The following is a 52,449-nucleotide window of genomic DNA, read 5'->3' on the forward strand; positions in this document are numbered from 1 at the left end:
TTGGGCTCCCTGCATGGAGCCTGCTTCTCCCTCTGCCTGTGTCTCTGCCTCTTTCTCTCTCTTATGAATAAATAATAAAATAAAATCTTTAAAAAATAAAAATAATAAATAATAATAATAATGAAGGTTTAAACAAAAGCAGCTTCCAGATTCTACTTTAAGAGATTCTGATCCAGTGGTGTTGGTAATGGGGCCCAGGAAATGAATTTTCAACAAGCACGCATTGGTTCCAAGGTAGACAGCCCATGTGGCAAAGCAGGCTTGGGGGTACTACAGAGGAAGTCAGGGACTGGGCAGGGAGTTCCAGTACCCAAAGATGCTTTCTAGTTATGTCTACCCACCACTTACCTCAACAATGGCTGCCCCACCAAGCCTCAGGTAGAGGGCCAGGATATTGGCATCTCCAACAGAATGCCAAGTTCCACTCATCCACTATCTCACGATGGACTGGCCGGGTTTTTTTGCTTTTTTTTACTTCTGTGTTTATTTTTTCTTCCACATTTTTTATTTAAATTCCAGTTAAGGGATCCCTGGAAGGCTCAGCGGTTGAGTGCCTGCCTTTGGCCCAGGGTGTGATCCTAGAGGCCCGGGATCGAGTCCCACATCAGGTTTCCTGCATGGAGCCTGCTTTTCCCTGTGTCTCTGCCTCTCCCTCACTCTCTCTGTGTGTCTCTCATGAATGAATAAATAAAATCTAAAAATAAATTAATAAATAAAAAATTCCAGTTAGTCAACAGAGTGTAATATTAGTTTCAGGTGTAGGATTTAGTGATTCATCATTTACATACAACACCCAGTGCTCATTGTAAGTACTCTCTTGAATGCCCATCACCCACCTTGCTCACCCCTGCCCCCCAGCCACCCTCAGTGTTCCCTATAGCTGAGTCTGTTTTATGGTTTGCCTCTTTTCTTCCCTCCTGTGTACATATGTTACGTTTCTTAAATTCCACATAGGAGTGAAATCACATGGTATTTGTCTTTCTCCAGACTCGCTGTCCTTGCCTGACGTTCCTGTGCTGGGACAGTTAACCTGGGAGCTTCTTTTTTATTTTTATTTTTTAAAGATTTTTATTTATTTATTCATGAGAGACACAGAGAGAGACAGAGACATAGGCAGAGGGAGACGCAGGCTCCATGCAGGGAGCCCAACGTGGGACTCAATCCTGGGACTCCAGGATCACACCCTGGGCCGAAGGCAGGCGCTAAACCGCTGAGCCACCCAGGGATCCCAACCTGGGAGTTTCTTAAAGATCCAGCGGTTCGCCTCCCCAACCCTGATTCCTCAATGGTAATTTTCAGGGAGACCAGAGAATGTCTTTTCACCAACTTTCCCAGGTGTCCTCAATTCTCTCCTCTTTCACCCAATCCTTGGTGCAGCCGTGTGAGAGGACAGGGCTGGGGACAACCTCTCGCCATGCACCACCCCGTGGCAGGCATCGGTTTCCCTTATCTCCTGAACTCTGCAGGCAATGGGTTTAAGAGGAGAGGAAGCAGAGGCGCAGGGAGGTTTGAAGACTATAGTCTGGCGCCAAATGCAGGCTTGTTGCCTCCATTTACAAGCTTTGTTCTTTTTACAATAAACCGAAACTCATTAGAATTTGTTTAGAACAGGAATGAAGAAAGTATATTTACTCTCATTTTCCCAGAGAGGAGGAAGCTAAACCCAGAGAGGGGAAATGATGTGCCAGGATGTACAAAGCTACTGAGTGAAAGAGCAGATACTTGGTAATGTGACTCCAGGCCTTATCCCTGCTCACGCCTCACTACACCATGTTCCCTGAGTCCATGGGGAGAAGCATGGACAAACCCCAGCTAGGGGGCAGCTGGTCCAGATGTGCCAGGATGGCTGGGGGAGGGGACAGGGGAAGATGAGGAAAGGGAAAGGCAAATCCTGCTTGGCTTCTGCACTTTGCACCCTCTGGGAAGGCCCAGACTCATCCTCAGCCTCCCACACTTGGGGCCCTCAAGAAGCAAGGTCAGCTAGAAGGTGGGGCCTGACCACAGAGAGCCACAGCCACTGGGGAGGGGTGGGGTGGGAGGGTTTAGGGGGCTGGACTGCCAAAGACGATGACTGATGCTTTAGGTAGTCACATCTCTTTTTAAAGGTACCATTTCCACTTTACCCACGAGGAAGCGGAGGCTGGGCTGAACCCCACATTCTAACGCCATCTGGCTCCTTCCCATTCACCTCTGGCCCTGGTGGTCCCACAGGCGGCAGTGCACTGCACGGCGGGAGATGTGAGGGCCGAGGGCCAGGGCTAGCTGCACCATTACTCACAGCCAACCACAGGAAGGAGTGAAGGGGCTCACCCAGCCTTTCATTCTCTCTGGGGCGTGGCACTCCTCCAGCGAGCCCCTTAACCTGCAGGTTACGATGAAAGGTCTGGAGAAGTTGCCATAGCCACAGCCCTGCCCTGGAGGCATCTTGGCTCACCCCAAAGCACTCCCCTCTCCTGGGCGGGTCAACACTGAAACAATTGCTCTGAACAGGTTTATGGGAATGGGCAGGGACCACAGCAGGTCTGTGGCTACAATGTGCCAAAAAGGAAATAGGAGGGCTTTAGTCCATCTGGGAACATAGGATGTCATGGGAAACCCAAATTCCTTAACAGGATTTTCGGCTATCCCTGGTATCACTTCAGCCCACTTCTATGCTTGTAAGCATCGCAATGGTTACCATTGGATCTCTGCACCCTGTTCTGACTGAAAGGTCACTTCTCAAGTCCCACCCCACCTGTGCCAGACACTCAGTGATCCCTGGCAGTCAATCTCCCTTTCTTCCTTCCTTGCCAACAAAACTTCACTGGAAATAGTAGGTGCCCAGCCCCCAGGGGCAAGTCCGGGTCTATGGCCTGCCCATTTTCCCTTGCTGTTTTCCCAAATTTACCACTGGCCATGTGAAACATCTTCTAGAGAATGACATCTTTTGGGGAAAATATGGCTTCCTGATGGCTTCTTCCTGCTTCGCAACTGGTATGAGGTGTGGAGCTGCCACAACCTTCTATGAGATTATGCAACAATAAAATGGCAAGCCCTGCTGAGGATGGAGGGGAATCACAGTAAGAGCCCGGTTCCTTGTTAAATACTGTAGACACTGTGACCAATACCTGAAACTGCCTGCCATCAGACTTCTGTGAGCAAAATATTCCCCTATTTGTTTATGCTAGTTATTCCACGCAGCTGGAAACATTCCTAACTGAGGCATCAGAAATGTCACTTCCAGGGCACCTGGGTAGTTCAGCAGTTAAGCATCTGCCTTTGGCTCATGTTGTGACCCCAGGGTCCTGGGATAGAGTCCCACATTGAGATCCCTGCAGGGAGCCTGCTTCTCCCTCTGCCTATGTCTCTGCCTCTCTCTCTGTCTCTCTCATGAATAAACAATATCTTAAAAAAAAAAAAGCGTCTGCCTTCAGCTCAGGTCATGGTCCCAGGGATCCCTGTTCAGTGGGTAATCTGCTTCTTCCTCTCCCTCCCCCTTCTTATTTTCTCTCTCTCTCACTCTCCCCACTCTCTCAAATAAATAAAATCTTAAAAAAAAAAAAAAAAAAAAACATGCCTTGGCTGGTAAAAACAGGATCAAGGGCCCCCTCCTCAGAACAGTGGACACATTATGCCTCTCATGATCTCTGCACTCGCCGACTCATCCACAGGCCCCAGGAAACTGAGGTAGGCAGCAGGACCCCATGGTGTTCACCATTTTATTCAAAAGCCCATGGGCAGCCTGGGTGGCTCAACAGTTTAGCGCTGCCTTCAGCCCAGGGTGTGATCCTGGAGACCCGGGATCGAGTCCCATGTCAGGCTCCCTGCGTGGAGCCTACTTCTCCCTCTGCCTGTGTCTCTGCCTCTCATGAACAAATAAATAAAATCTTTAAAAAAAAAAAAAAAGCCCTCACATTTGTCAAATGCATAAGTATGCCCACAGCTGATTGCTGGCACAACCTCCTTCGGGGCAAAGACCGGGCCTGGTCCTCAGGAGCTTGCAAAAACAGCTAACCACATAACCTCTGAGGAAAGGATGTGTGTATACACACACATTCTGGAGTGAGGTGGGTAGCACCTTGCCTGGCTAGAAGAGATGCCACTGCTCCCTGCACAGGACGGTCTATATCACTTCATGACCTACATCACTCTGCAGGCTAACAGAATATTTCCCTCTGTCTGCCTCTGTCCACTTCCAGCTAGAGCCACCCTCACCCACCCTCTGGGCTCAGATTCATCTGTAGCTTGGACTGCTTAGCTGCACTTGGAAGGACAGTAAGGCACCCAGGCTTCTGTCCCCTCCAAATAGAGAAGCAAATCAAACGTGCTGTCTCTTGATCCTACCACACAGTATGCCTTTGTGATTACTGTCCCTCTTTCCTTACCTATTAAACACTGCACCAAGTCTACTTAAAAATCATCCAGTTTCTCCTATCTTCACATTTTGGGAGCCATCCTTCTATTTTCCACCTTATATCCATCCCTCCCAAGAGCTGATCCTGTTTCTCACAGCCAGCAGGACATTTGAGTATATTCTATAAGCTGAGCACTTTCACTGGTTATTTCATGTAATTCTTGAAATAATCGGTATCTTCATTTTATACCTAACAGTGTACTAGCAACTGCCTCTGAGCACTATGACAGCCACTTTATATATGCCACGTCTAATCCTCTCTAAAAGCTGCCACACTAATCTATATTCTATATTTTGTAGATGAAGAAACTAAGTTACAGCAATAAAGTGCTAGGGAGCCGGTGAGGAGCCGCTCTGTCCAACTCTAAGGCGTTTCAGAGTTGGGCCAAGGGACCCACCCTTGGAGTAATACCTAAGGAAGAGTACATCAATGGTTAGGGTATAAAAATTTATTACAGGTACAGAATATGACCACTAACGAATGCAGACAGGCTAGGACACAATGATACTGGATGGAAGATGGCTAGCTCTTTGGAAAGTGAACAGGTTTGGGTGGCTCGGAGCCTCATGCCACACAGAATGGTCAGTCAGAAGGGAGAGCGCATGCCAAACACTGCAGGAGGTCAGGGCATCGAGTGACTGCTCTGTGTGTCCAATGCCTTCCCCATCTGATCTGGGGCTTCAAAGGATGCCACACCCAGAAGCAAGCAACTGAAGCAGAGAGGATTCCTAAGGTGGCCCAGGCTTGTCTCTGAAGTCACGGCAACACCATTTTAAGCAATATGTTTAATTGGATGATTTCCACAAACTATACACGAAGTTTCTAACCATCACAATTCAGTGAAGTACAAAACATTAAGTTACAGGCTGTGGGAAGAGAAGGCAACACCAGTGGTGGCACCTTCCAATCCTGGTTGGTCTAAGAGTAGGGGGTGGGGAAGGTTTCGTTTTAAACTGAGCCCCTCATTTCAATGTACAAAAGAATTACTCTGATCGATATTAAATTGTATTGAAAACAAAATGGACTAAAAAGCAACTACTACTCTATGTTGGGGTGGAAATGGGAGGAAAGAATGAGTCCTTCAAAGCAGGAGGGGAGACAGTTGGGAAAAGGTTCTGTGGCTGTGACCCCAGGTGGTCACTCACGCTGCTCCATTTTTACTTTGGGTGGTCTCAGGAAGGTCCGATTTTTCTTCTCTTTCTTCCCCTTTGTATTTGCTTGGAAGTTTCGCCAGCTGTCCACACGGCCATCTCGACTTTCCTAAGCACAAAAGAGGTTTGGGTGAGGAAACTAGTTAAGGAGAAGGAGGGCCTGAACCTGCTCTGCCATCCCTGCAGCCCAGCCCAGCGCAGCCCTCTGGAATAATCCAAGAGTAGAACAGAGCAGAGCTTCCTCCCACTTCTGTGGGCCCACAAAAAAGTGGCATCCCACCTCCAGAAGGCAGGATCAGCTACAGGTTGGGAAGAGGACAAAATCATTGCAACCTTTGCTGGGGACCTCAGGGCTAGATACTTAGCATATGCTAATACTAATCCTCACAAAAAAAGCTGCCTGCAGGGCACCTGGGTGGCTCAGTTGAGTGTCTGCCTTTGGCTCAGGTGTGATCCCAGAGTTCTGGGACCACCCTGCATAGGCTCCCCACCGGGAGCCTCTCTCTCCTTCTGCCTATGTCTCTGGATCCCTGTGTCCCTTATGAATAAATAAATAAATAAAATCTTTACAAAAAAAATAGCTGCCTGCAGCGTGTAGTGCCACCACCATTTCACAAATGACAACACCAAGGCTCAGAGGTCAGATCACTTTCTCAAAGTCATTTGGCTAGCCAGCAGTACAGCAGCTCTTCCCACCGCACCCTCCTCCTGCCTCGCAAAACTTGGATGAGGCTCAAAGCCAGCATGATGCTGAGCAAGTTACCCTGAGAGGGTTGCTAGGGTCTCTCCCTGCTTATCAAGAGGCCTACTCATTTTCTCTCTCTGCACACACGTAGGAGAACAGAAACAAAGTCATCAACTCTGGTTTACCAATCCCTAGCCAGAGACCTAGACATTACAGAAGACAAGACACCAAATGTGGTTCAATTAAGGAAACTAGCTGAGCACCTCAAGAATGTAACCAGGGTGTTAAAGAGGAATCAAGTTCAAAAGTCTGACTATCAGGGTCACAAGAACCTCGGTTTCTGCTAATAGACCTCTTAAGTAGAGTACTACTCCACAACTACCCTCCAATCTAAATGTGCAAAGCATTTTTCTTGAGCCCACTTGGCAGGTGTGCCTTCTATAAATTTCTAAAAAACCGTCCAGGGACCCTTCCTGCCCTTGCCAAGGCTAGAGTTCCTATAGGCAGCTGAGCCAGGACTCATTCTCCAAAGCTCCTGCTCTTCCCCATACAGCCCCTTTCCCCGATCATCTGCCCCAGTTAGTCCTGGCAATGCCCCAGGAGCCAAGTTTCCATGCTGGGAAGTTTTCTTACTCTGGAATGAGAATCCCTGGCCACTGTGGAAACTTACCTCGAAGTTTTTCTGCCACTCCCTTTCTCGTTTGGCTTTTTCTTGAGCTTCAATTTCTTCTTCCCTTTGTCGCTTCCTAGGAAGAAAACCAGGCCAGAGTATTTATATGATACCTAGTGACTGTCTTAACCATACAAGGTAAGCTATCTCCTCACAGAAGCAAGTATATAAAGTAAATCCATTCCCTAGGGTTCTATAAAAATGGCTGTCTGCAGAAGGCTCAAAGCCCTTTCATGAATGTCTCACTCTAAACCATGCAGATGAGACCATGGGCAGGGCTACGGGGCAGGGTATAAATACCCCTATTACATAGACAGACATATAAGGTGGTCAAAGCCGAGCCAACAATAACCATAGGTTATGGGCTCAGTCTCTAGGTTCTGGGTTCAGTCTGAGACAACGCCATCTCGAGAACCCAGACCACCCTACTTCGGTAGAATGCCCATTACAATAGTAGAGGTTCTTACTCAAGAGGATCTCTAAGAAAAAAAAAAAAAAAAAAAAGCATCTCTAGACAAAATCCAATCCCAAAACAAGGACATTTCACACAACCTCAACTAGCAAAACATGGTTACTGCTAAACATTAATCAATAATACAAAATATATATATATTAACCTCAAGATTTCTGAAAAGCAAGGGAAATCATACTTTCGGACAATATTTTATAAGTGATTACACTATACAATAAATACATATTCAACAAAGCTGTAGCCACTAGTCCCACAAAAGGTTCTGGCCTCAAAACTCTGCCTATTTAACTCCAGGAAATCAAGAAGAAAACACACAGCACTCTTCATTAAAAATTCCCTAAGGACAGGCCCATTCAACTTCCCAAAAGTCAGAGAATTTCTTATCCTAGAGATTTGAAAGTTGGGCTGTTTCAGGAACTATTTTAGATAGTCTCTTAAATGATGTACTACATAATTCCTTGATCAGAAAAATCCTTCATTAGGAAAATCCCCAAAGACTAATTTTAGTTAATCTAGGTAGTTGGATGAATTAAACAAATATTCTGATGCATACCTTTCGTGCATCTCTTTGGCTTCTCTCTCTTTCCTTTTAATTTCCAGCTCAGCAAAGAGTTTCATGGTCTGTTTATATACTGCTTGTTTGAACTACAAGAAAATAAAGAACAGAAGAATATAAAAGTCAGTATTTTACCAGCAACTTGAATCAAGCACTCTTAGATAGAGCCCAAGACAAAGCAGATTAGAACCAGCAAGGAAGAAAGATTTCAGAGAGAACTATTTAATGATGCTCTCTCCTGGGAGATAAATAACATAACCACCTAACAGACCTTTCCACTTTCACCATGCAGAGGATACACAGGAAACTTGCTCTGATAAAAAAACACCAAAGAGAAAAAACTACTACCTACTTATCACAACCATGTTGGAGGACCCTTTCCTCCCAAGAGCTTCGAAAAAATAACTTTAATGCATTCTTTTCACAAACATTTTAAAATTACTCTGTGTGAGGCACCCAGCTAGGTACTAGAAGTTGCTACCAGGCAGACGAGTCTCAGGAGTCTACCAAATATGGCATAGCTATTAGAGTTATTAGTTGTGTGACCCCCACCACCCCATTATCTGTTCTCCTTCCATGTAAAATCCCTTATCTTTAGGTACCTGGTCACCCAATGTAGAAGCCCGTATTTCCTAGGCTTCTTTGTAGCTAGGTGTGGCCATGTAACTTAGGTTTTAGCCAATGGGATATAAGGAGAAGTGATGCAGCAATTTCTTGGAATGTTCTTAGAGGGAGTACGCTTATCCCTCCTTGTCCCCTTCCTCTATTCTGCTGTTTGGCACATGGGTGAGGTGATGACACATCCTGGACTGTGAGGATGGGGGCGACATCCTTGTTGGCAGAGCCACAGAGAGGAGAATGAGTCCTTGGATGACACATGGTCCAGCGCTGCCATACCAGCGGCCATCTTCCCAAAGACTATATTATACAGGACAGAAAACAAATCACTGTCTTGTTCAAACCACCATAATTTTGGGTCTCAGTTGTATGCAGTTCAACTTATATTCCAACTAATACTCAGACGGAAAAAAATAACACAACATAAGACAGAAAACAGAACTCTATCTTTAAAGCCTTTTTCCCCAAAATATAAAGTATTTTAAATATGCAAAGAAAAATAGAAAATAACCCATCATGCAGATTTCACAGAGCTTAAATCCCAAAGCAGAGACACGGGAGCCAAGAGTAATGTACAAAAAGAAAGGGAAGTAAAAGAGCCCCAAAATTTGTCACTTCTTTTTAATGCGGTTTAATGCCCAGCATTGCTCAATAAAAGCCATACTCACAAACGCCAGTCCCTAACAAGGACAAACATCAAAGGAGTGAAGGAGTCTATAATGAATTGTTTCAATATCTTTAAAGGCTCCAAACTCTCTTGGCTGGACAATTACTGATGATTTTGAATTTTTTATATTCTTCTGCTTTTTCCAAATTTTCTATCATTAGCATGTATCCCTTTATAATCGGGGGGGGGGGGTGAGGGGGGGGAGACAACTTAAAAAAGTTAGGGTTCTCAGAAACTCAGGAGGACTAAGGAGTATTTAATAGGAACTTCAGAAAAGACCTAAAAGGGTCATTAAAGAGATGGGAAGAAAACATAAGACTGTGGAGAAAAACTGAAATACCAGACAGAGTAAATCCAAAACAGGTGGCTAATGCAAAAGGTGACCTCACAATTCGCCAAGTAGTGTCACTACACAGAAGACGAGGCCAGTCACTCCCAGCAAAATCACTGAAGCAAGAAGTTGCAGGCAAGTTTCCCTAGCAAGATAGCCTGTCTTGTGTATATCTTTAAAAACAAGGTAAAGACATGATAAGTTACTTATTGATCTAAATTAAGGCAAGATTAATAGGATTTGATTTTTTCAGGCTAGTAAGGCAATCAGACACAAATACCTAAGTGGAATCTCTCTCTCAGCCAATTCACACTAAAAAATCCAATAGATGATGCAATGTCCTCCATTTGTTGGAAATTACGACCTAGAGCACAGTTAGCACTCGTAGCAGGTGGAGTGCCATCTACTAGCTGCTTAGAGTCACCTATGGTTGCTCTCAAAGTTGCCTATGCCAGTTGCAATTACTACCATACTGTGAGATGTAAGTACCACAGAAATTGATGAATGTGGTTACACCAATAAATGCTTGTGGTTTCTTTTTTTAAAGATTTTATTTATTCATGAGAGACACAGAGAGAGAGAGGCAGAGACACAGGCAGAGGGAGAAGCAGGGAGCCTGACATGGGACTGGATCCTGGGTCTCCAGGATCACACCCTGGGCTGAAGGCGGCACTAAACCACTGAGCCACCCGGGCTGCCTGTAGTTTCTTTTTAAAAACTAAGGCGAGTGCTTTAGAAAGATTCAATAAACGTTAAGTCCCTAAAAATACTGCTGTTGAATTAGGTACAGGTGACATATGAAAAGCGAATCATCCCGGTGGGCTTGCACTTTTAAGGCCTTTGCTTGCTGCAGCCTCCTTTGCCCAGGAGAGCAATAAAGCTGTTCCTCTTTATCCAAAAACAAAACAAAACAAAACAAAACAAAACAACCAATGAATCATATATAGCTAGGATTTTGATCTTGGTTTGTTTCATAAATACCTAAGTTTCAATGTACTTCAAAGAACATTACAAGGAGAAATTATGAATAATGCTTTGTGTGTGTGTTTTCTAAAATGAAATCAACTGCAAACTCCAATCAGCAGACACACAACATTCAAAGAAAAGGTTGTGGCCCTATGACAAAAAAAGAGTAAAGCTTAAAAAAAGGTGCATGGACATATATTCAAATATTTTAAGTTAAAACAAAATGTTTCTAGTGCTTGCTTCAGCAGCACATATACTAAAACAAAGTGTTTCTAACACGTATGTGTCCTTCTTTAGGCTTCCTTCTCTTTAACCCACCAATCAGTATGCTCAAGCACATGAAATAGTGTGGCTTTTCCCATATCTCACTCACCAGCTCAGGGTCATCCTCCTCCACATTTGTAGGTTTTCCTTCCTTCTTTAATTGCTTTTTTCTCTCTTTCACCTAAAAAGAATTTTTTTTCATCAAAAAATTGAGAACATCCATTAAGTTGCACACATATGACATGTGCACTTTTCTGCAGGTATAGGTATAACAAAAGGTTTACATGGAAAAAAAATGAGCTTCTTCCCCTCCCCTCCACAACAGCAATGCAATCAAAGGAGAACAAGCAACCAGGGGTCCTTCCTCTAATCTCATCTAAAATCCAATCTACCAGAAGAATGCATAGGGACCAGCAGGGAACTTGTCCCCAGCTCATCAGATCCTAGGCCAGAGCCAAAGAGCCTTGAATACAGTGAATAAATTACCCATCTCTCTTTTGAGGGCTGTAGTTACATGTTTATGGCAAAGAAAATATATTTGTCAAGTTTTAGAAGAAGCTACCAAATTTGTGGCATTAAGTATAATTGCTTTCTGATATTTCAACAACTGTATTGATCATTTTCACTGTGACACCCCCTAAACCAATAATTTTCACATCATATTAACTGACGTTTTTTATTCCTTTGGCCACCACTGAGATCTAACAAAAAATTAAATATATGCATTCACACAAGAATGTCATTATTCTATTAAATAACCATCCACTACTGCTCCAGCAGTCAGTGCCTTCCAAACTCAGAGCAGCCCTACTGCCACCTTGTGGCCAGAAAGCCTGAGGATGGCTCCTTTATAGGCAAAATACGTAAGAGAAGTACCACAAGAATTTAAGAATTTGTCAGGTCCTTTTATGATTTTTACCAAAATTTGGCCTACACATATCACTTCCAATACATGACCAGCAAGACATAGTTATGGCCATCCATCTCCTCTTTTTACTCCTTTTCTTCATCTCAATTGGACTCATTATTATTATTGGTTATACAGCTATGAGATATTCCAAAGCTCTTCAAAGAAAAGGTCACACCCATATTCACTCCCAATTGAAACAGCTCTTACAAATGGCCTCATGATTCTTACCCCAGCAAGTTAAAAATTAAAACAAAGACCTTTCTTACCTCAAGCAAGCCATCTGAACACTTCCCACCACTCAGGAAATTTAGGTAATGCAAAAAAATAAATCCAGCTATAACTGAATTTATTTGACTCGTTCCCAACCCTGTTAATACAGACACGCACCTCCTCCTATTTAAAAAAAATTTACTCACGTCCCCTTGCCAATCTTTCTCAAGCCCATATTCCAACCCCTTCACAGAGACAAGAATCAAAATAAAGGGTCAAGGATCATCCTGGCTGCTCCACTCTTCCACTCTCAGAACTGGGTAATGTGATAACACGTGATGAGAAGAAAAGACCTCTCTCCACAGCATGAGGCTGGTAAGGAAAGAGGGAGGAGCATCCTAAGCACTCCACATCCTGAGCTCTAGGGCACACACTATGCATGAGCACCACAGCAAACTTATGGAGACCAGATAAGAGGTCACAAGTTACACCAGTAGGTATTGCTATGTTAACATTTACCCTCCTGCAAGGTGCCCAAGGCTTGCTAATACTTCCTGTAAACACAGCAGCACTATAAATACTTACAGTGTGTTCCACGTATTCTTTTCCTGCCTGAATTACATCCAGGGCCCTCTTCTTTTGTTCCTGATCCAGTAGCAACTTGTAAGCTTTGTCCACAGCTAATGCAAAACATTGAAATTAACTGTTTCTGCAAACACCCTCTGAAAGTCTGAACTATACTCAGGCAGTGTAAATGGACTTGTGCCATCTAAAAGCATCCCCTACTTTGTTAAATTATTTATTGTTGTTAAACTATTTTAAAAACATACAACTATAAGCAATGACTTTCCTTGAGAGCCTTGGAAAAAATTAAATATACCCTCAAGACTAAATACACCACATCCAGATTTAATTCAGTGATAAAATACTTCCAATAATTTTTTTTTGTTTGTTTCAAAGAAGAAAAATGATCCTATGCAGTAACAGTCTTTCTTGGTACATAAGAGTTTTAACAAAGCAAAGTTAAGATCTATGTCTTAAACAGCAACAATCTGCTTTGGAATGACAACTGTTCTACTGAAAACCACAGCTTCTTCATCACCAGAAGACAAATCTGTAACATTCCTTTTTTGATCCAGAACAAGGAACAGTTAGTCCCTAGCATTGATAAAATATTACTCAGGAGCAGGTAAATTTACAAATACCTTCAAAAGCCTTTTGTGCTCTGTCAGCATCATCTTGATTTTTGTCAGGGTGTACCAATATGGATAACTAAAATAAGAAGAAAGTCAGGTTTGTCAATAATATTTAGTAACTCTTCGCCTACACTGTGCCTCTTTACAACCAAAAGCTCTAAGGCAAAAAAGACTGTAAGCTGGAAGCATTTTTAACAAGTTAATAAATATCATAAAATGCGCAGATATACTGGTCCTTAAAATTCACGCACCAAAAGATTTGTAAATGCACAGCTGGGAAACATGTAGGGTTTTAATCACAAAGTTGAGAACAAATATAAGTCTAGCATTTATGAGGATGCTGTAAGGATACAGAAGAGAGATTGAAAAGTACCCAGTTCCTATTATGTTCCTTATACTGAACACTAAAGAGGCTAAAAAAGCAGATATGAGACATCATCTTTCCTAAAAGAACTTTTAATTTAAAGTAGTGGTTCTGGGCAGCCCGGGTGGCTCAGCGGTTTAGCGCCACCTTCAGCCCAGGGCATGATCCTGGAGACCCTGGATCGAGTCCCACCTCGGGCTTCCTGCATGGAGCCTGCTTCTCCCTCTGCCTGTGTCTCTGCCTGTTTCTCGAATAAATAAATAAAATCTTAAATAAATAAATAAATAAATAAATAAATAAATAAATAAATAAATAAATAAATAAATAAACAAACAAACAAACAAACTAAGTAAGTAAGTAAGTAGTGGTTCTCAAGAGGGAGTCTGGAGGGATGGATTAAATAGGTGATGGGGACTAAGGAGTACACTAGTGAGCACCGAGTGATGTATGGAAGTGCTGAATCACTGTATTATACACCTGAAACTAATATACACTGTATATTAACTAGAGTTAAAATAAAAACTAAAATTAAAATAAAATTAAAATTTAAGAAAACAAAGTAGTGGTTCTTAGTTCTGGCTATGCTCCAACCCTTGTAAAGCTTTTTATTTTTTTTAAATATTTTATTTATTTATTTATTTGAGAGAGACAGAGAGAGAGAGAGAGCGCGCAGCACAAGCAGGGGGAGGAGCAGAGGGAGAGGGAGAAGCAGACTCCCTGCTAAGCATGGAGTCCAATACAGGGCCCAATCCCACGATCCTGAGATCATGACCCAAGCAGAAATCAAGAGTCAGATGCCCAACTGACTGAGCCACCTAGGCGCCCCCAACCCTGTGAAGCTTAAAAATACAGGTCTACTTTCTACTTTCAGACCCTCTGATCAGTCTCTGGCACCTATACTTTTTAGATTTCTACTGGATTGAATATCAGGTGACAGTAAGGAATTAGTGTTAATTCTGTTAAGTGTGACAAGTGGTTATGCAAGAAAATATCCTTTTTCTTCTTGGGGAGATACATGATGAAGCATTTGGGGTAAAGTATCATATGTCTATAATTTACAATTCAGTCAAAAACAGAGTTAATGAAGGAAACCGATGCATACAGATGGTGAGTATATTGGTGTTCACTGCTCTAGTCTTTCTTTTTAAAATGTAATTTAAATTTCTTATAATAAAAAAGTTAGAAAAAAAAGCAATAATCTCCATGGGTGAATTCTTTTAGACAGCCAGGATTAGAACCACTGACTTACTATCATTGACAGACCAAAATCAACTAGTTGGAACAGTGTGACTGGGTCAGGGGAATGACAGCAAGTAGGAATCCAATGCTAATCCAGCATTACTGGAGCCAAAATCTTGGGTTCTAATTCCAACTTTAATCACCTACTGGCTGAGACGTTAAGCAATTCACTTAACCTATCTCTGCACCAGTTTCCTCCTCTGTAAATGGGACAATACTAGGTACCTATAACTCACTAGGTTGTTAAAAATGAACCAATGCAAGTAAGAAATATAGAATACTGTCTAACACACATTCACAATAGTTAACATATAAAAAGGAGATACTATATACCAAGAAAAAGATACACTATTCTATTGTGTATTACCTCTAAATCCTCATAATCACCCCATTGAGTAGACACCATTATTATGTGCATTTTACAAATGCACAGAAAGGTTGAAAGTAACCTGTTCAAATTGCTTATAAGATGTATGGCCAAGACTGGAACTCAAGTCATATAGCTCTAGGGCCCACATTCCTTTTTTTTTTTTTTTAATATTTATTTGAGAGAGAGCGAAACATGCACAAGCAGGGGGAGGCATAGAGGGGAGGGAGAGAGAGACAGGGAGAGAATCAGAGAGAGAGAAAAGCAGACTCTCCACTGAGCACAGACACTGATGTGGGACTGGATCTCACAACCCTGACTGAGATCATGACCTGAGCTGAAATCAAGAGTCAGAGGCTTAACCAACTGAGCCACCCAGGAGCTGCCAGGGCTCAGACTCTTAACTATTAAATCATATTAATGACTAAAGAACTTACTGAGCTCTTTGTATAGCTACGGATTTGAATGCTTACTTATTAAATTGGGAAAGACTGCTAATGCCTTACATTAGGAAATTTGAAATTTTAGGAAAAAAATGCTGAATGTAAGTACAGAGTAACTCTATAAAAAGTTATAAGGTAAAAAAAAAAGATATAAAGTTATATAATGACAAATGCCTGAGTAGGCAAAGATAAACATCTTGGCTTAACAGTAGATCAGAAGATGGTTGTGAGTCAGCAGCATGGGGGCAACCAAGGAATCAAAGAAGCAGACATAATACTGGATATTACCAAGTATGTCATGCAGGAGCTGAGAATCATATCCAGCACTGTCAGGTCCTATTAAAATATGAAGTATTTAAGAGATATAAAAAAGGTGTGGAAGGGCACCTGGGTGGCTCAGGTCATGATCCCAGGGTCCTGGGATCAAGCCCCACATCTCTGCTCAGGGTGGAGCCTGCTTCTCCCTCTTCCTCTGCCCCTCCCCCTGCTTGTGCTCACTCTCTCTCAAATAGAAAATTAAAACTTAAAAAAAAAAAAAGTTGGGAAAAGTTAAAAAAAAAAAAGACATAAAATATACAGAAAATCCAATTAGTAAAGGCAGATTGCAGGGAGTGTGATTATTCAACTCCTAGAAGGAAAGAGGGTTACTCAACTATCAAAATTGGAAGTTTTTTTTAAAAGGCTACTATAAACATTTCAAAGCTCAAGTTACGAAACACGAGACTGAGAAGAAAGCACTCTTTATATGAAGCAGGTATCTACTGGGTTATTTGTTTGCAAAACATAAAATTATTGAGGGAGGAGGTCTTAAAACTAAAATACTGTTATGAGGGGCACCTGGGTGGTTCAGCTGGTTAAGCGTACAACTCAGTTTCGGCTCAGGTCAGGATCTCAGGGTTGTGAAATCAAGCCATGCCTCAGACTCTGCACTCAGAAAGGAGTCTGTTTGAGATTCTTTCCTGCCCCCACCTCCCACCCCCTCTGCTCCTCTCCCTGCTCACTCTCTCTCTAAAAATAAATAAATAAAATCTTAATAATTGTTACAAATCATTTAACACATTCTCCTGGGGAGAAGGCAGGAAATTTAATAAGCATGACTCCATGTAAGCTTTACTATTCTATCTTGTACTCTTCCTACTTAATTAAGGGGCTGGAAAGATTCTATTTGGATATAAACTTCATTCTATTCATAGGTTATTTTTTTGTTTTGTTTTGTTTTGTTTTTTATTCATAGGTTAAATTCGTTCTATTCTTCTAACTTCCAACTGTGTGCCTAGATTTGAGAGTGGGTATACTCCTGTCATAATCTTCCAAAGTCTGCTGAATGCAGTGGTCATTAAACTTCATGTTCTACCAATAACTACTGCTGTGGTGAGGCTGTGTGAATGTCAGAGGCAAGCCATAGTCATTAAATTACTTACGAATTTTGTCACTGTGAGTTTTTTTGTTTTTTTTTAAGAGTTACATAGCCTTAAATTTAAATAAAGAAAAGTTAAGGGGCATCTAGGTGGCTCAGATGGTTGAGCATCCAACTCTTGATAATAGCTCAGGTATGATCTTAGAGTCTTGAGATGGAGCCCTGGTTTGGACTTCTTGCTCAGTGGGAAGTCCACTTGAGACTCTCCCTCCCTCTCTCCCTCTGCTCCTCCCTCCACAAGTTCATGCACACGTGTGCTTTCTCTCTTGCTAAATAAATCTTAAAAAAAAAAAAAAAGTTAAATTTTGGGCCAAAAATCATAATAGCAAGTCCTAAGACAATCATGTGCTTACTATATTTCCAAAAGGTTCAGACTCCAACTACTATAGGAAAATAGTACTGTACCTGTCGAAACCTCTTTTTTATTTCTTCATCTGTCACTTCAGGATCTATCTGAAGAACCTAGAAGAATCAAAATCAGAACTGTAAAGGAGATTAAGAGAATTTATGGATTTGACAGGTATCCAATAATTACACATATTACAATCAGCATCTCACTCAGCATTCCAGAACAATGCCTGGCACACAGTTGTTAAAAATGCTCAAATGTAAATGAGGGGTCCCTGGCTGGCTCAGTCAGTAGAGTGTACAACTCTTGATCTTGGGTTCTAAGTTTCAGCCCCATGTTGGGCGTAGAATTACTTTTAAAAAATAAAATATTTTTGGGACACCTGGATGGCTCAGCGGTTGGGTGTCTGCCTTTGGCTCAGGGTGTGATCCTGGAGTTCCCAGGATCGAGTCCCACATCGGGCTCCCTGCAGGGAGCCAGCTTCTCCCTCTGCCTATATCTCTGTCTCTCTCTGTGTCTCTCATGAATAAAATCTTTAAAAACAAAAAATTAAAAAAATATATTTTTAAAAAGAAAAAAGAAATATAGATGAACAAATCAGTTACCAGAATAATAGTTATCCCATTTTAGGGTTCTCAAGTAATACAGTAGCTACCTTTACTCTATCAGAAGAATTTATCATATACCCAGAGGCATATTCCAGACCATGCTGAATTTTGCCTTCATTCATTAAGAAAAGGACCCTCCTGGGGCACCTGGGTGGCTCAGTGGTTGAGCGTCTGCCTTTGGCTCAGGTGATAATCCCACTGTCCTGGGATCGAGTCCTACATCGGGCTCCCCACAGGGAGCCTGCTTCTCCCTCTGCCCATGTCTCTGCCTTTCTCTCTGTGTCTCTCATGAATAAGTAGATAAAATCTTAAAAAAAAAAAAAAAAAAACAAAGAAAGAAAGAAAAGGATCCTCTCTACCCACCTCTACTTATCTTTACAAGTAAGAGAAAGCAGAGGCATGCAATTGGGAAAAAATCAGGCTGGCCCCTGATTTTCAAACCAGAAAGATCCACTGGACTCCATGTTATATCTGTGATTCATGTGGGCAAATGATTCTCAGCCCAGAGAGAACATCAGAATTACCTGTGAGGATCTGTGACTAATGGCTGGGCCTACTCTAGAAAAGTCCGATTCCTGGACACCTGGGTGGCTCAGTCAGTTAAGCATCTGGCTTTGGCTCAAGTCATGATCTCAGGGTCCTGGGATTGAGCCCCAGCATCAGGCTCTCTGCTGAGCAGGGAAGTCTGCTTCTCCCTCTCCCTCTGCTCCTCCCCGCTGCTTGTGCTCACTCTCTCAAATGAATAAATAAAATCTTTAAAAAAAAAAAAAAAAAGGAAGAAAAGTCTGATTACAATTCATGAGAACTGAGGTACAGCCAATGGAAGGATCCTCTATTTTCTGAGCAACATTATTCTTTTTTTTTTTTTTTTTTTAAAGATTCATCATTCATTCATGAGAGAGACAGAGAGAAAGGCAGAGACACAAGGAGAGGGAGAAGCAAGCTCCTTGCATGGAGCCTGATGTGGGACTTGGCATTCCTAAAAAATAAATCTAATCATTTTTCTCCAAGCCTAGGTAAGCTGGTGTTGACAGTACTCATCAAGCATCCTGACCCCATCACCACAAATACATACATTCATTAAACATTTACACAGTAGCTACTACCTGCTGAACACAATGCTATGTGCTAGAAATGCAAAGATAAACAGGGAAAACATATTTTTTTTAAATTACCATATAATAAGTGCTTTTGGGGGAAGGAAATGTTATATACAATAAAGCAGATGATTTCACAGCGTAGTCCATGGATTCAACGTAGCACCTAGTATTTATTTACTTAGTATTCTAAGCCAGAGGAAGGTCCTGAAAGGGCATAGGGTGAGGAGAGTTAGAAATTAAGAGAAGGTCCCATTCAGTGCAACTGAATCAGAATCAACACATAACAAGATCCCCAAATGGTTTGAATCTTTTAAAGCCTGAGAAGCACTGGCAAGAAACAATGGAGGTTAGAAAAATGTGTGTTCAAAGTTAGTAGAAGTAAGGATCAGTCAGTAATGGGCAGGGGGTGAGGAACAGTGGCAAAAATAAAAAATAAAAATAAACCTTGAAAGAAAAATATATACTAGAAATTAAAACTGCAAAGTAATTCACCGGATGCTTGCGGTATTTTTTAAAAACATGGCAACAAGTAGTGTCAAGATTTATTGTAAGCTTTCAAAACATTCCAACTGCCTATCTACCGTAATAAAGTTATTGGAAACCAATGAAGCTGAATCACCACTGCATTCGGCACACTTTGGAAGGTTATGACAGGTGCATACCCAGTCTCCAATGCTGAGGAGACATTCAGGGTGAGGGAAAAGAACTTTAGAGCAAAGAATTTTCAAGATTCTTTGTGACCCCTCATACCTTATGTGGAAATTTCTCCTTATTCTGAGGAGATGCAAAGTAAATTATTCAGGCATAAAGCATCACAATGTCTACAGCTTACTTTCAGATGATTTGGCAAAAATGAAGAAGACATGTATATACACACAAACACATACACACAAATCAAAAGTTATTTTCCAAGAGTTCTATCACATGTGCACATGTGATCACTGGCAACAAATATTCACTGAGTGCCTTCAAAGCTAATCCAACTCCTTTTCTATCTCTAAGAGTTGGAGGTGCCATATATGGCCATGAAATACAATTTTAAAATAGTGGGCCTATCCCTGTGGCCCAAACCACTGTAAAGCCAGTTTCCCACTCAGTACAAATGTTTGGAACACCTATGATTGCTAGATACTCTGCTCACTACTATTCTCATGAAATTTAAGCTCCATCAAGGGAGGAACAGACAAGTAGTAATTCCAATAGCATGATAAATGCCATATTATCAATATGGCTCTTAGGAAGCACACAGAACATTCAGATTCTTTGAAGGTTTTTCTGAATTCCTACTGTCTCAGGCTTTGGGGATATTGTAATGAAAAATCCACAGTCTTAGATCTCAAAGAGTTAATTAATCATCTCACATTAACAAAAATATTTGATATTTATACAAGTTTCTGAACTCAAACTCTAAAAGCCTCCTTTGGGATCTTCTGCTTGAAAAAAAGAATCCAGTCTTAGGCACATCTGAACTCTACAACCTATTAATGTAACAAGTCCCAGAGTTACATGAGATAACTACCCTTCTTTCCAAGGTACTTAAGATAAACAGAAAATAAAGTCAGTGGTGCTCCCTGCTGGCATCTTAAAGTTAAATCAAAATAAGGAACATAAATAGGACAGGAAGGAACAGGGACATGGGTTCATCTAAGCTTATGGAAGGAAGTGGGGAAGGGCCCCCAACTTAAGAATTACTATAGAATGCCTAAGAATGATGCTTCTTGCATAATGGCTGAAGGTTAGATATATGTCCAAATAGGGAGGCACAGAGATGGCAGGAAGAGAAAAGAAAATGCACCCTCGATAAGGATTCCTGTGAGAAGATCCCTCAGATTCCCAATTTATTTCCTCCCATTTCTACCTGCTGCTCAGTGAGGCGGTGTCAAAGAAGACCACTCACACTTTAGTTGACTTGACAGCTGAGATGACAGCTATCATTGCATTACTCCCTGTACTAGAAGACGACCAGGCTGCTTACCTCTGTAGAAAAATCAGCTTCATTTAGGTGGCTCAACAGTTACTTGTTGCATAAGAAACAAAAGTCATTGGGGATCCCTAGGTGGCGCAGCGGTTTGGCGCCTGCCTTTGGCCCAGGGCGCGATCCTGGAGACCCGGGATCGAATCCCACATCGGGCTCCTGGTGCATGGAGCCTGCTTCTCCCTCTGCCTATGTCTCTGCCTCTCTCTCTGTGACTATCATAAATAAAAAAAAAAAAAAAAAATTAGAATGCTTTAAAAAAAAAAAAGAAAGAAAAGAAACAAAAGTCACTCATTACTTATATCTCCAGGACATCTAATTCTGACTTAGAATAAAAAAGCAACTTGACTTTTTGACATCCACCCTATAAAGAGGCCAGGACATTTGTAGAAAATAGAAAAGAAAATGTTCTAAAGGATAGTCATGAAAAAATAATAATAAATAAATAAATAAATAAATAAATAAATAAATAAATAAATAAAAAGGATAGTCATGGAGTCCTGCCCATTTGAATACAATCTCCCATCTTCCCAAGTGTGTTGACCTTAATATTTTTTTGTGTAAAGATATAGATGGATATAGAAATAGATATTCAAATACACATACATACACAGTCAACCCTTGAACAATACAGATTTGAATTGTGTGGGTCAACTTATGTACGGATTTTTAAAAAATATATATATAGTACACAACTATAAATGTATTTTCTCTTATGATTTTAATATTTTCTCTAGCTTACTTTATTATAAGAACACAGTATTTAATACACGTAACATACAAAATATGCATTATCAATGGTTTATATTATCAGTGAGGTTTCCAGTCAATAGTAGTTATTAGCAAGACGCCTGGGTGGCTCAGTGGTTGAACATCTGCCTTTGGCTCAGTCCTAGTCTCAGGGTCCTGGGATCAAGTCCCATATCGGCCTCCCTGCTCAATGGGGAGTCTGCTTCTCCTTCTCCTTATGCCCCTCCCCCTGCTTATACTCTCTCCCACTCTCAAATAAAATCTTTTTAAAAAAGACATTAAGGGATCCCTGGATGGCTCAGCAGTTTGGCACCTACCTTCAGCCCAGGGCATGATCCCGGAGACCCAAGATTGAGTCCCACATCGGGCTCCCTGCATGGAGCCTGCTTCTCCCTCTGCCTGTGACTCTGCCTCTCTCTCTGTCTCTCATGAATCAATAAATAAAAATTTTTTTTAAAAAGGCATTAAAATCCTAGCCTTTGGGGATCCCTGGGTGGCTCAGTGGCTTAGCGCCTGCCTGCAACCTGGGGCATGGTCCTGGAGTCCTGGGATCAAGTTCCACGTCGGGCTCCCTGATGGAGCCTGCTTCTCCCTCTGCCTGTGTCTCTGCCTCCCTCTCTCTCTGTCTCTCATGAATAAATAAAATCTTTAAAATTAAAAAAATATATAAAAAATCCTAGCCTTTATATTAGTTCCAACAATTTGTCATTTCTTGTCAATCAGATCTCTGCAGGAAACACAAATTACCTTAATAAATGGGTAAGCTAAATGATCACATCTCCTTTTGACGGTACTATGTACAGTTTAAGAGTAGTGTTAAATAGGGATCCCTGGGTGGCGCAGCGGTTTGGCGCCCGCCTTTGGCCCAGGGCGTGATCCTGGAGACCCGGGATCGAATCCCACGTCGGGCTCCCTGCATGGCGCCTGCTTCTCCCTCTGCCTGTGTCTCTGCCTCTCTCTCTCTCTGTGTGTGACTATCATGAATAAATAAATAAAATCTTAAAAAAAAAAAAAAAAGAGTAGTGTTAAATAAAAAGGATATACCATCAAATTCTTTATCACTTCTCAAATTATCTTCTCCATGCCCTCCCAAAAATCAAATCAAAAGTCATTTTTTTTTTAAGATTTTGTTTATTTTTTAAGTAAACTCTACACCTAATATGAGGCTTGAACTCATGACTCTGAGATCAAGAGTTGCATGTTCTACCAACTGGACCAGCCAGGCACCCTTAAAAGTATTCTTTAAGCTTCTCATCTTCCCTTTCCCTTTCTGAGCAATACAATCCAAACACATTAAATGGAGCCAGGCAACGTAGACACTGGGCGTCAAAATGGCCCAGAGTAGTGTCAGAGTCCGTTTGGGATGAAGACAATGGTGAACACACTGGGAGTAGTGGCCAGTCACACATTGGTGGAGTATAAATCGGTGAGAAGAGCATCCACACAGAAGTGCAGCCTGACATGGAAGTACAAAGGGGTTTGAGTAGGGCATCTCAGTGGACAGGTAGCCTGGCACAGGATGTTAAAACTTAAGCAAGGTGAGACTGTGAACACGAGAGGGTAGCCAAGTATAGGGTTTCAAAGCCCAAGAGGGATAAGCAAGGCATCCACATGGTAGTAGAGCCCAACACAGGGTATCTGAGGCTGAGCAGGGTAAGCAGTGTCCACAAGGGAAGGTGGTCTGACACGGAGTATAGGAGCCCAAGCAAGAACACCTCTACAATGGGATGGCCTAGCATGTGAAACCTGTGCTTGGTAAGATGGATCCCCATGTAGGAGGGCATCCAGTATAAGAAGGCAGTCCAACAAGAGGTGTCAGAACCCAAGCAGGATGTAGAAAGCACTTGTATGGAAGTTAAGAGGGCCTCCATGCACAGGGATGCCCTGGAGGGTGGAGTCAGAGCCCAAGGAAGATGAGGAAGGTGTTCTCAGAGGAAGGCAGCCTGATGTAGAATGTCAAAGCCAGAGCAGAGTAGGAAGGTGTCTGCTTGATGGGGAGGGATGAAGCCCAAAGGGGATAAAGAGAGCCCGCAGAGGGTACAGAGCAAGCACAGGAGTCTGAGCTGGGTGAGGAACACACTCACATGGAAGGTAACCTGGCAAGGTAACTTTGAGCTCAGGTATGGCGAGAAGGGTTTTGCACACTGAAGCAGCCTAGTGTTGGGGTCAGAATAAACTGGGCTGAGGAGGGCATTCACAAGAGGGAAGGAACGGCAGTTGGGAGATCAGATGCAAACAGGAGGATCAATTAAGTAAATATATATATACACACATATATATTTAAGGTAGTGGGAGCCTGATTTCTCACTATGAAAGGGAACCACAAACATGGAAAGAAAAAAAATGAGAATAAATCCTATAGTGTTGGATTGAAATTGGATGTAAGTACATGTACGTACACATGCACATACCCATACGCACACACATGCACACACGCACACTCACCCCACTCCTTAGCCCTTTCTACTAATAGGGCCTAAGGGTGGTGACAATTCCAACAGCAATAAGTACACCTAGCACCCAAATCTTGATTTCTAAATACCATTCATCACTAAAAGGAACCAGACCTCCTCACTGAAATGATTAATTTTAGGCTGGGTCAGGAAAAGTACAAGAGTGCCTAGTAATCAAAGAATGATGAAGAAATTACCAAAAGACAGATCTGGCTTGAAAAGTAACCTGCTGGCCAAATTTGGGACAACTTGAGCAATAAAATAAATAATGTCAAAATATAACACACTGAATAAAATAGGAAGCCCAAACCTATACTGACCAATAAATGAATAAATTGAAACTTTGATAAGGGGAGGATATTTATACAGTCTCAAAATATCTCCCCATAAAATACTTATTACAAAGAGGGAAAAAAAGTAACTTCACAAACAAACACAGCAAGCGCCTCCTGAAGTGATCAGATAAACATCATTAGTAATGGAATAAACAATAAACCTGTGACAATGGAAATATCATATACTTTATAAGGTGCAAGATAACAACACAAGTATCACTTCTGTGATATTCCTGCCAAGGTTGCATAAAGCTGGTGTTGGGGCAGCTGAATCCAGCTGAAGAAACATCAAACAAACTCAAATTGAGAGATATGCTACAAAATAACTGGCCTGTAATCTGCAGAAATGATAAAGTCACCAGTGTTAAGGGAATCCTATGAAACTGTTCCAGAATGAATACTAAAGGGACATGACAACTAAATATAACAGTTGATTCTGGGCTGAATCCTTCTGCTATACAGGACATTATTGAGACAACTGCCAAATTTGAATGGGGTCTGAGAACTACATGGTAACAATGCATCAGTGTTTATTTCCTGATCTTTTATTGTTATACTGTGCTTCAGTAGGAGAGTGTCATTTGTAGGAAAAATACACTGAAGTATTGCCGGGCAAAGAGGCATCATATTGACAACTTAGTTATCACAGTCTAAGAAAGTCTTCAGAGTATACTTGAAACCTTTCTGCAAATCTGAGAATGCTTTAAAATGTAAAAATTCTTTAAAAAGTACTCTTCAAAAAACAGAAGCAATGGATGAACCTTGAAGACATCATGCTAAATGAAATAAGCCAAACACAAAAGAACAAATATTATGTGATTCTATCTATACGAGGCACTTAGAACAGGCAAACTCATAGATAGAAAGTAGAATAGAAATTACCTCTGGGTAAGTGGGGGTAGGAGGAATGGGGAGTTATTGTTTAATGGGTTTGGAGTTTCTGTTTGGAAATATGAAAAAGTTCTGGAAATGATAGTTGTGATGGTTGTACAACACTGAATGTACTTAATGCCACTGAACTCTACACTTAAAAATGGTTAAAATGGTTAATTTTATGTATATTTTACCAAATAAAGTGGGAACAAAAAGGTTTATAATACTCAATAAATGTTTTTATAAAATGTAACAATATTCATGTCAATATTATTTATAACTGTGAATAATTAGAAACCAGTTTAAATATCCTATAATAGAAGAATTGTTTAATTAATTAATTAATTTATTTATTTATGATAGTCACAGAGGGAGAGAGAGAGAGAGAGAGAGAGAGAGAGAGAGAGAGAGGCAGAGACACAGGCAAAGGGAGAAGCAGGCTCCATGCACCGGGAGCCCGACGTGGGATTCGATCCTGGGTCTCCAGGATCGCGCCCTGGGCCAAAGGCAGGCGCCAAACCGCTGCGCCACCCAGGGATCCCAGAAGAATTGTTTAAACAGTAATTATAGAGACTTTAAGAAATATATACAAATACTTTACATAACAATACAGCATTGAGAATAGCACAAAGTGCATTATCATCCTTGTTTTAAAATAAAACTTTTGGGGCACCTGAGTGGCTCAGTCAGTTGAGCTGCTATCTTCAGATCAGGTCATGATCCCAAGGTCCTGGGATCGAGCCCCATTTGGGCTCCCCACTCAAGAGGAAGTCTGCTTCTCTCTCTCCCTCTGCCTACTGCTCCCTCTGCTTCTTCTTCTTCTCTCTCTCTCTCAAATAATTAAATAAAAATTTTACAAAATAAATAAATCTTTTTTTTTAAATAGGCTCTACACCCAGTATGGAGCCCAATGTGGGACCTGAACTACCGATATCAAGTCAAATGCCCAATCAACTGAGCCATGCAGGTGCCCCTAAAATAAAACATTTAAAACAGTTAAAGTATAAACAATTAAGAGTGGCTACTTCTCTTAGGTGGGATTATATATGATTATTCTTGCTTCTTTCTTTCCTTTTTTATAAAGATTGTATTTATTCATGAGAGACACAGAAAGAGAAGTAGAGACACAGGCAGAGAGAGGGAGAAGCAGGATTCATGCAGGGAGCCCGATTGGGGACTCGATCCTGGGACTCCAGGATCATGCCACTCCAGGATCACACCCTGGGCCGAAGGCAGGCGCTCAACCACTGAGCCACCCAAGCATCCTCTTGCTTTCTTTATATTTCAAATCTTTATTTTTTTTTTAAAGATTTATTTATTTATTTACGACAGACATAGAGAGGGAGAGAGAGGCAGAGACACAGGCAGAGGGAGAAGCAGGCTCCATGCCGGGAGCCTGATGTGGGACTCGATCCCAGGACTCCAGGATCGCGCCCTGGGCCAAAGACAGGCGCCAAACCACTGAGCCACCCAGGGATCCCCTATTTCAAATCTTTTTTTTTTTTTTTAATTTTTATTTATTTATGATAGTCACAGAGAGATAGAGAGAGAGAGGCAGAGACATAGGCAGAGGGAGAAGCAGGCTCCATGCACCGGGAGCCCGATGTGGGACTCGATCCCGGGTCTCCAGGATCGCGCCCTGGGCGCCAAACCGCTGTGCCACCCAGGGATCCCTATTTCAAATCTTTATAAGAAATAGTTTACTTTTATAATTAGGAAAAGTTTAAAATTATAAAATTAAGGAAACCCAAAAAATATATTTGATTGTTTACAACATTGTGAGCATTTTTTGGTTCTTGGGTTCAGAAAAGTCGTAACAAGCAAACTAAATCAAAGATTCTAAATATATCAAGGCTAACTATCCCTTTATATCTGACAATAAAGTCCTATATATTTGGGTTGGTAAAAGATGGAGAATATTTCACAAGGCAAGACCTCAATTTCCTTAACATACTGCCTCTGAAACTCTGCTCACAATAAAACCACCAAATCTCGAGATGCCTGGGTAGCTCAGTGACTGAGCGTCTGCCTTCGGCTCAGGTCATGGTCCAGGGGTCCTGGAATGGAGTCTTGTATTGGGTTCCCCACAGGGAGCCTACTTGTCCCTCTGCCTGTGTCTCTGCCTCTCTCTGTGTCTCTCATGAATAAATAGAATCTTAAAAATCAATCAATCAATCACCAAATCTCAGTTCCAACTATCAGACAAATTAGGTGTGTGTTCTGATGGTAAGCCTGCCTCCAGCTATGCAAAGCTCCCCATCACAAGGCCACAGCAACACCAGACAGCTCACCTCAAATGGGTTCAGATTGAAGTAGGAAGAACCAGGACGGGTCAATCTTTCAATCTGATTTTTGGATGTTAGAACGGAATCTCTCTTCTCTATCTGTTTCACCTAAAATGAAAGGAGATAAAAACTTCATTAGTAAAGTTCAATAATAAACTCTGAATATTAATCTACTGACATGTTCAGCAAACATTTGTCTACATGTGGAAGACAATTTTTTAAATGTTTTGAGGAATAATTCCAACAGCTATCATTCACTGAGTTCTAATAATATAAAAACTTGACACATATTTATCCCTCTCAACCATCCTATACAGTAGTTTTTACTATTACCCCATTTTGCAGTTAAGAAAACTGAGATTTAGAGAGGTTAACTGTCTTGTTCTCAACTATCCAACTTGTAACTAGAATTTTAATTCCAACAGTCTGAAGAATCAAGAACATTCAAACATAAATATGTCACAGCCACCACCTTCAAAGAGCTTCCACTATAATGATGCAAGATGTACTTGTGCTGTTCATACTTAATTTACAGCTTTTTAAGAAAAATACAATTACACTGAAATATATATTAAAACAGCATTTAAAAAATAGCATTTTAAAAAGTATAAACTTTTTTATATAAACTTTTATTTTATATAAACTTTTTCCCCTTTATATGGGAAGGGCAAGTAACTCTGCCTACCTAACCTGAATAAGAGAAAAATCCCTGGCCCAGGGCTCAGTTGGTTGGATGCCGAGCTCATTTCCACTCAGGTAGTGATCTAGGGGTCGTGGGGAAAAGCCCTGTGTCTGGCTCTGTACTCTGTGCAGAGTCAGCTTGGAATTCTTTTTCTCTCTGCCCTTCCCCCCATATACATACATAAAAATCTTAAAAAAAAAAAAAAAAAAAGGAAAAGAAAGAAAAACCCCTGACCCAAAGATAATGCTACAGACATCAAGTAGTGCCAGGAAAACATTCTTGGTGCCACTGTCAGATATAATACTAGTTGAAATGAATCACTGGTATGTTATATACCATCTTTATTCCTATGAACAAAAAGAGTTTAGGAATAATTTCAGTAATATAAAAGGCCCTTCCTTCTCAGTATCTTTCCTTTTCGCTTTCTTTAAAACAACATGCCGCTCCCCACCCCCTCTACTCTACCTTCTTTCCTGGATTTATTTTCCTCATGGCACCTATCACTACCTGATACAATATTGTATATGTTTGTTTATTGCTTATCCTTCTCTATAGAATGCAAGCTCTATGAAGACAGGATTTGTCTCTGTTGTTCACTACCATACCTCTAGCACCTAAACAGTACATTAGTACATGTCAGGTACTCAAAAAACATTGGTTGAATGGTAAATGAAGGGTGCTCCTTTAGGTACTTTCTCTCATTAGATTCAAACAAACCAAGATTGCTTTTCTTTTTTTGTTTTCTTTTTTCTTTTAACTAAGGGATAGTAAGCGAAACAATTTTCAGTATAATTGCAACAGAAGTCCATCTTCAGCTTTAACTCTTTGAAAGACCCTTTCTTATACATTAATTCCTTTAAAGCTCATAAAACTCATTTTAATATTAACTCTCGCTTTACAGAAGTGGACACCGAAGATCTGTAAAATCAATGCCTTGAAAAAATTCAATCACGGTCCAATAAACTGCGTTGCAAAAATCCAATCTAAGGTCCTCTGATTCCAAATGGCATGCTTTTCTTTCATTTATTCATTCACTTATTCAACAAATATTTACCAAGGAATCACTATGTTCTAGGCGCTGGAAACACGACAGTAAGCGAGGCTCAGACCCAAGTGACTCCAGTCCTAACATGATACCAAGCTGTGATCTGCTTTAGGATCCAGAACAAATTATTTCACCTCCCTAAACCTCAGGCTTGTCATCTGTAAAACAGATAATGCTACCTGGCATGATGCATAGTGCCTGGCGTCCACAAATGTCAGAAACAACCACTAATACAACTCATGACAGAGAACTAAAAGTGGACAGTGCTTCTGTTTAGAATAAAAATGAGGTCCAAGGTTAGTTAAGTCGCCCCCAAGAAGGTCAGCCTCTGCGGCCCCTGCCAGCCTCCGACTCCGCGGACTTCGGAGACCTCTGCACGCGCCCAGGCACTTCGTTGGCCACACTCGTCGTCTACCCGCAGACGTGGGACCCTGGCCCCTTTTTCCAAGCCCAAGGGATCCCCTAGCAGCTATCAGGCAGAGACGCAAACACACCCCCAGCTCGCCCCCCCCCATCCCCCGCCATCCCGAAGGCCGGACAGGAGGAGCCGCCCAACGGTCCAGGCCAGGAAGACCACTGCCTTTGCCCGCTGGGAAAGTAGGACCGGGCGGGGTTGCCCCGGTGCCATTACACCCCGCTCGGTGTTCACCTCACTGTAAAAGGTCATAAATGCTTCCTCGGTGCTCCCTCCGCCAGCCGAAGCCCCGCTCTCTCCTGGAGCCGCCATTTCCCCGGCCCAGCAACCACGTGACTCTCCTGCGCAGGCGCAGCCTCCTGTGATTCTTACAGGCCCGCCTCTCTAGCCCCGCCCCTTTCCTTGTGACTCTTAAAGGGTTCGCAGCCCAGCCAGAGACATCTCACCTCAACAAACACTCATTTCTAAATTGAGGTGGGATCCACAAAATATATCATTGAAATTAATAATTCGGTGTTTCTGAGTACACTTACAGTGTTGGGCAACTACCAACCTCTATCTAGTTCCGATTTAGTATATGTGTTGCCTAAGGAGCACGTCACTAACTAGTTCCAAAACAGTTTCATGGCCCCAAAAGGATACCTGGCACCTATTGAGCATTTCCTCCCATTCCCCCTTCTACTCAACCTCTGACAACAACCAATCAGTGTTCTGCCTCTATGGACTTACCTATTCTGAACATCTCAAATAATTGCAATCACAGTATGTGACCTTTTGTGTCTGCCTTCTTTCACTGTGCACAATGTTTTCAAGTTTCATCCAAGGTGTAGCGTGTGTCGTCATTTCATTACTTTTTATGGCTGGATGTTATTCTGCTGTATAAATATACCACACTTTGTTTTCATTCATCAATTGATAAACATTCGGGGACGCCTGGGTGGCTTGGTGGTTGAGCATCTGCCTTTGGCTCAGGTCACAATCCTGGGATCCTGGGATCCTGGGATCAAGTCCCATATGAGGCTCACCAGGGAAGCCTGCTTCTCCTTCTGCCTATGTCTCTGCCTTTCAATCTATGTCTCTCATGAATAAATAAATAAAATTAAATTTTAAAAACTGAGGGACGCCTGGCTGGCTCAGCGGTTAAGCATCTGCCTTCAAGCTCAGGGTGTGATCCTGGAGTCACCAGATCGAGTCCCACATCCCACTCCCTGCACGGAGCCTGCTTCTCCTCCCTCTGCCTATGTCTCTGCCTCTCTCTGTGTCTCTCTTGTGGATAAATAAATAAAATATTTAAAAAAAAATTTTAATTGATAAACATTTAGATTGTTTCCATCTTCTAGCTATTGTGAAATGATGCTGCTATGAAAATGTCTGTACATGTATTTGAGTACCAATTTTCAGTTTGGGGGGGTACATATCTACAAATGAAAGTGCTGACTCCTATCATAAATAAATAAAAAAAAAAAATTTAAAAAAAAAAAAAAGGGATCCCTGGGTGGCGCAGCGGTTTGGCGCCTGCCTTTGGCCCGGGGCGCGATCCTGGAGACCCGGGATCGAATCCCACGTCGGGCTCCCGGTGCATGGAGCCTGCTTCTCTCTCTGCCTGTGTCTCTGCCTCTCTCTCTCTCTCTCTCTCTGTGACTATCATAAATAAATAAAAAAAAATTTAAAAAAAAGAAAGTGCTGACTCTTATGATAATTCTGTATTTAACTTTTTAAGCACCTGCCAAACTATTTTCCACAGTAGCTGAACCATTTTACATTACCACCAGCCATGTACAGGGGTTACGGTTTCTCCACATCCTCACCAACACTTGTTATTTTCCATTTTTTAAAATTACAGCCATCCTAGTGCCTATACAATCCTTTGCACAAACTCAGCAAGACCCTCCATTGAATGCCCAGCCTAGGAGATAATCAAGAAACAGCAATACCTGAAAACTAAAAACAGAGTTTCTGAAACTAGAATGGCACTTATATACTGTCTAGAAACACAGGAAATTGTTACCACTAGTAGTGGGCTTCTTTTTTTTTTATTTACATTTATTTATGATAGTCACACACACACAGAGAGAGAGGCAGAGACACAGGCAGAGGGAGAAGCAGGCTCCATGCACCGGGAGCCCGACGTGGGATTCGATCCAGGGTCTCCCGGATCGCGCCCTGGGCCAAAGGCAGGCGCCGTTTAAACCGCTGCGCCACCCAGGGATCCCTAGTAGTGGGCTTCTAAGTGATTATTATTTCTATCCTTCTGCTTTTGTATTTTTCCAAGTTTTCTGCCATGAACTTTTGAAAATGTGCCCTGCATGCATTTCCTCTCATTTAAGTCATACAAACTAAGGCTGGTATTTTTCCAACCAAAAAATATCAATAAAAACAGTTCTACAATTTCATAGAAAGCAGATATTTTTATAATCATAAGATATAAGATAATCTGGCGCAACTCTCTCATCTAAAGGAGGAAAAACTGGGCCAAGAGAGAAAATGACTTAGGAAAAGGCTATAAACAACTATGGTCCTGTTCACACCTGTTAGATAGCAGAAGGAAGGTCACAACAAAGCCTGCCCCAGAATCCTACTTATGGCCTTTTCTACTTCAATACATCACATTGCCAAAAGTCCAGTTATCAAGCCCGTTCGATTACATGTTAATGCATTTTACAAATATTAATTCAGTGCCTGTTTGACCAAGACTCTGATAACTTCAAATGGTGAAAAGTACAAAGAGAGAAAAAGAACAAAACGTAGCTATAAGAGCATGACTAAGGAGGTCTGGGAAGACTTCTGAGAAGGTGACTTTTAAGCTTTGACTTGAGTGACATGTCAATGCAACAAAAGAACACTGGCACCTCTTAAGAGACTACATACACATACCCATATAAAAAAAAATTTTTCCCCAGAACTCTAAGTGGGATTATCCTGGACATAGGCCCCCGCCACCCCTACATTGGCCATCTTATTGATGCTAGCAGTCCAGGAAAGGGAAGGCTTCCTTCGGGTGTTTAATAAGAACTTCAGGACTGGAATTGTGGTATGGAGTGGAATCTGTTGAGTTCAAGAGTCCAGACTTGGACTTCTGACAGTGTCCATCCTCCATTATTATTCTCCAGGCCTTTCGCCCCAAAGCCCTTGCTAGGGATTGGCTAAGAGTATGCCCGCCTCTCGCTCAGGATTCGCTGCGAGCTGCAGGAGCCCCGCCTCCTCCGCCTCATAATTCGCTACTCTTGGGCTCATCCCGCCTCTCCACTGAAACGATTGGCTGCCGGGGCTTCCCAGCGTCGTTAGCGCCTGCGGAGAGGCTGCACGCCCGGGTGACTGCGAAGGGCTGCTCCGACTATGGCTGTCACGGCGGTGTCCTCGCGGGTGTGGCTGGGCATGTGGGGTGTTAGGGCCCTGCAAACCCGAGGCTTCGGCTCCGAACGGGTACGCCGGCTGTAGCGTCCGCTGCCCCAGCCCTGAGCGCGTATCCCCCTTCGCCCTTTCGCACCTTGACGGATGTTCCCATCTCTCTCCGCAGTCAGAGGACCCGGGCTCCGCGGGCTCGATCCGGGAGGCAGGTGGGGCCTTCGGAAAGAAAGAGCAAGCTGAAGAGGAACGATACTTCCGGTGAGGTCCACGGAGCCCCGCGTCCAGTCCGAGGCTCTCAGGCCCTCAGGGCCCTCCTATCCTTCTCTAACTTACAGCCCTCGCGGGCACCTGGGCGGCTCAGTGGGCTGAGCAGCTGACTCTCGGCTTCCGCTGTGGTGGTGGTGATCGCGGGCGGTGGGACCGAGCTGGGAGGGGAGTTTGCTTGGGATTTCCTCTCTCCCCCTCCCTCAGCGCCTCCCCACTGCCGCTCCACTTTTTCTCTCTCGAATAGATAAATCTTTTTTTTTTTTTTAAGATTCTCCTAAATTGACTTATTCCACAAAGAGAGAGAGACAGGGAGAGCACAAGCAGGGGTGGCTGCAGAAGGAGAGGGAGGAAGCAGACTCCCCAGTGAGCAGAGAGCCCAGATGTGAGGCTCGATCCCAGGACCTTGGGATCATGACCTGAGCCGAAGGGATACGCACTTAACTCACTGAGCCACCCAGGCGCCCCTCATATATAGATAAATAAATCTAAAAAAAAAGAAAAGAAAAGAAAAGAAAAGAAAGAGCAAACAAACTTCCAATAGCCCTACCCTTACTTCCCTGGGCCTTGGGGCACCCATCCCCCAATAGAACTAGCAAGCCGAACCCATTACACTCAACGCTTGAGGTCCTGTTGCCACCTATAGGGCGCTCCCAGTACCCTGCACAACAGTGCAGGGTCCCCAAACCGAAGCCATTTCCACCCCCGGGTTTCCAGAACTCTCAAACCATGCTCGACTTTTCCTGAATCATTTACCATGCCCACCCATGGAGTTCTCCCCCGTGTTGCAAAATGGCTTCCAAATGCTTCCAGGTTCTTCTGAGAGTGTCTAGATCCCACTGCCCACTATTGGCAGGACTCCTGAGCCTGATTACCTCGGCCCTCACCCGCCATAATCCCTGTACACTTTGTTTTCTCCTCCACGTGAATGGATTCCCTGGTTTTACAGACTGTCAGCCATTTCTAGAGCCCACCTGTCTTCAATTCTGCCGGAGTGAGTGGGTCATAAGAGCTGATAGCAGCAGCTCCTGGTTGGAACCCTCCTCTCCCACTTCTTGGAGACTTTTGCTCTGCCCTGCCCTGCACAGTGCAGCCCAACCCAGCTCCTGGGCTGGATAGATTTCTCTCCTGCATAAGAGTACAGAGCAGGCTGGGGCTAGGGACTCTTTCTAGCCCTAAGTTATCATTTACTGACTTCTGTCCACAGTGGGGAGCAGCATGGAACTAATCTCGCTTCTGCTTCTCCTTTGGTCTAGCTTTTAACTTCTGCCCTTTATTGCTTACTCTTAAGAATTTTATCACTATGGCACCTGCCATACCAGAGAGCCAAGGCACAACTCTAAGAGACCATCTAATTGGGCATCAACATTTTACAGATAAGGAAAACCGAGGCCCAAATGTGCCCAAACCACCATTTGAATGTCCCTTCTTGAGACCTAAATCAGACTGCCGGGTACTTTTCTTCCTATTCATTTTGGCCTTTACAGTGAGCCATGCATTTCCCCAGGCAGAGAAGGCCCTAGATAAATTGAGATAGGATATCGGTATTTGTCCTTTATACCCATTTGTCCATCCTTCCCTCCTTTTGCTGTTTTTTCTTTTTTCCCCCCAAAAAAGGGATTCTGATCCCTGGGGGGTTCCTATCCTAAAGTATTGCAGAATTAATGTCACACCTCTCTGGAGTTTTCTAAAGAGAAACCTGAAAGGAATAACTCCTAAATAATGGAATTTCAGGGACGCCGGGGTGGCTCAGCGGTTGAGCACCTACCTTCAGCTCAGGGCGTGATCCCAGGATCCGGAATGGAGTCCCATGCTGGGCTCTTTGTGGGGGGCCTGCTTCTCCCTCTGTCTGTGTCTGCCTCTCTCTCTCTCTCTCTCTCTCTCTCTGTGTGTCTCTCATGAATAAATAAATAAAATCATTTTAAAAAATAATGGAATTTCAGGCACTAGCACCAGGAAAATGGAATCATTTGGTTATTTCCTTAAGATGGATATATCTCAAGATGGAGTATTCTTTCACTGGTGGGGCTCGAGGGGGTAGAAGAGGATGTGGCCAGCCAAACTCCAATGGGACTGGGACTCCTGTTCTTTGCCTTAGGTATTACCGGTTATGCTTAGAGATCTCTGTGGGGTGAGGCATCGGGATTAAATGCAGAACCACTGTATCCTTGTAGAGCACGCACTAGAGAACAACTGGCAGCCTTGAAGAAACACCATGAAGATGAGATCGGTCATCATATAAAGGAGATTGAGCGTCTGCAGAAAGAAATTGAGCGGCACAAGAAGAAAATCAAAAATCTAAAATCTGATGATGATTAAATGCACACAGTTCCCATAGAATGGCTACATATCATCACCCACTTCTGTGGAAACATAGTTCTGGTTTTATTATCTGTCTGTGTGCTGCCAACAGATTATAATAAATCGTCGTCAGTGAATTGTGTCTAATGTCTTCTTCCACTATCTGGAGATGGGTAGGGGGACATACTACTGGACTTCTAAAATGAGTCAGATAGGGTCACCTGGGTGGGTTACTTGGTTAAGCTTCTAGCACTTGATTTGGGCTCAGGTCATGATCCTCAGGGTCATGGGATCAAGCCCTACTCCAAGCTCCAAGCTCAGGGCCAAGTCTGCTTGAGATTCTCCCTCTCCCTCTGCTCTCCTGCTCTTGCACTGGCTTGCACTCACTCTCTTTCTCTCAAATAAATGTTTACAAAAAAATAAATCAGGGTGCATGCAATAGGGAGCTCAAAGAGCACAGTGTGATGAATGCTATGCAATTTACAGGGGAAGGGGGCTATGACACAAGGAAAGGCCCCTTTCTCTGTGTGATACTAAGAGGTGTTCAGAGAAAGCTTGAAAAATAAGCCCTAATCCAAGACAAAAGGTCAAGAGCAGCCTGGAAAACAAGAATGATGATTGCTTAAAGGATACAATTCAAGGCACCATCAGTCCATTTTGCATTTATAAAGTGATTAGAAAGGGGTACCTGGCTGACTCAGTAGACCAAGTTACTCTTCATCCCAGGGTTGGGTATAGAGCTTATTGAAAAAAAGAGAACTCTTCATATGAGCTAGTTATCTTTGTTCTAATTAGCCTTGTGCAAATTGAAAGAACTAGAATTAGAAACTTAGGTTTTGCCTACAGTCAGTCACCCAGTATTGAGGAGTTGAGATTTCCAAGTTTATTAATAACAATCAGAATTATTTCTTAAAAAAATTATTTCTTAGATTATATTTTGCTGAGTGTGCTCTTGATTCAAATTTGACTGTAAGGCTCGTTTAAATTTATACAAACTAGTAGTGTAATTACTCCAGATGAAAAAAAAAAGTGACATTTTGGGCCAAAAGCAAGACAGTTTCAATTTACCAGTTAAATAGATCATTTGCCCTAGAATTGTGATGAGTCCTTTGTTGCGAGAAACTATTACAAAAAGGTCTTTTGGGCTGTTGAATGATAAAAGTTCGGACAAGTCACTGACCTTGCTCCAGCAGACAAGACACTAGATGTCTGTTTCCAAAACACATGCCCATGATGCTCCTAGTGGAAAGTTTATAGACACTCCTGAGATATGAATGCTGAGATTCAAGTGGCCAGAAATAAAGTTACCTCAAGATGTAGTGCAAAAAAATGATCATAAGTCACATACCTTTTTTTTTAAACTTACAACAGTACAAAGTTTGAAAAGCTAAAAATTAGTTGGACAAGTAACATCTTCCATTTTACGTTTTTGTGAGCCTCTCCCCCAGAGCCTACTAAAAGGCTTACAAAATCCCTTAAGTTTGTAGATAGTGTTTTCATGACTTCTAATCAGTAATTACCTTGTTAGGAGTTATGTTCCTGAGTATACCATCTGCCCTTGAGATCTAAATCAGTCTAATGATGATCAAATAAAGTAAGCAAAAAGTTGAAACTTTGAAGATGAAGAGTAAGCTTGAATTCTTAGACAAAATGAATAATTTTTGGAGCAGCTTAATTTAAGACTACCTGAACTTTATGAAAGTGGTAACTCGTGGTCTTTTTGTTGTGACGTACCCATGGTTAATTTTTCTATCATGCTATAATAAAAACGAGATATAAATACTGTTTGAAAATACATTTTAAAATACCTTTTAAGTATATTTGTTTAAATATATCTTTGTTGTGGTATTTTTGTTGTGATGTACCCATGGTTAATTTTTCTATCATGCTATAATAAAAGCAAGATATAAATACTGTTTAAAAATACATTTTAAGGGCAGCCCCAGTGGCGCAGCGGTTTAGCGCCGCCTGCAGCCCAGGGCGTGATCCTGGAGACCCAGGATCTAGTCCCACGTGGGGCTCCCTGCATGGAGCCTGCTTCTCCCTCTGCCTGGGTCTCTGCCTCTCTCTGTGTGTGTCTCTCATGAAAAAATAATTAAAATCTTAAAAAAATACATTTTAAAATACCTTTTAAGTATATTTGTTTAAATATATCTTTGTTAAAATCATAAGATAATTAATGTGGTATGAATCAGTAACCACAGACACATAGCACAGGTCATAAGATTCTGCAAAAGCACCCCAGATGTTTCTTAGAATTTGGAAAATACTACAGCAGGGGTTCTTAAAGTGCCCACAAGCCAGCAGCATCAGCATCACCTGGGAACTTGTTAGAAACGCAAGTTCTCAGGATTCCTGAGTGGCTCAGTGGATGAGCATCTGCCTTTGGCTCAGGGCATGATCCCAGGCTCTTTGTGGGGAGCCTGCTTCTCCCTCTGCCTGTGTCTCTGCCTCTCTCTGTCTCATTCTGTGTCTCTCGTGAATAAATAAATAAAATCTTAAAAAAAAATGCAAGTTCTCAAGTCCCATCACAGAACTGCTAAAACTGAGGGTTGGACCCAGAAACCTGTTTAACAAGCTTCCCCAAGTGATTCTAATGTCCTCTGACGTTTGAGGACTTCTGTACAAGCAGTTTCTCATGACATTTGCTGGCATTCTTGGGCATAGAACAAAGGCAAAATTTTAAATATAATAAGAATACATGTCTCTAACAGTTCTTCATATGAATGCCATTTCAGGATAAAAATAAAGATATGTTGAGGTTATTCTTGTACAAAACATATTAACATTTTAGAGCATAGCATTCCCTGGAATATAATCCTTTTTGTTTACAGATAACAGACAACCAACACAGTCTGGCTTAAAGGAGGAGAAAAAGACCATTTTTGAAAGAACAGAGGCTATTGTCTCAGAATCTCAAGAAAACATGAACAAATAAAACTCAGGATAGGCAGGGACCAGAGAAGCCTGAGAACTGCAAGAGCAGATCTGTTGAAGCAGTGTCCTAACCATCTGTGTCAGAATCGTTGGAGTGCTTTTTTTAAAAAGAATTCTGTAGAATTTTATACAATGAAGTTATTTAACAATTGCACAATTTATAATCATGTGGCAATTACTTGCTCATTAAATCTTGTGTGATTTCTGGCAAATAGATCCATACCATTAATTTAATTTTATAAGCAAAGTAACTGAAACGGGATTGTGAAGTTTCTCAAGGTCACACAACCAGGCTTCTCCAGAGCAAGAACTCTTCTTCAAAGCTGCTGCTCCCACAGAGGCACCTGGGTGGCTCAGTCAGTTAAGCATCTGCCTTTGGCTCAGGTCATGATCTCAGGGTCCTGGGATTGAGCCCCACATTAGGGTCCTTGCTTAGTGAGGAGTCTACTTCTTTCTCTGTCCCTCCCCCCAGCTTGTTTGCTCTCTCAAATTTTAAAATCTTAAAAAAAAAAAAAAAGCTCTGTTCCCACAAACTTAAGTTGCAGTCTCAGTGTAGTGGTTCAGCTGCCCATTATTAGTTCTCAACTCAAAATGTTGAACAAGTTGGGGGCATGCCTGGACATCTGGGAATGAGCGGTAAAGGTGAAGACTCCTGAGTGTAAATATAGAAGTGCCAGAGGTTGGTGTTGGCATTGGCATTAGCATTTTGGCTGCATCATGAACCCTATCAGTATGTCAGTGCATGCCTGTATGTTGCAAACACACATTTGCAGTAGAGTCTAGTTTGAGATTTTCACATCAGTGAGTCCAAAGTTGTAATTCCCAACCCAGGCAGCACCTCAAAATACCTGAGAGCTTTAAAAGTAAGCCAAATCCTCAGGACCAATAAATCCAAATCTCTGAGATTAGGGTGTGAGCTTGAGTATTTTCAAAAAGCTCCCCCTTTTTCCAATATGTGGTCAGAATTGTGAACCATTGGTATAAAGGATCCCTGCAGATCTGTTGATATGGTTGGGCAAGTTGTTCACTGGATAAGGACACCTCACTAAAGGGGCCAAGGAAATGCCCGGCCTGAGGGGGTGAGCTGACACTGTCCCAGCTGCCACCTAGGCTCAGAGCTCACCTCGACCCCCCCCAGCGGAGACATCCCAGCCATGGCCATGCAGAAAATCTTCGCCCGGGAGATCCTGGACTCCAGGGGCAAACCCACGGTAGAGGTGGACCTGCACACGGCCAAGGGCCGATTTCGAGCAGCTGTGCCCAGCGGAGCCTCCACTGGTATCTACGAAGCCCTGGAACTGAGAGATGGAGACAAGTCCCGCTACCTAGGGAAAGGTGTCCTCAAGGCTGTGGAACACATCAACAAGACCCTAGGCCCTGCTCTGCTGGAAAACAAACTCAGCGTGGTGGATCAAGAGAAAGTTGACAAATTCATGATTGAGCTGCATGGGACAGAGAATAAGTCCAAGTTCGGGGCAAATGCCATCTTGGGTATGCCCCTGGCTGTGTGCAAGGCTGGAGCAGCGGAGAAAGGGGTCCCACTCTACCGGCACATGGCGGACCTCGCCGGGAACCCTGACTTAGTCCTGCCCGTCCCTGCCTTCAATGTCATCAATGGGGGCTCCCACGCCGGGAACAAGCTGGCCATGCAGGAGTTCATGATTTTGCCCGTGGGAGCCAGCTCCTTCAGGGAAGCCATGCGTATCGGCGCCGAGGTCTACCACCACCTCAAGGGTGTCATCAAGGCCAAGTATGGGAAGGATGCCACCAACGTGGGGGACGAGGGCGGCTTCGCACCCAACATCCTGGAGAACAATGAGGCCCTGGAGCTGCTGAAGACGGCCATCCAGGCCGCTGGCTACCCAGACAAGGTGGTGATTGGCATGGACGTGGCAGCATCTGAGTTCTATCGCAACGGGAAGTACGACCTGGACTTCAAGTCACCTGATGACCCTGCTCGGCACATCAGTGGGGAGAAGCTGGGCGAGCTGTATAAGAGCTTCATCAAGAACTACCCTGTGGTCTCCATCGAGGACCCGTTTGACCAGGACGACTGGGCCACCTGGACCTCATTCCTCTCGGGGGTTAACATCCAGATTGTGGGGGACGACCTCATAGTCACCAACCCCAAGAGGATTGCCCAGGCCGTGGAGAAGAAGGCCTTCAACTGCCTGCTGCTGAAGGTCAACCAGATCGGCTCCATGACTGAGTCCATCCAGGCCTGCAAACTGGCTCAGTCTAATGGCTGGGGGATGATGGTGAGCCACCGCTCCGGGGAGACGGAGGACACGTTTATCGCCGACCTCGTCGTGGGGCTCTGCACAGGGCAGATCAAGACTGGTGCTCCCTGCCGCTCGGAGCAGCTGGCCAAGTACAACCAGCTCATGAGGATTGAGGAGGCTCTCGGGGACAAGGCTGTCTTTGCCGGACGCAAGTTCTGTAACCCGAAGGCCAAGTGAGAAGCTGGATGCCCCAAGACCCCATGGGACCCATCTGGGCCCTCAAGCCCTTCCCTGGGAAATAAAACAGTGGTGGCAACTGAAAAAAAAAAAAAAACTAAAGGGGCCAAGGAGAACTAAAATTCAGCTCACGCCCTGCTCATCAAGCAGTGTACTCAGTTTAAGGGTGGCATCTACTCTGAAAGAGACATCTTTTAATTAATTTCCACAAGGAGGACCTTAGGTCATTCCACTATAATTTTTTTTAAGATTTTTATTTTTTTTTTCATGAGAGACATACAGAGAGAGGCAGAGACACAGGCAGAGAGAGAAGCAGGCTCCATGCAGGGAGCCCAATGCGGGACTTGATCCCAGGACTCCAGGATCACACCCTGAACCAAAGGCAGGTGCTCAACCACTGACCACCCAGGCGTCCCTCATTCCACTATTCTTGAATATGCATTACTGTATATTCCACATATTCCATTTTCAGATTTTAAAAATGTGTTCATTAAAAATTATATTTAACTACTATATGCTGGGTACTTGGTATACACTGGAAATACAACTACAAAATAATGACAGCTCCTGTCTTTTTTTTTTTTTCCAATTAGTTGTATGCCCAACATACAACTCAAACTCATGACCCAGAGATCAAGAGCCACATGCTCTACCCACTGAGCCAGCCAGGTGCTCCACCCCCCCCCACCCCCCTGCCAGCTCCTGTCTTTACAGAACCCACAGCCTACTGTGAAAAACAAGTGGTTAAGCAATGTGGGAAGTGTTCTAATGGGAGTGAGTGCAGAGTGCTGTAAGAAGGACACTGGACCAGCATTCCACCCAGACCTGGGACTCAAAGGGACCTCATGATGGGAGAGGTATAACAGGCCAGGTAAAAGGGATGGAGTGACATCCAAGGCTGAGTGACAGCATTTGAAGAAGTTGGCATTGAGGGATACCACAAGTTACTGGGAAATGACAATAGTTCACCCTGTTCATCTGGAGGATGGAGGGAATGATGGGAGGAGGAGGAGGTAGTGTGTTAGTTTCTGCCAATCTTCTAAGGGCTGGGTTGACCACTGACAAGCTTACTCATTATGTCTTACTCCTCACCTTCCTTCTTCCTTCCTTCTTTCCATCCTCTCCCTCTCTCTCTTCCTCCTTTCCCTATCCTTTTTAGCTACAGCCCTTTATTAGAGCAGAAAACACCTAAACTACCTGTACTGCACATTGAGAACTCTTAACTTCAAGCACAAAAATGAACAAAAAGCTTTCAAGCAGGCAAAGAAACAAAGAAGCATGGGGATACACATGCCACTGTTCCACTTGGTGTCATGCAACCTGGCACAACCTCACAAGTAGCAGACCCCACAAATTTCTTTTTGCCTACCACTCTTTTTTAATTGAGGTAAAACTCACATAAACTTCACGTAAAATTAATCATTAACCATATAAAGTGTAAAATTCAGTAGCATTTCGTATATTCACAATGATATGCAAATATTACCTCTAATCATCTGAGACATTTTAATCACCTCAAAAATTCCAAACCCATTAAGCAGTCGCTCTTCATTCCCCCCTCCACCTAACTACTAGTCTGCTTTTTATCTCTAAAGATTTGCCTATTCTGAATATTTCATATAAATGTGATTACAGCGGGCAGCCCGGGTGGCTCAGTGGTTTAGAGCCACCTTGAGCCCAGAGCGTGATCCTGGAGACCCAGGATCGAGTCCCGCATCAGGCTCTCTGCATGGAGCCTGCTTCTCCTTCTGCCTGTGTCTCTGCCTCTCTCTGTGTGTGTCTCTCATGAATAAATAAATAAAATCTTTTAAAATAAATAAATAAATGTAATTATAGAATAGGTTACCTTTGGAATATGGCTTCTTTCACTTAATGTTTGCAAGGTTCATCCATGTAGCATTTTACAGTGCTTCATTCATATTTTTATGGCAGAGTAATATTCCATTGTATGGAGTACCACTTGGTTATTCATTCAACAGTTTATGGGCATTTGGCTTGTTTCCATTTTTTGCTATTATAAATAGTGCTGCTAAAAACATTCATGTAGTGATACTTGTTTGGACACCTGCCTTCAGTTCTGGATACATACGTAGGAGCACAGTTGCTGAGTCACATGGCAATTCCATGTTTAACTTACTGGAGAATTTCCAAACTTTTCCCACAGCAGCTGCAGCATTTTGTGTTCCCATCAGCAATATATAAGAGTTCCAATTTCCCTGTATCCTCACCAACATTTGTTAATTCTGACCATTTGATTCTAGCTGTCTAGTGGTCATAAAATAGTATTATGTTATGGTTTTGATTAGCATTTCCCTGATGGCTAATGTTATGGAGCATCTTTTTGTGTGCCTGTTGGCCTTTGTATACCTTCTTTTAAGAGATATCTATTCAAGGGGCTCCTGGGTGGCTCAGTCAATTAGGCATCTGACTCTTGGTTTTAGCTCAGGTCATGATCTCAGTGTCATGAGATTGAGCCCCATATGGGGCTCTGTGCTCAGCAGGAAGTCTGCTCAAGATTCTTTCTCTCTTCCTCTCTCTTTGCCCCTCCCCACACACATGTGCTTGCTCTCTCTCTAGAATAAATGGATAAGTAAATAAATAAAATATTTTAATTTCTATTTATTTTTTTAAGATTTTATTTATTCATTCATGAGAGACACACAGAGAGAGGGGGGGCACACAGGCAGAGGGAGTAGCAGGGTCCATGCAGGGAGCCTGATGTGGGACTCGATCCTAGTACCCCAGGATCACGCCCTGAGCTGAAGGTAGATGCTTTAACTGCTGAGCCACCCAGGCATCCCTAAATAAAATCCTTTTTTTTAATGTCTATTCAAGTCCTTTACTTATTTTGAATTGTATTGTTTGTCTTTTGGTTGCTGAGTTGTATTTTTTTTTAAGATTTTATATATCTGACAGAGAAAGAGCACAAGTAGTAGGGAGAGGAAAGAGGGACAAGCAGACTCACCACTGAGCACAAGCCCCGACATGGGGCTTGATCCCAGAACCCTGAGATCATGACCTGAGCTAAAGTCAGACACTTAAGCAACTGAGCCACCTAGGTACCCATGGTCATTGAGTTTTAAGAATTCTTTATATATTCTGGAAACAAGATCTGTCTGCAGACCCATCCTCTGTTCTGTCTGGCAGTTGTAAAAGAGTATATGTATAATTTGCTACATATATAGATATTTACCACAAATATAGATATTTGCTACATATATATGTATGTGTGTATGTGTATGTATATTCATAACAAAATAAGGAGGAAATACTCATATCAATTATAGTCCTCATTTCTGTAACTAGTCATATGGCTGTAGCTGTTTTGTTTTGTTTCTTAAAGTAGGCTCCAGGGCGATCCCTGGGTGGCTCAGCAGTTTAGCGCCTGCCTTTGGCCCAGGGTGCCATCCTGAAGTCCCAGGATCGAGTCCCGCGTCGGGATCCCTGCATGGAGCCTGCTTCTCCCTCTGCCTGTGTCTCTGCCTCTCTCTCTCTTTCTCTATGTCTATCGTGAATAAATAAATAAAATCTAAAAAAAAAAATAAAGTAGGCTCCATGCGGGGCTCAAACTCATGACCCTGAGAACAAGACTTCAGCTGAGATCAAGAGTCAGATGCTTAACTGACTGAATCACCCAGGCACCCCTATAGCTGGTATTTTTTTTTTAGCTGGTATTTTTAACTGCCTTCTTCCACTGTATTCCCTTTGCCTTCAAAGGGAAGCCTACAAGCACCTCAGCTGGTTATGGTTCTTTACTTGTTAGGTTGACCCAAACCTTCATTCCTAAAGGGTCTGGGACATTAGTAGTCCTGCCAGGATTGAGCTGCAGTTTTCCATTAACCTTAACATAGGGTATGATAAATACTAAGAGATGCCTTAAGGGTATCCTGTGTTTCAGACATACTCTTCCTTACTTCTACTGTGGAGGAGTAGTCCAATTTCTCCTTGGTAGTCAGAATCAATCACCCTAGCCAGCTCAATAACTCACTTTGCCTGTTGCTTCAGAGGCATAAGGAGTCAAAAATGGCCAGGCAGCAGTCTTACCTTCCACTTCAATGGAACCATTGTTTGGAACTAAGACTTCTAGGTCAGTAGAGCATAATTTCACAGAAAAAGCAAAATTTTGCTAGTGGATCACTAGCGGTAATATAGTGAGTGGTGTTATTCCCATATCCACCCCTTGATTCCTAGACCTGTGAATCCTAGCTATGGGAGAAGCTAGTTATATAGATATAGGTATAGATATATAGATATATAGATATATAGATATATAGATATATAGATATAGATATAGATAAACATATACATATAGATCACTATATACTAGATGCTGACCCAGAGCATACACAGCTTTTGGAAGAACCTTACCCCAGCCCTGCAGAGTATTGCCACTCAGCCAGCACTGAGTCTTCAAAAGACTCCACTGTCTTCATTCCACTGTCATATCAAGCTAGTTGCTTCAGGATGGTAGGGAACATGGTAAAACCAGTGAACTCCATAAGCATGGGCCCACCACTACACTCCATCTGCTGTAAAATGAGTTCTTTGATTAGAACCAGTGCTGTGTGGAATATTATAATAGTGCATAATACATTCTGTAAGCCCATGAATGATGGTTTTAGCAAAAGGAAAACAACTTTGTTAACAAGGGTGCCTATTCCAGTGAGCATCAAACATTGCTTCTTTCATGATGGAAGGGGTGCAATGTAACCAACCTACCACCAGTGGGTGATTACCGTGAAGAATGGTGTCATATCAAGAGTTCAGTGTTGGTCATTACTTCTGGCAGACTTGGTACTCAGCAGTAGCAATAGCCAGGTTGGCGTTAGTAAGTGGAAGTCCATATTGCTGAGACCAGAATAACCTCCATTCTTGCTACCATGGCCACTCTGTGGATGAGCCCATTAGGTGATGACAGGTGTGGCTGTAGAGAAAGGTTGACTGGTATCCACAAAATAGGTCATCCTGTCCACTTGATTATTAACATTTCCTTTGCTAAAGTCACTCTTTGGTGAACATTCAGGTATGACACAAATATCTTCTCATTTTTTTGCTCATTTAGAGAAGTCAATCTACATACATCTTTCCCAAATTCTCTTTTTTTAAAAAATATTTTATTTATTTATGCATGAGAGACAGAGAGAGAGAGAGAGAGAGAGAGAGAGAGAGAGAGAGAGGCAGAGACACAGGCAGAGGGAGAAGCAGGTTCCATGCAGGGAGCCTGACGTGGGACTCGATCCTGGGTCTCCAGGATCACACCCCAGGCTGAAGGCGGTGCTAAACTGCTGAGCCACCAGGGCTGCCCCCCAAATTCTCTTATCATCAATTTTCCAACCATATTTCTTCTGAGTCCCTTATATCCAGCCAATGAATTGGCCACAGTCCCTGAATATATAATTGTACGTCTAGCCATTTCTTCCTCCAAAAAAAAGTGAACAACCAGGAGCAATACTTGAAGTTCTGCCCCTGGGAGGATTTTCCTTCACTGCTGACCTTCACGATGCCCCGGAAAGGGGCTGTAGCACTACAGCTGTCCACATTCATGTGGTACCTGCATATTATATATAACCACTTATAAACCAGGCCTGAGTCTTTTCTTTCTCTGTCAGCTGGTTATAGGGAATTCCACATTAAGCCACTTTCTCTTTCTCTGGGAAAGAGAAAGCAACAGAACAGGAATGGGACCTTGGGCATTTAGGATACTTCATGTAACTAACTTGTACATTTTGGGTTTGCTCAGGCTCATTCATATATATGTGCTACTTCCATTTGATGATAAAGTGCTGCTGTGCATGCCCAACTTTATAGTTTGATGGGTCAGAAAATACTCAGTTCATGATAGGCATCTTAAGTCTCATGGTAATTTGGTTCGTCCATGGTTAAGCATTCAGTTTCTACTAAGGCCCAATAGCAGGCCAACAGCTATTTCTCAAAAAGAGAGTAGTTTTCAGCAGGGGATGGCATAGTTTTGCTCCAAAGTCCTAAGAGCCTATGCTGCAAATCACCTGTATGGGCCTGCCAAAGACTCCAAACAGCCTCCCCATATGCCATTGACATTTTAGGTGCCATTGAATCTGCTGGATTATATGACCCAAGTGGCAGTACAGCTTGCACAGCAGCCTGGCCTTCTCTCTTGTTCTGATCCCCACTCATCACTAGTAATTTTACAGGTTTTTCAGTAAACAGGTTGGAATAATACACTCAAATGAAGAGCATCGCCTCCAAACTCCAAAAAAGTTCTACTAAGTGTTAGGCCTCTCTTTTAGTTGTAGGAAGTGACAGATGAAACAACTTATCCTTCATTTTAGAAGGGATATCACAGCATGCCTCATGTCATTGGATTCCTAGAAATTTAACAAAGGTAGAAGGCCCTTGAATTTTTGGCAGATTGATTTTTTTATCCTCTGACACACAAAATTTCTTACCAATAAGTCTAGAGTAGTTGCTAGTTCTTGCTCACTAGGTCCCATTAGCATGATGTCATCAATGTAATGGACCAGTGTGGTATCTTGTGGAAGGGACAGATGATAGTAATGGCCTAATGTTTGTGTCCCCCAAAATTCATATGTTGAAATCATAACCCCTAGTGTGATGGTGTTATAAGTTAGGGCTTTCAAAAGTGATTAGGTCATGAGGGTGGAGCCCTCACAAATGGGATTAGTACCCCTATAAAAGTGACCCCAGAGAGCTCTCACTCTCTTTCTGCCATGTGAGGATACTATGAAAAGTCCAGCAGTCAACAACCTTGAAAAGGGATCTCACCAAAACCTAATCATTCTGTCTGTCTGATCTTGGACTTCTAGTCCCCAGAACTGTGAGAAATAAATTTCTGTTGTTTATAAGCCACCCAGTCTGTGGTGCTCTGTTATAGCAGCCTGAATGGGCTAAGACAGTGATCAATTTCCCTTAAACCAAATTTTGACCGATTTGGAGAATTTTTTAAAAGATTTTATTTATTATTTATTCATGATAGAGAGAGAGAGAGAGAGAGAGAGAGAGAGAGAGAGAGGCAGAGACACAGGCAGAAGGAGAAGCAGGCTCTATGCAGGGAACCCGACGTGGGACTCGATCCCGGGACTCCAGGATTGCGCCCTGGGCCAAAGGCAGGCGCCAAACCGCTGAGCCACCCAGGGATCCCCCAGATTTGGAGAATTGATACATTCCTAAGGCATAACAGTGAGGGTCTGTTGCTGGCTTACCCAGGTATATGTAGTAGTCAGTGTTCTCCAGAAAAACAGCACCAACACTATGTATAGGCTATATAGAATTAGTTCAGCAATTATGGAGGCTGAGAAGTCCTGCCATCTGCCACCTGCAAACTGGAAACCTAGAAAAGCCAGTGGTGTACTCCCAGTAAGAGATCAAAGGCCTGAGAATCAAGAAAACCAATAGCGTGTTAGTCCAAGTGCAGAAGAACTATGTCCCACCTCAAGTAGTCAAGGCAAGCCTGCTTCTCCCTCTGCCTGTGTCTCTGCCTCTCTCTTTCTCTCTCTCTGTGTCTCAAAGAATGAAGATGAAGAAATAAAAATCTTTAAAAAAAATAGTCTGAAAAAAATAGTCTGAAATATATTTTCTCATAGCCTTCAACGCACGAATATGCTTCTAGAAACTGAACTTAAGGAATGAATCAGGGATAGAATACAATACTTTGTATGCTAAGAGTTTTATCTCATCTTGTTACACTGTCATGAAAAATTGGAAGGAAAACCCTAAACTTCCAGCAGTAGGGATCAAGGAACGAATTATATCACACATAAGCATTTTGCAACCATTAAAAACTATTTATGGAGTACCTGTGTGGCTCAGTTGGGTGTCGAACTCTTGGTTTCAGCTCAGGTCATGATCTCAGGGTCATGAGATCGAGCCCTGATTTGGCTCCATTCTCAGTGGAGAGTTGGCTTCAGATTCTTTCTCCCTCTCTCTGCCCCTCTCCACTCGCAAGTACTCTCTCTCTCTCTCTCTCTCTCTCTCTCTCTCTTTCTGTCTCATAAATAAAATATTTTTTTTAAAAAATTATATTTGGGGCAGTCCCGGTGGCGCAGCAGTTTGGCGCTGCCTGCAGCCTGGGGTGTGATCCTGGAGACCCGGGATCAAGTCCCACATCCGGCTCCCTGCACGGAGCCTGCTTCTCCCTCTCCCTCTGCCTGTGTCTCAGCCTCTCTCTCTCTGTGTCAAAAAAAAAAAAATTATATTTGGGGTGGCAGGCTGCTCAGTTAGTAGAGCATGGAACTCTTGATCTTGGCATCATGAATTCAAACCCCACTTGCACAGAGAACTAATTTTTAAAAAAATCATAAAAGGGACACCTAGGTGGCTCAGTTGTTTAAGCATTGGACTCTTGGTTTCAGCCCAGGTCATGATCTCAGGATTGTGGGTTGAGCCCTGCATCAGGCCCCACGTTAAGCTGAGCTGCTTAAGACTCTCTCTTTTCCCTCTGCCCCCCATACCCTGCTAGCACTCTTGCTCTCTCGCTCTCTCGCTCTCTCTCTCAGAAAAGTCATTAAAGGGCAGCCCCAGTGGTGCAGCGGTTTAGCGTTGCCTGCAGCCCCAGGGCATGATCCTGGAGAACCTGGATTGAGTCCGGTTGGGCTCCTTGCATGGAGCCTGCTTCTCCCTCTGCCTGTGTCTCTGCCTCTCTCTGTGTGTGTCTCTATGAATTTAAAAAAAAAAAATCTTTACAAAATTCATTAAAAATTATGTTTAAGGAATATTTAATAAAATGAAAAGTATCATGAAATGTAGTAAGTGGAAAAAGCAGGCTACACAACTATAATTTATATACTACAAATATAAGCATAAATTAGAGGCAGAATATACATATGATAGTAATATATGATATACATAATAAATAAATATATGCAAAGACTAAAACCCAATATGTTATTACCAGTTTTCTCTTGGTAGTGGGATTAGGATCTTTCTTCTTTTTAGGACGTTTATTCCTTCCCTTTTTATTTTATTTTATTTTTTTTAATATTTTATTTATTTATTCATGAGAGACACAGAGAGAGAGAGAGAGGCAGAGACGCAGGCAGAGGGAGAAGCAGGCTCCACGCAGGGAGCCCGACGTGGGACTCAATCCCGGGTCTCCAGGACCACATCCCGGGCCGAATGCAGGCGCTAAACCGCTGAGCCACCCAGGGATCCCATATTCCTTCCCTTTTTAAAGGGATTTTTTTTTTTCCTTTAAAAATTTTTTTCGGGCAGCCCCGGTGGCGCAGCGGTTTAGCGCCACCTGCAGCCCGGGGTGTCATCCTGGAGACCCGGGTTCGAGTCCCACGTCGGGCTCCCTGCATGGAGCCTGCTTCTCTCTCTGCCTGTGTCTCTGCCTCTCTTTCGCTCTAAATAAATAAATAAATAAATAAATAAATAAATAAATCTTTAAATGAAAAATTTTTTTCCCAACTGATGCCTGGGTGGCTCAATTGGTTAAGGTCCTTGATTTCAGCTCAGGTCATAATCTCAAGAGTTGTGATATCCAGCGGATGTGGGGGCTCCATGCTGGGCTGGCAGCCTGCTGGGAGCCTGTTTGATTCTCTCCTTTTCCCTCTGTCCTTCCTCCACGTTTCTAATCAATACATAAATAAAGGATTTTTTAAAGTTACAGACATATTTTGTCATCATAAAAAAGTTGAAGAAGTGTATAAAGAATCTTATAATTTTTCTATTCCCCCTTCACCCCAGAGGTAGCTGGATACTAAGTTTGTTGCAAACTTGTGTATTTTTCCAGACAGTTGTTGCCTCTGTGAATCATAGAGATGTCTATGAGATTATTCTATATATACCATCGTGCAACTTGTTTTAACAGTAAATCTTGCACACCTTATCATTCCACAAAGCCACCTCCTTCTGTTTCTTTGCAAGTTGTTCCCTTGTGTGGGCGAATGTTTTTTTACTTTAACCAATCCCCTTTGATGGGTATTTTGATCGCTTCCAGTTTTATGCTTTTACAACGACAGAACAACCAACAGGAGTAATACCAGCTTAGAGCAGAAAAGCCTTGAAAAACATCAAAAATTCAAAAAGGGAAAGATATCATTTCGTGTTTTCTTTCTTTTTTTTTTTACCTTTATATTTTTCTGTGTTTTCTAAATTTTTCTGCAACAACATATGTCACTTATAACTTAGAGAGGAAACGAAAACTAAAACCAAACGTTCGTTAAAAAGAAGAAAAGGAAAGGGAAAACAAGAAAGAAATAGAAAGCAGACGGAGCAGTAGGGGCTGGCTTCCCCCAGGCCTGGGCCGGACGGAGGAGGGGGGCGGGCGGGGCCGGCCTGCACCAATCACAGCTCGGTTGATAGGCAGAATCTGGAGATTTGAGGGTCCTCCCCGCCCCGCAAATAGCCCCGGGGCTTGGTTTCCTTAACCAGTCAGGAACCCCGCCTGCGCCTGGCCTGCGCGCCGCTGCGGGCCGCTATTGGCTGCCAGGTAGCCCCGCCCATCTTCCTCATCATTGGCTGCTGCAGTTTACGTCACAGGAGCCTGTTGCCGAGCGAAAAGCAGTAGTGCAGCTTTCTCTAGGAAGAGGCTTAGGACTGCAGCCGTGCTTGGCGCCTTTGGGTTAAAAAAGCGAGGATACTAACCACCATTTATTCGTTTCCTGCTAAGTGCCAGGCTCTGGGCTCCAGGCTTTTAAATATTAATAGTTCAATCACCTTTCTTAAACACCCACTATCTGCCAGTCATTAGTCAGGTATTTAAAAATAAGAACAGCAACATAGAAACAATAATTACACTTTATTGAGGGCTTAATCCGCGTCAAGCCTTGTTAAGGAATTTGTATGCCTTTGCCCACGTCGTCGCAACGGCCCCAGTGGAGGTAAACTTGATTGCCCCGTTTTACAGGGCAGGAAACTGAGTTTCAGAGAAATGACTTACCTAGGTTCACACAGCTAGAAAGGATTAGAACTGGAAACTTCAATTCCGATATCCTGGTTCCAAGTCCAACTTGTTTGGGGAGGAAGGAGGGAATTGGGTACAGGACGGTGGCAAGGGCCAGAGACATCACTCCAAGGACACACCTCAGGGTGACTGTCTGAAAACGGGATGTGTAGGGCTTCTAGGAATGAAGGAGGAAGGGAAAAATGGAGAGAACAGCAGAGCAAAATCAGTTTGTTTTGTTTTGTTTTTCTGGAAATTGAGGCTCCTGGGGCAGCTTATAATGGTGCAAGTGACCCCGCAGTGGAGCCTTGGAGGTCTGTTTTAGTCTTTGCCTGTGACCAACTTTCTGGGGGCCCTCAAGTTTCCTGCCTGTAAGATGAAAGAGTAAGCCAAAACAACGGGAAGTACATTCAGGCTGGGAGGTCTTTGGGGAGTCTGGTCCCTGCTGGCATTAGAGGAATTCTCAGC

General features: G+C 42.8%; 3 protein-coding genes across 3 annotated transcripts; 2 read left to right on the forward strand and 1 right to left on the reverse strand.

The window, feature by feature from the left end:
- Positions 1-5,161: 5,161 nt before the first annotated feature.
- Positions 5,162-30,121, reverse strand: DNAJC8 (DnaJ heat shock protein family (Hsp40) member C8). Its single transcript, XM_055332700.1, has 9 exons — positions 30,025-30,121; positions 27,655-27,756; positions 17,326-17,382; positions 13,100-13,166; positions 12,480-12,574; positions 10,884-10,955; positions 7,926-8,017; positions 6,901-6,976; positions 5,162-5,654 (listed from the first exon to the last, which is right to left on the reverse strand). Exons 1-9 carry the CDS (start codon positions 30,100-30,102, stop codon positions 5,532-5,534), a joined length of 762 nt encoding a protein of 253 aa, XP_055188675.1. The 5' UTR covers positions 30,103-30,121; the 3' UTR covers positions 5,162-5,531.
- Positions 30,122-33,056: 2,935 nt separating this feature from the next.
- On the forward strand, positions 33,057-35,840 carry ATP5IF1 (ATP synthase inhibitory factor subunit 1). The gene is made up of 3 exons (XM_055332019.1): positions 33,057-33,213; positions 33,308-33,396; positions 35,577-35,840. Exons 1-3 carry the CDS (start codon positions 33,127-33,129, stop codon positions 35,719-35,721), a joined length of 321 nt encoding a protein of 106 aa, XP_055187994.1. The 5' UTR covers positions 33,057-33,126; the 3' UTR covers positions 35,722-35,840.
- A 3,883-nt stretch (positions 35,841-39,723) lies between these two features.
- On the forward strand, positions 39,724-41,190 carry LOC129513771 (beta-enolase-like). The gene has a single exon (XM_055332082.1). It carries the CDS (start codon positions 39,795-39,797, stop codon positions 41,097-41,099), a length of 1,305 nt encoding a protein of 434 aa, XP_055188057.1. The 5' UTR covers positions 39,724-39,794; the 3' UTR covers positions 41,100-41,190.
- Positions 41,191-52,449: the final 11,259 nt, after the last annotated feature.

Source organism: Nyctereutes procyonoides, unplaced genomic scaffold, assembly GCF_905146905.1.
Source record: "Nyctereutes procyonoides isolate TBG_1078 unplaced genomic scaffold, NYPRO_anot_genome, whole genome shotgun sequence".
Classification (NCBI taxonomy): domain Eukaryota; kingdom Metazoa; phylum Chordata; class Mammalia; order Carnivora; family Canidae; genus Nyctereutes; species Nyctereutes procyonoides.

Bases quoted from the DNA above. Each gene is read 5' to 3' on its own strand.
- DNAJC8 (XM_055332700.1), bottom strand. From the start codon at position 30,102: ATGGCGGCTCCAGGAGAGAGCGGGGCTTCGGCTGGCGGAGGGAGCACC. The intron at 27,757-30,024 runs GTGAACACCGAG...CTTTCATTTTAG, and splicing joins TTATGACCTTTTACAGTGAG to GTGAAACAGATAGAGAAGAG. The intron at 13,167-17,325 runs GTACAGTACTAT...TTCTTATTTTAG, and splicing joins TAAAAAAGAGGTTTCGACAG to TTATCCATATTGGTACACCC.
- ATP5IF1 (XM_055332019.1), top strand. From the start codon at position 33,127: ATGGCTGTCACGGCGGTGTCCTCGCGGGTGTGGCTGGGCATGTGGGGT. The intron at 33,214-33,307 runs GTACGCCGGCTG...CTCTCTCCGCAG, and splicing joins GAGGCTTCGGCTCCGAACGG to TCAGAGGACCCGGGCTCCGC. The intron at 33,397-35,576 runs GTGAGGTCCACG...GTATCCTTGTAG, and splicing joins GAAGAGGAACGATACTTCCG to AGCACGCACTAGAGAACAAC.
- LOC129513771 (XM_055332082.1), top strand. From the start codon at position 39,795: ATGGCCATGCAGAAAATCTTCGCCCGGGAGATCCTGGACTCCAGGGGC.